Source organism: Schistocerca americana, chromosome 5 (genome assembly GCF_021461395.2).
Source record: "Schistocerca americana isolate TAMUIC-IGC-003095 chromosome 5, iqSchAmer2.1, whole genome shotgun sequence".
NCBI classification, from domain to species: Eukaryota; Metazoa; Arthropoda; class Insecta; order Orthoptera; family Acrididae; genus Schistocerca; species Schistocerca americana.
Genome location: NC_060123.1, coordinates 71175573 through 71247661, shown reverse-complemented (window position 1 = coordinate 71247661; position 72089 = coordinate 71175573).

Below are 72089 nucleotides of genomic sequence, written 5' to 3'. Positions count from 1 at the left end.
ATAAAAACGAAAATACGAGTGTTGGGCGCCTTGCATAATAAAAAAATATTGTTCATTGAACGGCAATGAACTTGAAAAAGCGTCATGGGACGTTCGCCTCGAGCAAATAGAACGAACACTCACGAACAAAATGAGATCAAGGGAAAAAAGGCGGAAAGGCGGTATAGCACTTGTCCGCGAAGGGCAAAGGTCCGAGTTTGAGTATCGGTCCGGCACACAGTTTTAATCTGCCAGGAAGTTTCATACCAGTGCACACTCCTCCGCAGAGTGAAAATTTCAAGCCGATTTTTTTTTTCCAAGTGCTGTATTTACTGTTGTTGTAGATTCTGAATTATCCACTTATCTGCATCGTATATCTCTCTGTAGATTTCATTCAGGAAGGAAAAGCTGAGATCCAATGACATCATCTTTATACCATAGGAGTGGCCTTGACACCTTATTCGACAGCAATAAAGTGTTTCATATTATTTTCGAATGTAAGCCTATTAAATACAAGCAAGTGACCTACAACAGGTTAGTATCTTCTTAATAAAAACAATTTTTTCGAATTTTCCTGTTTAATCTCAAATACTCTATGTCGTCCCACTCCACTCGCCCATCACTTATTTGCAGTTTCCTCTTCTGCAGCCCCCTGACCAAAATTATCGATAATACTGTAGAAAATAGTTCTGTTTATACAGGGTGAACATTAATAAAACCGACAAACTGCAGGGACGGATTACTGAGTGGAAATGGACGAGAAAAGTTCCATTGAACATGTGTCCTTAAATGTATCGTTGCCACGGTAGGTGGAGCTGACGGATGACAGTTTCTCTGACCACGTGCCGTACGTTCCTTGGGTGTTGCAGGATGTGTGATTAACGCAGCGTACTGTAAGAAGCAGAACAGTCCGGTATTCAAGTCGGGAACGAGTCAAGATGGTGTTTACGGACGGTGGACTGTTCGTACACTGAATTTACAGGACTAGCTTCTAAACTGTCCTGTAGAAGCCGGTCCTCCAAAGCCGGTGTCAGTATAGTCCACTACTCCATTGCACGTTAATCTGCGTGAAAAGACCGATGATCACTTAGAAGCCCAAAAAAGGTTTTGCAATGTTGTGTGATGTGGTTGGTGACGGTGAAGGCACTCGTTTTAATATAGCAGTGCTGCCTCTCGACCGTTTCCATCTGCTTGGCCGTACACAAACACCATCTCTGATTGTTCGAGACATATATACCAGACCATTCAACTGCTTACAGTACGCTGCGTCAATCACACAACCTGCAACCGCAAGGAACACACGACACTTAGTTAGAGCGACTTTCATTTGTCAGCATTATCTACCGTGGCAACGATGCATTTCCGTACACATTTTCATAGAACCAAATTGGTTCAAATGGCTCTGAGCACTATGGGACTCAACTTCTGAGGTCATTAGTCCCCTAGAACTTAGAACTAGGTGAACCTAACTAACCTAAGGACATCACACACATCCATGCCCGAGGCAGGATTCGAACCTGCGACCGTAGCGGTCTCGCGGTTCCAGACTGCAGCGCCTAGAACCGCACGGCCACTACGGCCGGCTTTCATAGAACCAGTTTTTCTCCATTTCCTGTCACGAATTCATCCCAGCATTTTGTCGGTTTTACTTATGTTCACCCAGTATACTACTAACGTTCACTGTGGGGAAATAGTTCATCATTAGGCAAGAGTCCATGTATTGGAATATCGATATTGTGTCAGTATTCTCTCTTCACTATTCTAGAAGGTCGCTGCTAATTTGACGTCCTTCTTTCTATAAGTAGTGAAAGAGATTCATTTCTCTTTTCTTAGAATATATCTGCTTTAATGGGATCGCCATCTGATGGACAGTTACTTATCTAAAATAATACGGTATTATTACTACGTTACTATTTCTGTATCCGGTTGCCCTTAAAAACACTATAATCAAAATGTGAGACAATATCGTGTAGATCGTCTCTACCATTATCGTAATTATTGCACTTTCTGCGTTTTTGCGTTGAACTTGTTACTTTTCTCGATATTGATAACCACCAGAGTGATCAGTTTAGCAGATCAGGGAAACGGACCAAATACCATTTGGAGGCCACAGGGGAACAAGACCCATGTCATCAGTGTGACATTTGGATACCATGTGATATTTTTCAGGTGCCTCAAAAACAGAAAGAAAGTCTTCGAACAGAGTGTACGTTAGTTCCTCCAATAGGTCTCCATACCATGGGAACACTATCGAAAGAAATAAACGTCTAATGGGTTGATCCGTACGAAATGGCGTCCACAAGAGGATCATACTAAATACTTCAAGCCGTGAGGCAATGAAACAAATCGGCAATTTGAGAATTCCTTAATAGGTAATTCATTTTGTCCTAATTTCCTCAGGTCTTCATCTCGTTGAATATAGTTCGTGGTGTACAAAAGAGGAGAGGAAGTTAGGTATTTCAAAATCGGTCGCCTTACAACAAAAGCTAAAATTGTTGTCAGCAGAAATGTGATATGTTGATGTTATAATTACGTCACCTATCAGCAAAAACTATGCACGATTTGCAATTAGCTATTAATCCTGCGCAGCATGAAAGTCACATACCAAATGTTAAATAAAGAATCCTCATCATTAGCGTTCCCTCTACGTCAGTTTGCAAGGAGAGTGTCAGAAGTACAAACGGCTATGAGGTAGCGCGCGAGTTGTGTGGCCCTGGAAATATTATATCTTCGGAGCTGGGTGGCCGCTCGGTTAGCCGGGGCCCGGCAGCATACAAGTAGTGCCAACCGTTAGTCGGACGAGAGGGGTAGCCCCAGTGCATGGTCCAGCCGTGTGGCTGGGAATTCCGCTGTGACGACGATGGTGCTTTGTGTCGATGTAAGAGTCTTCTATGCCGAGAGAGCCAAAGATGGCGGACTTTGTGAAACCTTAATGGCAGACATTTCACAGGTCGTATGGAAATTAATAGTAGTCAGATGAATCATGATACCTCAAAAAGAAACATGTACGTTACCTTTATTTGCACGACGATTCTGATGGTGTAATCAGATTTTAAATATCTTTATTCCTTTAAAGTTTAGTACCCGACGGTAAAATATTCAAGTAACACCCAGCAACGAATTTCCAAAACGTAAACACTTCATCCGATTTTGTCGATTGCTGTGTCTTTAGAAAGCTATTAGAGTGAACCTAAATTGATATGAATTACAGGCATGTAACTTGAATAGTACATAAGTTATTGGAGGTCAAATTGGCCGATTACTATCGATCGCGTCAGGCCATAAGTACTCCACAGTTACACGAAAAAACGGTAGCAGCAGACTTATAAATATAATTATTCATCTATGTCTTTGTTTATATGCGATATATAGTATTCATGAAGAAATTGGTTAGGTATTTACTGTGTTTGAGAAAGCACAGAGACATTAGACTACTGGCCTACCTTTTGTTCTGTTCCTTTGATATATGTTTATTTAATTTGTTTACGTGTCTAATAATGTGTGTCAGAGCGTGTTTATGGTCCAGCCGTAGGAATATTTATTTCATTTCAAGTTATTTAAATGTAATACCAGTATTTCGAATGTGTTTTACGTTTGTGAGTGTATGTTACCTTGGATACGTGGAGGGAGCGCTCTAGCCAATCACAGCGCTCGTTACTAAGGGAGGCGACTACCGAAGTACGGCACAGAGGATACGGAGAGGGTGCTGGACGTGACGGCGCGACGCACGGTTGCGGGAAATATTTGGAGTGTGGAGTGGTTTGCGCGTGGTCTCGCGGCATATAGAAACACTTCGGAGTGCCGACTTGTGTACTGGCGACATTTCCGTAGCTTCTACAATGAAGACGTAGTGTGGGTTTAGAAGTGAATATATCTCGAGCTATGTTGTTTTTCATATCTAATTACGTGCAGTTGGAATCTATTGTTTCCCTGTTATTCAACTTATATTTTCTTTAAATGCTGGACCATCGACACCAATAAGTGCTTTGCAGAAATATACCGCATCTTCTAAAGTACATCTACTATTGTACACTGCATTTAAAGTCGTTAAGATAGCACCTGCAGATTTTATTAAATTGCAATCTTTCGTTTATAAATTACTATGTTGCTTTAAAAATTCGCAGTTGCCGAGTGATATAAATCTTCTACCATTCGATTCATGTGTGTAGTCTTGTCGTACACTGTAGAGTCAGCGGTATTTGGCCTGTAACGTGGCAACTACGTATCCCAGCCCCTAGACAACGAAATCAGCGAAAAATTTTAATATTTCAACTCTGAGTCGGAGGGTCCGTAGTTGAGGGCCACCACATCACATCATTCCATTATTAATGACTGAAAGCCCGCACGGTGTTTTATATAGCTGAGATACACGGCACAGATCGTGCATTTACAGGGTGCAAACTATTGAACTGTGTGAAAAAAAAAAACGTAAATTAGTTACAAATTAAGGCGTGCACGCACTTTATTCAACATATAATTGCCACAGCAGATATTCAGATTTAGATTATGACACTTCGGTATGCCTGCTATCATTGGCAATGATGAGGCGCAGACCATTTGCGAAATTCTGCTTGACCGGCCGAACTGTCGATGACTCCTTGACTGTCTGTTTTCAGCTCAGTAATGGTTTCGGGGCTATTGTTGTAGATGTCTTTAATCTAGTCCCACAAAAAGGAGTCGCATGCGTTCAGATCCGAAGAATATGGCGGCCAATCGAGGCCCATGCCAGTCGTCTCTAGGTACCCCATAGCCCCAATTGCTCCTCCAATATATCAAACAGTCTCCTACTTCGATGGTGTCGAGCACCGTCTTGCATGCACCACAGCTTCTCGAAATCAGGGTCAGTTTGAATAACGGGGATGAAATCATCTTCCAAAACCTTCACTTACTATTCAGTAGTCACCGCGCCATCAAGGAATATTGCACCGTTTATTCCGTGACTGTACACTGCACATCACACACTTGTCGATCTCGGATTGCGGATTCTCATTCCCCCAGATGCGCCAATTTAGCTTTTGACGAACCCATCCAAATTAAAGTGGGCTTCATCGCTAGACCAAACCATATTCACAATAAAGTCCTGTTCGTCAATTTTGTGGACAATTCTGTTGGCGAAACACAACCGCTATTACATGTCTCTGTGACTTAATGACTGCTGGTTTTGAATTCTGTACAGGAAGAATGCAGTTCTTCAACAACAATTTGTTACAGTGTCTCCAGGTTGGTACCCACCTGTTGTGCAGTTCTTCTAATCGATTTCCTGGGGCTGGTCTGAAACTCAGCGCGGGTCTTCTCGATGTTTTCAGGCGTTTTCACCCTTTTATCCGACCGACATTGCCAACACTGTCATCACGAACACTACCTCCCCCTGCTGGTCCAGGGGTTAGACTACGCCCGAGGTACTCCTGCCTGTCGTAAGACGCGAGTAAAAGGAGTGTCACACTTTTAGGTCCTATAAGTTCAAGTCCCATCCTGTGGTTTGACCTGCCACTTCCTAAATCCTACAGAAGTGTGGGCCATATGGGGAAGGACGCCTTACATGATGCACGAGTTATCCATTGCGCCCTTAGATTAGATCTCCTAGATCTCTTGTCGTGATGGCTATTCATCTCCAACTGCAATTCAACTATTTAGTCGAGGACACTTTCTGGGGTATGTCATCTTCTTCCATTGTCTCTTATCCTCTTTCGCCCCCATAACAATATTGGATTTCTCTGTGCACAATATCCAGCATGTAGCCAGACCGTTGTGGCGGGGCCGTCTTGTATTCATTTGGTGATAGCCCCCTGACAACACAGCGTCGTCACTGCGGATGACTGAGGTGCAAACTTCCCACGTATGCCAAGAAGTAGAGGCCAATCTTCCTGGGGCATCAGGACTCTGGGCACGGCCATCATGTCAGATGTCCTTTGCTGTGGCAGAGTGGCTCCTGTGTGGAGTGCCCCTGATCGGAGTGGGTGGCATCAGGGCAGATGACCCGCAATGGACTAAGTCACCTCTTCCTGGTGACCGCACGGTGCCAGCAGTCTCTAAGAAGAGCAAGATGGATTACAATGTAGACAGGTATGACCTTAAATCGTTTCCCTCCCTCGCTACACCATGGGAGGAACTTAGGGACACAGAAAGAAGAGAGCCATATTCGCCTCGGTATTTAGTCTGTAGTAGAATGGATGGGGACACCCTTCTACCTACGAAGCATCAGTTTTTTGTTGAACATCTTAAGGATAATGATAATTAAAGAACAGTCTTGATCGCAAATTTCTTTTACTAGGAGTGGTCGGTTTCAATCCTTAAGGATCATCTTCCGACTCCAGAACGGCAGGTGGGCTTCCATGGAGCAAGCTGCGCTGACCCACGGTGCTGTACTGACTGCACTAAGTTCAGCATCGAGGGTCGGCGCAGCTTGCTCCATAGAAGCCCACCTGCCGTTCTGGAGTCGGAAGACGAACCTTAAGGATTGAAACCAGTCGTTCCGATTAAAAGAAATTTGCGATCAAGACTGTTTTTTAATTATCATATTAATATAAGATCGCTGATAATGTTTTCAAAAACTCTATCTTGAGGATAAATTCTCGGAAGTCACAGCGCTTTCCGAGATGAGAAACAGTGCAGTCTGGATTCAGACAACACCCCCAGCCCAATCCCTGGCGTTACTCGCCTGTAACCGGCTTGGTGATATTCCTGTTTCCATCACTCCCCATGAAAGTCTCAACATGGTCCAGGGAATTGTTATCCATCGGGGCCTCCTCTTGCAGTCTGACGACGCACTCCGCGCCGATCTGACGTTTACAGGGGCCCAAAGATAACAGGGTTGCTACCGGTGCCTTCATCTTGGCTTTTGAGGGTGATTCATTGCCTGTAAAGTTCAAGGTAATGGTTTACCGCTGTGACGTTAAACCATACGTCCCTCTCCATATGCAGTGCTATAAGTGCTGGAAATTCGGACACATGTCTTCCCACTGCACTTCCAGAGCTACATGTCGAGACTGCGGATGTCCACTGCATGCAGGTACTCTATACGCGCCTCTTCCCATTTGTATCAACTGTGGAGAGCGCCACTCACCACTCCACCTTCTTGACAGACTGCCCAGTACTCCAAAAGGAGCAGAAGATCATGAAGTACAAGACCCTGGACTTGTTGACTTGCCAAGACGCTAAATGTAAATTTGAGTGATTATACCCTGTTTGGTCGATGTCCACTTATTCTTCAGCTACATTACTGTCGCTGTCACAAGTGCCAGTTGTATCACACACTGTGCCATGAACAGTGGGGCCCCCAGCCCGCCAGCATACATCTGCCCCCTTCGTGGTGGAGAAGGTCACCTTCCGTTGCTTCCAAAGAAGTAGGCCCATCGAAACATGGGGGACATCAGCCCCATCCAGAGAAGCAACAGCCACCTCCAGCTCCACTCATGTGGAATGGGTCCCTTGGGACACACTCTCCCAAGATTTCCACTAATGCCACAGTGGACACTCGCCAGTGGCTAAAGGAGCCAAAAGCTGCAGGAGAAAGAGCTGCATGGTCTTGCTCCATACCAGAACCTACTTCAGAGAAGACCTCTGAGGAAGCTCCTAAAGAGAAGCGAGATCGTAAGTATTCGAAGAAGAAGACTGCTAGGAAACAGGACCCTCTGGTGGCCGCATAACTGCGACTCTCTACAAATTCTGCATCTGAGGATGAGTTGGAGATTTTAGTGTCCCCTGAGGACCTGGATCTCACTGATGCCTCATCCACAGTGGGAACTGATCTAAATACTCAGTCGGTGGCAGTAGGTGACCTAGAGGTGTAACCTGCCTCATTGCGCACTTCTAGCCTTCCCAGCGTCACGATAACGTCATCCTCCAGTGGAACTGCTGCGGTTTTTTCCACCACCTGGCTGAGCTACAGCAACTGTTAAGCTTTGCACCGGCTATCTGCAATGGCCCTCCAGGAAAATTCGTTCTTGGCAATGCGGACCCCTGCCCTCCACGGCTATAGGGGGTAGTACATGAACCACAGCGAATGTATTAGTCAAGTGGAGTATGTAGTCAGTATGTAGTCAACCTGTGCCCTTTCAAACTACTCTTGAAGCTGTTGCTGTCAGGATATGGACGACGCAGGAAACAACTGTCTGCGACATATATCTCCATCCAGAAGGTTCAGTACCTCTGAACGTATTGGCTGCAGTGATTCATCAACTTCCTAAATCTTTCATAATTTTGGGAGATTTTTATGCCCATAACCCCTTGTAGGGTGACACCGTGCTTACTGGCCGAGGTAGAGATATCGAAAATTTATTGTCTCAGCTCGACCTATGCCTCATGAATTCTGGGACCGCCACACTTTTCATTGTGGCTCGTGGTAGTTACTTGGCCATTTATTTATTACTTTGCAGCCCAAGACTTCTCCCGTCTGTCCACTGGTGAGCCCATGATGACTTGTGTGGTGGTGACCACTTCCCCATCTAGCTGTCACTCCCTCGGCGTCATACCCAAAGATGCTAACCGAGATGGGCTTTAAACAAGGCAGACTGAGGAGCTTTCACCCCAGCTGTCACCGGTGAATCTCCCCACATGATACCATCGATGTGGTGGTTGAGCTGGTCACTAGAAAGATCGTTTCTGCAGCAGAAAACAGATACCTTGTTCCTTAGGGTGCCCCCGGCAGAAAGTCAGTACCTTGATGGTCGCCAGAAATGGCTGAGGCAATTACAGAGCGTAGGAGGTCTCTACAGAGACATAAGTGGCACCGTTCCCTGCAGCACGTAATAGATTTTAAACGCCTCCGTGCCCGCATTCGCCAGCTTATAAAAAGATGGAAACAGGAGTGTTGGGAGAGGTAAATCTCGACCATTGGGTGCCATATGTCACCTTCTCAAGTCTGGACGAAGATCAAACGTGTTTTTGGCTACCAGACCCCAACAGGTGCCCCTGGAGTTAACATCGATGTAGTGTTATCTACCGACGCAAACGCGATTTCCGAGCACTTTGCCATGCACCATGGTCGAGCCTCTGCGTCGGAAAACCACGCCCCAGCGTATCGCACCATCAAATGGCGGATGAAAGGGAAGCTCCTCTTGTTCGCTACACGCCTCAGTGAACCACATAACGCCCCATTTTCAGAGTGGGATCTCCTCAGCGCCCTGGAACTTTTCCTCGACACATCTCCTGGACAAAATCGGATCCACAGTCAGATTCTTAAACATATTTCGTCCGAATACAAGCGACATACCCTCGTCATCTTCAACCGGATCAGGTGCGATAGCGCCTTTCCATCGCAATGGCGGGAGAGCACCATCATTCCGGTGCTCAAACCTCACCAGTGTTCTTTGTAAACTGCTAGAACATATGGTGAGCCGGTGGTTGCATTGGGTCCTGGAGTCACGTGGCCTACTGGTTCTACGTCAGGAAGGTTTCCGCCACGGTCGCTCTACCACTGATAATCTTGTGTCCCTGAGTCTGCCATACGAACAGCCTTTTCCAGACGTCAACACCTGGTGCCGTCTTCATATCCTTGCCACGTATTATGAGTGGGGTCTCTGGACCCCGATCTCTATTTTTCTACAAAATTTCCACTTTCCGTGTCCAAGTTGGTGCCTCCCATAGTGACCTCCATATGCAGGAGAATGGGGTCCCGCAGGGCTCTGTATTGAGTGTATATTTTTAGTGGTCATTAAAGGTCTGGCAGCAGCTGTAGAATCTTCCGTCTCACCCTCCCTGTATGCAGACGACTTCTGCATTTCGTACTGCTGCTCCAGTATTGGTGTTGCTAAACAACGCCTGCAGGGAACCATCCACAAGGTGCAGTCATGGGCTGTAGCCAACGGCTTCCAGTTTTCAGCCGCAACGTCGTGTGTCATTGACATCTGTCGGCGTTGCACTGTTCACCCGGAACCAGAACTTTACCTTCATGACGTTCTACTCACTGTAGTGGAGACATATCGATCCTTAGGACTGGTTTTCGGCGCCCGATTGGCTTGGCTTCTTCAGCTTCGTCAGCTGAAGCGGAAGTGCTGGCAGCAGCTCAACGCCCTCCGCTGCCTGAGCAACACCAACTGGGGCGCAGATCGCTCTACGCTGCTGCAACTCTACAGAGCCCTTGTTCAATCCCGTCTTGATTATGTGAGTCTGGTTTATGGTTCGGCGACGCCCTCAGCGTTGCGTTTACTCGACCAACTGCACCAATGTGCTGTTCGATTGGCAACGGGACGTTTTAGGAAGAGTGCGATGTCCACAACCCTGGTGGAAGCCGGAGTCTCTCCATTGAAGGTTAGGCGTGCGCAGCTGTTCGCCAGTTACGTTGCACACATTCGTAGTTCTCCTGAGCATCCAAATTACCATCTCATTTCCCACACATGGCGGTTCATCCCTGGCATCAGTGGCACAGGTCAGGGCTCACGATTGCAGTTCGCGTCCGATCTCTTCTGTCTCTTCTGGAGTCCTGGCCTTTACCGCCTATACTAGAGGTCCATTCACGTACTCCTCAATGGTATGCACCTAGGCCGAAGCTTCGCCTGGATCTTTCGCATGGCCTTAAGGACGCAGTTAACCCCGCGGCTCTCTGCTGTAACTTCCTCTCGATTCTTGACATGTACCGGGGCCATGAAGTGCTTTACACCGACGGCTCGATGGCTCGTCGTCACGTTGGCTTCGCGTATGTTCATGGAGGACATATTGAACAGCACTCCTTGCCAGATGGCTGCAGAGTTGGCGACAATTTCTCGTGCTCTTTAGCGCATCCGCTCATGCCCTGGCTAGTCGTATCTTGTCTGTACTGACTCCTTTAGCAGCCTACAAGCTATGAACCAGTGCTGAACCGCCATCCTTTGGTAGCTACCAACCAGGATTCCATCTATGCCCTACATCTACATCTACATCTACATTCACGTACGATCCAGCCGTTCCGTGGTGTTTTTGTGGACCCCAGGCCATGTAGGAATCCCAGGAAGTGACCTTGCCAGCAGGCTGGCCAAACAGGCTACATGGAAACCACTTCTCGAGATCGGTATCCCCGTTACTGACCTGCGATCATTGTGACACGGCAAGGTTTTGCAGCTTTGGGGGACGGAATGGCATAATCTCAGTACGCACAACAAACTGCGTGCCATTAAGGAGACTACAAATGTGTGGAAGTCCTCCATGCGGGCCTCTAGCAGGGACTCCGTACTTCTCTCCCGGCTCCGCATTGGCCATGCGTGGCTAACGTATTGTTACCTCCTACATCGTGAGGACTCATCTCGGTGTCGATGTGGCTCACAAATGACTGTCGTCCACTTCTTGCTGGACTGCCCACTTTTAGCCACTGTGCGGCGGACTTTTATCCTTCCCAGCACCTTGCCTTCGGTGTTGGGTGACGACGCCTCAACAGCGGCTTTAGTTTTACGTTTTATTCGTGAGGTTTTTTTTTTTTTATTGAACCATCTATGGGTGGGCGCTGGCCTTGTCTCCGAGCCTCCACACTCCCTTCATTTTAACTGTCTGTTACCCTTTCTATCCATTTGTTTGTCTTGGTGTTCGTCTTTTCGCTTCATGTGTTTATCACGGCTTGTCTTTTTGGACTGAACATTTTAATGTGTTGCAGAGTAGCTGGCTCCTTTATATTTTCATGGTCAGCCAGCCATGGTAAGCTGATTTGTGGTTTCAGTATCCTCTACCTGTTTCTTGGGTCTCTCTGTTGTTTTCTTGTCCTCTTTTTTTTGTTGTTGTGTTTGTTGTCTTTCTTTCGTACTTATGGTTTTCCCTTCATTTCGGTATTGTACTCTACGTCTCGTTTATTTTACGTTTTCCCATGCATGACTGTTTTAACAGGAACAAGAGACCGATGACCAAGCAGTTTTGTCCCTTTCCCCCCTTTTAAAACTTCCATCTAACCAACCATCCGTCCACAAACGCTATCCGTTCTCTCAAATTTGCGAATCAAATTCTTGATTGTTAGCACACTTGGACCAGTTGTATTCAGCTTGAATTCCGTCGCATACTTCCTTTCAGCCGCAGCTGGACTGCTATTGCTCCCATAGTGTTCCCTCACAAGCGCTATACACTAAGGACCTTGGTACCGTGACTTTTCGCATGAAAATCGCCGACAACAGCAGGATGCGTGCGCATGCGCATATTTATTCCTATCATACCCCGCAGCCAACCGTCCACTTTGAACGCAAACCATACAGAGGTAATGACGATTTTATTTCGTATAGTTCAATGATCATCACCCTGTATGTTCTCCAATCACCTAGTAGTCCACCTCCTGCCTGCTTATCCTTCTGTCCATCTCTTCATCCGCTCCCCTCAGTTCACCTCTTCCTCCTCCTCTATGCATCCTTTATCTCCCGACTCTCCCTATCCGCCCCCTCCCTGCATTCTCCCGTCCTTCTTGTCTATCTGCTCCTCCCACCCCTCTCTGTCCATGTACACATTTCCACTCTTTCTGTCCACTTCTTCTGCCTCCCTCTCTGTGAGTCACCCACTATTAAACGCATCCGCACCCAAATGAGGTGTTGGTGGTGTTTATACCCACAGTACTTCTCTCCAGGTACTAAGTAATACGTGTACCAAGTTTATCTGAAATTGATCAAGACATTTAGGAGGAGATAATGAAGATATGCGTACGTGACTTATACTGAGCACATTTCCTACTCTTTTGTGCCATACGGCGTCGAAGACGATGTTGACTTTGTCAGTGGTATTCTGCCGTGTGCCTTGCTATTACGTCCTTAGACAACACTATTGGCTTGCCCATTGCTCAGCCTCGTGGACTTGTTGACACACTGAACAGTTCATACAAGAGTCAAATTGCACTTCATACTTTTAAAAGCATTCCAACTAAATATACGAAATACACTGAAGCAACGTATGTCGTGGGATGCCTTTTAATATTGTGTCGGACATCTTTTGCCCGGCGTAGTGCAGAAACTTGACTTGTCTTGGACTCAAGAAGTCGTTGCAAGTCCCCTGCAGAAATATTGAGCCTTCTGCGATAGCGTTGCCGGTTCAGATATTCGTGCACGAACTGACCTCTCTATTATGTCCCATAAATGGTCGATGGGATACATGTTGACCGATCTGGGTGGAAAATTAATTCACTGGAACTGTCCAGAATGCTCTTCAAACCAATCGCGAACAACCGTGGCCTGCTGACATGGCGCAGTGTCATAATCATGAAGACTACGAATGCCTCCGACAGGTCTCAAAGTGGCCGAATGTAACGATTTCCAATCAATTATCGGTTCAGTTGGACCGTAGGACCCAGTGCAAACCATGCAAACACAGTCCAAACCATTACGGACCCATCACCAGCTTGCACAGAGTATTGTTGACATCTTGGCTCCATGACTTCGAGGAGTCTGCGCCAGCAAAGGCACTCGCGTCGGTCTACTGCCACAGGTCATTAAACTCACGCAGTATTGCTTGTGTGTCAGTAGTTTCTATGCGGTACGCAAACAAAGCTGCTTTCGGTCGTTAAGTGAAGGTCGTCGGTCACTGCATTATCTGTGGTGACAGGCAATGCTTAAAATTTGGGATTATCAGCGCACTCACTGTGGATGTCGGATATTGAATATCACAGTGATTTCTGAAATGGAATGTCCGTAGCGTCTAGCTCCAACTACAATTCCGCGTTTATAGTTTGTTAATTCCTGTCGTGCAGCCATACTCACATCAGAAACCTTTTGACATGAACCATCTGCTCGCCATTGCCAGCTCCGTCACCGCACTACTTTGTGTGCGCTATGCTACCGCCATCTGTATATGTGCATATCGCTGTCCCACGACTTTGGTCACCCCAATGAAAAATTTCAATAGGTCGTTTTCAGACCTTTATCCCATCAGCAACCTCACCCCTAGTCGAATTAGGAAATCTTACGCCCACAGTATTTTTATAGAAATAATTAGTCATATTTCTCCCGGGTTCCTGAGATCTGCTGCAGTGTCGCCCCGTTATCATTTCCACCCCTAAGGAATGTGGGTGGTTCTGGAACCAACACCACTTCTATCCAGATCGTAAGTAATCGTTAAACTTTCGACTCTTTAAACAATCGAACCCTCCTTTGTGAAGCATCTTCAAACTTCTGAGTACTTTACAAATGAATTAATTTGTTGAGTATTTGATATTAAGCATGTAGCCAAGAATAAGGTCAAAAAGTCTGAGTTTATGTTTAAAGTTTACTGAAAGCCACTAAGTGCTCTAATTACCAGACTCTAGAAGACCATATTCAGGGTATTTACACTCAGTTTCAAGAAAAAAATGGCTCTGAGCTCTATGGGGTTAACATCTATGGTCATCAGTATCCTAGAACTACTTAAACCTAACTAACCTAAGGACATCATACAACACCCAGCCATCACGAAGCAGAGAAAATCCCTGACCCCGCCGGGAATCGTACCCGGGAATCCGGGCGCGGGAAGCGAGAACGCTACCGCACGACCACGAGCTACGGACAGTTTCAAGAAAGCCTATCATCTCGGTGTTTACTGTGTACCTTACAATAATACAATTCCACAGGCACATTCAGTGGTATTGTAAGTAGGCTGTTTAGGTTTTTATGTTGGTAACGCCACGTAGTGCTCTCTATGAAAATCACTGACCACTGACTGTGCTGTGTGCAGTCTGTGGCTGGTTGGCATTGTTGGAATATTTACTATTGTAGTATTGGGCAGTTGGATGTGAAATGCGCGTACCGTTGCGCAGTTGGAGGTGAGCCGCCAGCAGTGGTGGATGTGTGGACAGAGATAGCAGAGTTTCGAGAGCGGACGATCTGGACATGTGTCCGTCAGAAAATGGCAATTTGTAATACAGGATGTCATGAACTGATTTATATACATATATATATATAAACTCATTTTTGAACACTATTAAGGTAAATACATTATTTCTCCTCCATCAAAATCTTTCATTTGCTAACTATGCTTATCAGTAGTTAGTCCCTTCATTAGTTAAAATTTTTTATTTCGCTGGCAGTATTGGCGCTCGCTGTATTGCAGTAGTTTGGGTAACGAAGATTTTTGTGAGGCATGTGATTCCTGAAAGGTATGGGTTATTGTTAGCCACGGCCATTCTTTTGTAGGGATTATTGAAAGATTGTGCTGCGCTAAAAATATTGTGTCAGTTTAGTGATGATCAGAGTAAGTAAAGAGAGAAATGTCAGAGTATGTTCAGTTTTGCTCCGCTGTCTGAAAATCAAGTAACGTGAAAGTTTTACCAGCTCAGTCACTTATAAATTTTTCTAATGGGATGTTTCAGTATTTGTTGATACTGTCTACAAAATATGTTACGAATAGATTTAGTAGTGAAGAAGTAACAAATTAAAAAGCCATAGATGATGCTATTTACTTACTGAACAGGGAAGATGCAGTAAGCGATAAACTTTTTCCTTTAATCATTACTGTGTGTATTTGCCAGCGATAGAGAACTAAGCAAAGGTTTGAAACTATAGGCGAAGTTTATTGCAAGCTACCAAATGCTCTCATTCTCAAACACTGGGCGAAAATAATCTAGGTATTTACGCGCAGTGTATTACTCATATTTTGCAACCCCACTTCTTTCCAGATAGCAAATATGTGTACCATGTTTCACTGATATCTATCTAGTAGTTTAGGAGGACTTGTTGTACATACATACACACATACATACATAGATCCATCTTTATAAGTTATTAGCTGAGAAATCTGTATTGTCCTGCAACTCATTTATCCGGTTTTATATTAGTCCATCTCCTCCTACCTCTCTCTCTATCTCTACCTCAATACATCTCTCTGACCACCTCCGATCCCCACCCACACCCTGCTAATTTTCATTTCTTTCTGTGCGCATCTCTTCCTCTTCTCTTTCTTTCTACATTTTCTCCCCCCCCCCTCCACCGTCTGTTCATCTCCTCCTATCCCTCTCTTTTTCCCTCCCCCATTTCTGACCATCTCCTCCTCCACTTTTTTTTTTTTTTTTTTTTTTTTTGGTCATCAGTCTACTGACTGGTTTGATGCGGCCCGCCACGAATTCCTTTCCTGTGCTAACCTCTTCATCTCAGAGTAGCACTTGCAACCTACGTCCTCAATTATTTGCTTGACGTATTCAAAAAAATGGTTCAAATGGCTCTGAGCACTATGGGACTCAACTGCTGAGGTCATTAGTCCCCTAGAACTTAGAACTAGTTAAACCTAACTAACCTAAGGACATCACAAACATCCATGCCCGAGGCAGGATTCGAACCTGCGACCGTAGCGGTCTTGCGGTTCCAGACTGCAGCGCCTTTAACCGCACGGCCACTTCGGCCGGCTACTTGACGTATTCCAATCTCTGTCTTCCTCTACAGTTTTTGCCCTCTACAGCTCCCTCTAGTACCATGGAAGTCATTCCCTCATGTCTTAGCAGATGTCCTATCATCCTGTCCCTTCTCCTTATCAGTGTTTTCCACATATTCCTTTCCTCTCCGATTCTGCGTAGAACCTCCCCATTCCTTACCTTATCAGTCCACCTATTTTTCAACATTCGTTTATAGCACCACATCTCAAATGCTTCGATTCTCTTCTGTTCCGATTTTCCCACAGTCCATGTTTCACTACCATACAATGCTGTACTCCAGACGTACATCGTCAGAAATTTCTTCCTCAAATTAAAGCCGGTATTTGATATTAGTAGACTTCTTTTGGCCAGAAATGCCTTTTTTGCCATAGCGAGTCTGCTTTTGATGTCCTCCTTGCTCCTTCCGTCATTGGTTATTTTACTGCCTAGGTAGCAGAATTCCTTAACTTCATTGACTTCGTGACCATCAATCCTGATGTTAAGTTTCTCGCTGTTCTCATTTCTACTACTTCTCATTACCTTCGCCTTTCTCCGATTTACTCTCAAACCATACTGTGTACTCATTAGACTGTTCATTCCGTTCAGCAGATCATTTAATTCTTCTGCACTTTCACTCAGGATAGCAATGTCATCAGCGAATCGTATCATTGATATCCTTTCATCTTTTATTTTAAATCCACTCCTGAACCTTTCTTTTATTTCCATCATTGCTTCCTCGATGTACAGATTGAAGAGTAGGGGCGAAAGGCTACAGCCTTGTCTTACACCCTTCTTAATACGAGCACTTCGCTCTTGATCGTCCACTCTTATTATTCCCTCTTGGTTGTTGTACATATTGTATATGACCCGTCTCTCCCTATAGCTAACCCCTACTTTTTTCAGAAGCTCGAACAGCTTGCACCATTTTATATTGTCGAACGCTTTTTCCACGTCGACAAATCCTATGAAAGTGTCTTGATTTTTCTTTAGCCTTGCTTCCATTATTAGCCGTAACGTCAGAATCGCCTCTCTCGTCCCTTTACTTTTCCTAAAGCCAAACTGATCGTCACCTAGCGCATTCTCAATTTTCTTTTCCATTCTTCTGTATATTATTCTTGTAATCAGCTTCGATGCATGAGCTGTTAAGCTGATTGTGCGATAATTCTCGCACTTGTCAGCTCTTGCCGTCTTCGGAATTGTGTGGATGATGCTTTTCCGAAAGTCAGATGGTATGTCGCCAGACTCATATATTCTACACACCAACGTGAATAGTCGTTTTGTTGCCACTTCCCCCAATGATTTTAGAGATCCAATCTGTGCCTATCTCCTACTGCCTCCTCGCTGTCTACTCTCCGTCCTCCCTTCTCTCTACACACCATCACACTCACCTGATTAGGGTGCTGGTGGTTCTTACCGCTACGGTATTTCCTTACATATTGTAGCTATTATGTGTACCAAATTTGATTGAAGTGATACCAGGGTATCAGGATGTGCTTTCTACCGACGGCGTTGCTCGCATACGCTTATTTCAAATATACCACACATATTTAACACATTTCACGCGTACTTGTTCACATACTACACCTGTATGCCTAGCTAATTGCACCCTGCATTTTCATTTTCATGCAGATTAATGTTTATAACGTCGTATCTTCTGAAGTATGTGTCGTAAAATGATAAATTTTTCTAAGTACGTTCTGCGCCCTATGTGGATACTGACTGCGAAATGTGTTGCGAACAGAGTTAGTAACACATTAAAATGTCATACATGATGTGGCACTTTTCCGGACATCTCTGTATTTAAAATCATATCTCCTGAACCACGTGTTGTAAAATGATATATTTTTTATTTTATTTTTGTAGTTACATGCAGCTGCAAATGTCCATATCGTGTGATAAAATAGTTGCGAACGGAATTGGTAGGAACGAAGTAATGAATTTAAACGTTCTGGGTGGTGCAGTAGTCTTCAAGCATTCAACGTTTACAACGTCGTATCTCCTGAACCAAGTTTTGTACAATGATGTAATTTTCCTGTTACATTTAGTGGTATGTGTGAATACTTTCTACAAAACGTGTCACGAATACAGTTAGTAATAAAGAAAAAATAAATTAAAACGTTATGCTCCACGTGGCAGTTTTACTGCGTGAGCAGCGAAAATATAGTGAGCAACCAAGTTTTTCCTTTAATCATTTTGTGGGGATTGTGATGCAGGAAAAGTTTCATGTTTGCAATTATATTTAAAGTTTGCTGCAAGTCTCCAAGCCGTCTCATTCCCGAACACTGAATAACTAAAGCATGGGCGTTCTCGTATCGTGAACTACATTGTTTTTCATCTCCACCCTCACCCTTTTCATTGGTGTGTAGTTCTTACCCCCTCTCTCCACCCCCACCCCCCCTTCAAGTGTTTCTTACTGGACAGTAAACGATACGTATACCAAGTTTGGCTGAAATCGGTCCAGTGGTTTAGCAAATGGCTCTGAGCACTATGGGACTCAACTGCTGTGGTCATAAGTCCCCTAGAACTTAGAACTACTTAAACCTAACTAACCTAAGGACAGCACACAACACCCAGCCATCACGAAGCAGAGAAAATCCCTGACCCCGCCGTGAATCGAACCCGGGAACCCGGGCGTGGGAAGCGAGAACGCTACCGCACGACCACGAGATACGGGCGTGGTTCAGCAGAAGCGAAACATACATAGATATAACATCCATTTATGGATTTTGTATGGGTAGAGATTGAATGTACTCTCTTGGTTTGCTTGTGGACCCGTGATATATTCTCATCTGTTACTGCGCATTTCTCTACCAGACACCTTTACAGCAACGTAATACTTCAGCATCAGCAGTATATTTATAATGCTGAGATGAAAAGTATTACAATGTATGACGTAAAATATAGAAATAAGGAAAGGAACATTTGGGGTAATATCATGCAAATCTTCATTGACTCGTCGAGTAATTTGTTGTACATGTCAGGTCTGTATATCAAATTGCTTTATTTTTCCCTATGGAAATATGGTAGCTGCAAATTTCCAAAATTCCTCAGCTATCGTCAACTTCTCTTTCGCAGTGTGACAACCCCAGATTTCCATTATTCGCTACTTAGGTTTTACCGAATCTGAGATTTGGTGTGCCTGGGTGTCGTCTTTTCATAAGAGGATTTCTTTCTCGGGGATAAGAACGTTCTGAGGCAACTATAGGGAACAATGCACCGAAGGCATTGTCCGTATCGGACAACCGTCATAATCTACGAAGACTGAGAGCGGCATTCCATGTCTAACTTTAATTAAAGCCTTTGTCTGTGATCAGAAAATTAGACGACATTCTGCCCTATAATTACTCCTTTATTATCTTACCTTAGACGTCCGTCGCCTGCATCAGGATGCCGGTAATTTGGGTCCTATTTCTTGCTTGCAGGCGACACTTTCCTCGACGCAGTTATAATTGGCTCCTTGACTCGTTTATAGAGCCAATGTCCTGTAGGCCTTTGTTCTATGGTTGTTATAATTTGTCCAAAGAAAAATATGAAACATTGGTACGTTGTATAAAATAGACTTAGTTTTCAGGGGATTCGGTATACGTTATAAAAAATATTCGCGGTGATTTCCCTATTTTCTCTTACATTTACGTAACAAATTCAGTTTAAACCACTCCTAAATTTTTCGTTCATCGTTAGACCTGTCACATCTTAGAAGTCGCCACACACTACATCAGATACGTAAAGACCAAGACATTGTATTTTTACCGGCTAAGTAGAAAAATTTTGAGGATGTAATATTACTCGTTGCCACAATAGGCATATTAGCGGCTCGTTCATGAACCACGGACCTTGCCACCAGTGGGGTGGCTTGCATGCCTCAGCGATACCGATAGCCGTATCGTAGGTGCAACCCCAACGAAGGTGTATCTGTTGAGAAGCCAGAGAAACATGTAGTTCTTTAAGAGGGGCAGTAGCCTTTTTAGTAGGTGCAGGGGCAACGGTCTGGATCATTGACTGATCTGGCCTTGTAACTTTAACCAAAACGGCCTTGCTGTGCTCGTACTGCAAGCGGCTGAAAGCAAGGGCAAATTATAGCCATATTTTTCTTGAGGACATGTACTTCTACTACATTGCTGAATGATGACAGCGTCCTCTTGGGTAAAATATTCCAGAAAAACAATAGTCCCTCTTCATATCTACGGGCTGGGACTACTCTGGAAAACATCGTCATTAGGAGAAACAGAACTTACATTCTACGCTACGGATAGGAGCGCTGAAAATAGAGTCCCTTAATCGGACAGGTGCGATAGAAAATTTTAAAAGGGAAATGCACAGATTGAAGTTAAATATAGAGGGAATTAGTGACGTTCGGTGGCAAGAGAAACAGTACATCTGGTCAAGTGAACACAGGTTTATATATTCAATGTCAGATGGGGGTAATGTAGGATTGTGGTTAATAATGAATAAGAAATAATAATGAATAATGCGGGTAAGATGCTACGAACAGCATAGTGAGCGCAATATCGTAGGCAAGATAGACACGAAGCCCATTTCTACCACAGTAGTACAAGTCGAAGTACCATCTAGTTCTTCAGATGATGAAGAGATTGAAGAAACGTGTGAAGAGATAAAAGAAATTATTCAGATAGTTAAAGGAGGCGAAAATTTAATTGTGCTAGGAGACCTAAATTTACAGTAGGAGAAGGAAGAGAAGGAAAAATAGTATGTGAATATGGAATGCGGGAAAGGACTCCACCTGGTAGAATTTTGCACAGACCATAATTTAATCAACGTTGACACTTGGTTTAAGAGTCATAAAAAAAGACTGTGTACTTGGAAGAGGCCTCGAGACACCGGAAGGTTTCCGCTGTTCACATAATGTTAAGAGAGAGATTACGGAACAAAATTTTAAATTGTTAGACGTTCCAGGGGCAGACATGGAATCTGACTACAATATATTGGTTATGCACTGTAGATTAAAACTGAAGAAATCGGAAAAATGCAGGAATCTAAAAATATGGGACCTTTATAAGTTAAAAGAACCAGAGGTTGTTGAGATCGTCACAGGGAGTTTCAGAGGGACTGGGAAAGGAATACAGTAGAAGACAAATGGGTAGCTTCAAGAGATAAAATAGTGAAGGCAGCAGAGGATCAAGTAGGTAAAAACACAAGACCTAGCATAAATCCTTGGATAACAAAAGAAATTTTGAAATTAATTGGTGAAAGCAGAACATTTAAAAATCCAGCCATGGATGTAGTCAAAAGGGAGAACAAACGTTTAAAGAATGAGACTGACGGTAAGTGCAAAACTGCTAAGCAGGTTTGGTTAGAGGACAAATGTAAAGATTTATAAGCTTATTTAGCTACGGGAAAGGTAGATGCCGGCTACCGCAAAATTATAGAGGCCTTTGGGAAACAGAGAAGCAGCCGTATGTATATCAAGGGTTCAGATGGTAAACACGTTCTTAGCAAAGAAGGGAAAGCTGAAAGGTGGAATGAGTATAAAAATAGTCTATACAAGGGAACTTGAAAGCTACACTTTAGAGACGGATGTGGACGTAGATGAAGATGAGATGGAAGGTATGATACTGCGAGAAGAATTTGATAAAGCCCTGAAAGATCTAAGTCGAAGCAATGCCCCGGGAGTAGACGATATTCCGTCAGAACCACTGACAGCATTTTGAGAGGCCACCATGACAGAACTCTTCCGTCTAGTGGGCAACATGTATGAGACCGGTGCAATATAGCCGAGCACGGTAGTCGAGTGTTCTAGGGCGATTTGTCGCGGTCCGCGCGGCTCCCCCCGTCGGAGGTTCGAGTCCTCCCTCGGGCATGGATGTGTGTGTCGTCCTTACCGTAAATTAGCTTAAGTTAGATTAAGTAGTGTGTAAGCTTAGCGACCGATGACCTCAGCAGTTTGGTCCTATAAGACGTTGCCACAAATTTCCAATTTTTTTTTTACAGGTGCAATATCCTCAGACTTCCAAAAAAAACAGGTGCTAAAAGACGTGAAAATTACCGGACTATCAGTTTAATAAGTAATGGTGGCAAAAGACAGACAGAAATTTTTCACAGAAGAATGAAAAAACTGACAGAAACACGCTTCATGGAAGATCAGTTCGGATATCGGAGGAATGTAGGAAAACACAAGGCGACTCTTACTCTACGACTTATCTTAGAAGATAAGTTAAGGAAAGGAAAACCTACATTGTAGCATTTGTAGACATACAGAAAGATAGAGTACTCTTTGAAAGTTTGAACGTACCCGGGATAAAACACTGGGAGCGAAAGGCAGTTTACAGCTTTTACAGATAACAGACGGCCGTTATGAGAGACGCGGGGCATGAAAGGGAAACTGGTTGAGAAGGGAGTGAGACATGCTTGTAACATATCGCCGATGTTACGCAATCAGTACATTCAACAAGCAGTACAATAAGCCAAAGAAGTATCTGGAGTAGGAATTAAAGTACAGGGAGAATAAGTAAGAACTTTAAGGTTTGCCGATTACACCGTAATTCTGTCAGAGACAGCAAAAGACTTGGGAGAGCAGTTGAATGGAATCGACAGTGTCTTGAAGGGACGGTATAAGATGAACGTCAACAAAAGCAAAACAGGGATAATGGAATGTTGTCGAATTAAATCAGGTGCTGCTAAAGGAATCAGATTAGGAAACGAGACACTGACAGTAATAGATCAGTTCTGCTATTTTGGCAGCAAAATAACTGATGATGGCCGAAGTAGGGAGGCTATAAACGGTATACTGACAATGGGAAGGGAAGCATTTCTGAAGAAGAGAAATTTATTAACATCGAATATTGATTTAAGTATTAGGGATTTTTTTTGAAGGTATTTGTCTGGAGTGTAGCTATGTATGGAAGTGAAACATGGACGATAAACAGTTTAGATAAAAAGAGAATAGAAGCTTTCGGAATGTGTCTCTACAGAAGAATGATGAAGTTAGACGGCCGATCACGTAGCTAATGAGGAAGTACTGAACAGAAATTGGGAGACAAGAAAGTTGTGGCGTAAGTTGGCGAAAAGAGGGATCGGTTCACAGGACACGTTCTGAAGCACCAAGGGATACACCAATATAGTAATGGAAGAAAGTGGAGGTGGGGTAGGGGGGGGGGGGGTCTGAGGGGTAGTAATCGTAGACTGAGACCAAGAGATGAATACACTAAGCGGATTCAGAAAGATGTAGGTTGTAGTAGTTATTCAGAGATGAACAGCATTGCGCAGGATAGAGCGTCATCAAGAGCTCCATCAAAACAGTCTTCTGGCTGCTAGCGTCTTGAAGGTCTCTCTTGCTTCATACCCGATATCATACAACAAAGAAAGCAACCAGTTTTTGACAAGGTAATAGAATTGGATGGGTGAAAAATCTACTCACCAAGCGGTGGCAGAACACACATATAAAAGAAAGATAAAAAGGCTAGCTTTCTGAGGCGGTGACTCCTTCAGGCAGAAGGATTCAAGGGGAAGAAATAGGAGATAAAGAAAAGAAATGATGATATCTAGGAAAAGCAGTAGATTCAGGGAAAGTCACCAAGAACCGCGGGTCAGATGAGACTTACCAGACGGGATGAGAAGGAAATACATTGTTGGGGACTGCACCGAACGATATTTGAACACCTGAGATCTTAAAGGTGGAATACGGGGTACTTTACAAGACATTGATTAATGTTTAGACGTCGTGCACCACGAGTTAATAAATGCATTATACAGAATAGAGTTTGGAGGGGGCGGCCAAAATTGGACAGATAAGAAAATGAAAGATGTAGAAAACTAACATGGAGTGAAGAAAGGAGTAGTTACTGTGAATAATTGCTGAAACAGAAGAAATTAACTGAATTAAGACCAGCTGCGTGGCGACAACCAAGGATATGTTGTAGCGCTCGTTCCCACCAGCGGAGTTTTGAGAATCTAGTATCTGGGAGAAAAATCCATGTGGCTTTGTGGTGAAACAGGCACCTAGGTCACGATTTTGTATTGTATTGCATGCTCTGCAGCAGGATATTGCGTATTCCCAGTATACACTCTCTGTCTATGCGCATTCATCCTAGCTGATATTATGGTGGCAGTCATGCTGACGTAAAAGGCCGAACAGTGTTTACATAACAGCTGCAATATGACATGTGTCCTATCGAAGGTGTCTCTCTGTTTGATACTGTATGTTTTACCAGTTACAGGGCTGGTGGGAGGGTGCAAAGGACAAGTCTTGAAGCAGGGATGGTCACAAGGGTAGAAGCCATACGGTTGGGAGCATAGCCTGACAAGAATATTGCGGAGAAAAGCTATTCTAGGTTTGGTGGGCGGAATCTCAGGAAGAAATGGATCTCATTTCAGGGCATAATTTTGTAAAGCCATGGTCTTGTCAAAGTAGTTGATTAATACATTCCAGACCAGCATAATATTGAGTGAACAGTAGTGTGCTCCGACGTTGTTTTTTGGAGCGATCAGCAGGCCTTGGAAGGCCTTGGAAGGCATTATGTTCAGGTAGTGATAGCGGATAAAGTTAGGATCGTAGTCGGAAATGTTCGAGGCAGGGGTCAATAACAGGTTTGCTGCTGGAAAGATTTTGGAATTGAGTTACAAAGAGATAGTTCCAATTGACATTACACGTAAAGGAAAAGTAGGTCCTGCACCAAAGAAGCATGTTCGACTCCATGTTCAAGGCTGAAAGCGAGACCTTTAGACAATACAGATAATTAAGGACGGGAAGAATGCCTTAGATGAGAGGTTGAAGACACTGTTCTGTTATAACTGGTTCTTGGGGTTGCGATTATTTCCTGGTCTGGGAGGCAATGGTGAAGGCTGTGAGATGTTAAGGAGGCTGGCCAAGTGGTTGTTTATAGAACTGCAGACGGATGGGAAGAGAAACACCTCAGTTCTTGGAAGTCTCTGAGAACGTGGGATGACGTTTTAAGGTCAAGTCAAGCATGTTGTTGCAGTCTGAAGTAGGCATGGCGAATGACACCGTCCAAGGAAAGATAAGGGGCAGGTAACTGCAGGATTTTTTAGAAGCAGAAAGGTCTGATGGAGTGGAAATCGGCTGATGAGGCATATATGTTGCAGAGTTGCCAGATAAGAGCAACGAATCGCAGTATCTGAAATTATAAAAGAGCCTGGTGTAGAGTAGGATTACATCCAGAGACAGGAAATTTCACTATAAGGGCTTTTCGAGTATCACCAAAGGACAAGCAAGTTTGAAGATACAGAATGTGGTATTTAAGTTTTAATAGTGGAAAAGGATGTTATCGAAAAGAATGCATTTAGTATGAGATTGGTTTGATCTAGGCAAGAGAGGACAGTTTGGAGTGTTTGAAATCGTGGGAGTGGCAAAAAAAAAAAAAAAACAAGGAGAGGGTGGATAAAAGATAGAGAAATGGAAGAAATCCAAGGAAAGCATTCGGAAAAAATCAGAAACATTAGTACGAAAATCACGAGAACGGACAATGATTAACAAGAGGCAATGAGTAGGCGAGAATTTCTAGTCAGAAAAGTGGTCTATATGATACGAAAAATTGATTGGAAAACAAAAAGAAATTGACTGGGAAACTTATGAAAAGATACAAAATTTTAAATACTGGGTGATACGAAGAGAAATTACTAGAAAATGTAAACTATTTAGCTTACCATATGCACTGTCCACCCCCTATACCAGCCCTGTAACTGGCAAAACATATACTATCAAAGGGAGAGCCATCTACGAAACGACACATGTCATTTACCAGCAGGTATGTAACAACTGTTCGGCGTTTTACACTAAAGCGACAAAGAAACTGGTATAGGAATGCTTATTCAAATACAGTGGTATGCGGACAGGCAGAATACGGCACTGCGGTAGGTAACGCTTATACAAGCCAACAAGGGGCTGGCGCAGTTGTTAGATCGGTTACTGCTCCTACAATGGCAGGCTATCACGATTAATGCGAGTCTGAACGTTGTGTTATAGTCGGCGTACGAGCCACGGGACACAGCATCTCCGAGGTAGCGATGAAGTAGGGTTTTAACCGGTCTATCATTTCAGGAGCGTACCGCGAATGAACATCAGATCTCCGACATCGCTGCGGCCGGAAGATCCTGCACGAACGTGACCAACGACGACTGGAGAGAGTCGTTCAACGTGACAGATGTGCAACCCTTTCGCAAATAGCTGCAGATTTCAATGCTGGGCTATCAGCAAGTGATAGCGTGCGAACTATTCAGCGAAACATCATCGATATGGGCTTTCGGAGCCGAAAGACCACTCGTGTCCACTTGATGACTGCACTACACAAAGCTTTACACTTCGCCTGGGCCCGACAACACCGATATTGGACTGTTGAAGACAGAAAAAATGTTGCTAGGTCGGACAAGTCTCTTTTCAAATTGTATCGACCGGATGGACGTCTACGGGTATGGAGACAACCTCATGAATCCGTGGTCCCTGAATCTCAGAAGAGAAGCTGGTGGCGACTCGGCAATAGTGTAGGACGTGTGCACTTGGCGTGATATGGGACTCCTGATACGTCTAGATACGACTGTGACAGGTGACACGTACGTCATGCTGTGTGATCACCTGCATCCATTCAGGCCCAATGTGCATTCCGACGGACTTGGGCAATTCCAGCAGGACACTGCGACACCCAACGGGTCCAGAATTACTACAGAGTGGCTCCAGGAACACTCTTCTGATTTAAACAGTTTCGCTGCACACCAAACTCCCCATACATGAACACTATTGAGCATATCTAGAATGCCTTGCAGCGTGCTGTTTAGAAGAGATCTCTACCCCCTCTTAGTCCTACTGATTTATGGACAGTGCTGCAGGATTCATGGAGTCTGTTCCCTCCAGCACTACTTCAGAAATTAATTGAGTCCATGCCACGTCTTGTTGCGGCACTTCTGCGTACTTGCGTGGGCCCTACATGATATTAGGCAGGTGTACCAGTTTCTTTGGCTCTTCGCTGTACATTGGCATGACTACCACCAAATTATCAGCTAAGATGAATGGGCAATATCCTGTTGGAGACCATGCACTACAGTATGAGGTCGAGGCCTCGATGCCTGTTTCACCGTACGCGCCACCTGGATTGTTTTCCCAGACATCAGTTTCTCTGATCTCAGCAGGTGTGAACGATCGCTACAACTTGTCCTTGGTTCTCGCCTGACCTTAATTAACGTTAATATCATCTGTCTCAGCATTTATTCTCAGTAACTACTCCTTTCTTCACTCCGTTTTAGTTTTCTACTTCTTCAATTTTGTTACTTGTCTATTTTCCGCCGCCCCTTCCCATCCCTGTTATGCACAATGAATTTGTCATCTCGTGCACGATGTGGAAGCAGTAATCTCTGCCTTGCATCTTACACTGTCTTTCACCTTTAAACTCTCAGGTTTTCAAATCTCGTCCAGTGCAATCCTCAGCAATCAGTCTTTCTTTTCATACCATCTGGTAAGTCTCCCATGACGCGCGGTTCTTAGTGACTTTTCCTACGTCTACCGCTTTTCCTAGACCTCTCCTGTCCCTTTCCTTCACCCCTCTTCCTTGCCCTTCAACCCTTCTGCCTGAAGAAGCAGCCACTGGCTCCGAAACCTTGCCTAATAATAACCTTATGTTATGTGTGTATTTTGCTGCTGCTTGGTAAGTAGATTTGTTAGCTATCCGCTCTCATACAAAGTAGACATACATCTTTTTAAATATTGTGCGTAAGCGCTTTAAATTGTAATACCTACGTCGTGTTTATTAGAAAAAGAACAATAAATGAAAACTTATATAGAGAGGAAAAAGCTATAAAAGTTGTATCTCAATAAAAGAGTGAGAGGGAGAGCGAGGGAGGGATGGGGAGAGAGAGAGAGAGTGTGTGTGTACATAGGGTATGTGTCGTACCATCTGCGCTTTTTCGAGTGTTTGTCAGTAGTCGAGTACTCCCAACATAGAATAATATGGCACACTTAAGAAGGTGACTGAAAGCAGTTTACTTTTGAACTGTGAGTATATTTAGTGACCTGGAATGTCATATATAAGTACAGATGTGTGAGTGTCAGTGAACATTGTGGTCCAGATACAGATCTAATCTCAGGGTTACTGCTCACTGCCCTGGGGATCTGTGTGTGGTATATTCAAGGTCAGGGTGTCTCCTGACGTCTATCGCATTTCAAGATAAAGTCCCCTCCACTTTCCACTGCCCAAGCCCGTAGGCCAGTTGTACGCAACAAAAATGTCGGGAAAAGAAGTTCCCTTACTTTCCTCTCTTTTCTCTCTAGGCCAATATGATGATTAAAAATGTCGGGAAACAAGTCTCACCTTTTCCCTTCCCTGTCTCTTTAGTTTAGTTGTATGTGTCTCATCATTGTTGATACATGCAGCGTATTGAAAGGATCATCAGTGTGCTCAGCAGCAGCTGAACACAAAATTTGTCAGGGTTTGTCTGGGATAAGGGTGTGAATGTCTTCTGTAAATAACAGCAGGGATATATTCGATAACAAATTAATTACTGGTTTTTTAACGTATGTATTTGTAATACATTTTTGTGCTAACAAAATTGGTTTATTAACAAGACATACATATTATACGCTGTTATTCAGTGCTAATTGTTTTGTGCAACATATTTTATTTATGTTAACAATTTTTCTGCACACACATGCTTTAATAATGAACTGAAAACTTATAGATATTTTGTGAGATAATTTTTATCATTATACTGCCAATTCATATCTTACAGAGATACTTACATAATGACTAGGAACGTACGTATACATATATGTATGGAAATACTTTGTTTGCGCTAAAACCCATGGCATTAATGGGCAGAGGAGACGGAAGGGTGGGGGTTCAAACTGGGCAAGTGCCCAGTGCAGGCCGCTTTCTAGGAGGATGTAGGTGATCTTTGGGAAAAATTAAGTCTCTTACTGGAGAATATTGATTGATGCCCAATATAGTTGTTTATTCTTGATACTGTTAGCAAAGATAAAAAATTTGTTTGATAGAGAGATACTAATTAATTATTTCGTGACATGTGGAAGAGCGTTCTTACAAGTTTAATGGTCAATTGATAATTATGTTGTAATGTTATTAAAATACATCCAAACCAGTGTGGGTTCGTTAACTTTGTTAACAAACTCTTAACACAACATTTTCTTGCAGATCTTTTGGCATGTTCATAAAAAAAGTGCTTTTGGCACTTTCCGGGTGTCTTTCGTAAACAGAAAAAAGTTAACGTCTGTGAGTCAATGCCGAATTAGCTAATCATCACATTTTTGTAAACATTTTTACCTCGTGCATGGACCTATAGCAGCAGAGGGTAGCAGATACTCTCTGTATGATTCTCATCTGGACGTCTGAATACAGTTCTCTAGTTCGCTAAATCAAATAGGAAGTGATTTCCAACGTGTTCCCTCGTTTGATAATCACCAAAGAAAAAGACTGGAAGCAAGTGACTAAGTGGACTAAGTGGGGCTCAGTATCGATGTCTGTCGACAGAAAAAAGGAAGAGAGAAGGAGAAGTACTGCAGGAACTTCTGTGCCTTGTCGTTTTCGTAAAATCTGCAGAGAATTCAGATAGAGAAGAAACATTCTCCCCAAGTGAAACTGTGGAAGATCAGGAAAAAATGCCGTTGTGGATGTTGTAGTCTTCAGTTTAGAGATTGGTCTGATGATGCTTTCCATGCTACTCTATCCCGTGCAAGCCTCTTCTCTGTATAACTACTGCAACCTACCTCCTTCTGAATCTGCTTAGTATATTCATCTCTTGGTCTCGATGAACAATTTTTACCCTCCAATATTAAATTGGTGACACGCTGATGCAGCAGAACGTGTACTCTGAACCCATCCCGTCTTCTAGTCTAAATGTCCCACAAATTCCTCATGTACTGAATTCTGTTCAGAACGTCCTCATTAATTACATGATCTACCCATCTCAAAATTAAGCATTCTTCTGTAGCATCACATTTCAAAAGCTTCTATTCTCACGTTGTCAACACTATTTATCGTCCATATTCCACTTCCATACATGGGTACACTCCATACAAATACTTTCAGAAAAGACTTCCTGACACTTCAATCTATGCTCGATGTTAACGAATTTCTCGTCTTCAGAAAATTGTCCTTGCCATAGAGGGTCTACATTTTATATCCTCTCTACTTCAACCATCACCAGTTATTTTGTTCCCCATATAGCAAAAACTTATTTACCACCTTAAGGGTCTTATTTCCTAATCTAATTCCCTCAGTCTCACCTTTCAAGCTTAAACATTGAGGCCTTCTGCCCTTAAAGGTTTATGGTATTTTTGAATTTCGGAAAGTCAACTGTGGGCCTTTAGCCGCTTAAAAACCTTACTCTTAAAATTACCATTTAAGCAAAAACATTGTGGCCCTCTGCCTTTGAAAGGTTATGGTAATTTATTTTAAAATCTAGAAAATTTTGTTGTGAACCTTCAGCCGTTTGTACTGCATCTTGTTTGTCTATCCACTTATCCACTTTTGCGTTGAGGCAATTTTTGTAATTTTAACTACGTGTTTTCAACACTAGATATTTATCTTGTTGGTTTTTTAAAATTTCTTGTTTGGAGTCCTTCAGCCGTGAAAGAATTCGATTTTGAAACCCGTAGTTGTAAATGTTCGGCTATGTAACGTTTTGGTTTAAATGTATTATTAAATAACAGTAAATTACAATTTTTTGTGAAACTGACCGACACCTTATTTGGCCCTTTCCACAATCCTAATCACCTGTTCTGCCCTGCGGGTTTAGCGGGCGTTTCAGAGAGCATTCCAGTCAACCTTCTCAAAAGCTTTTTCTATGTCTACAAATGCTAGAAACGTAGGTTTGCCTTTCCTTGAGTTACCTTCTAACTTGAGTATTGAGGTCAGTATTGGCTCGTGTGTTCCAACATTTCTACGGAATCCAAACTGATCTTCCCTGAGGTAGGCTTCTGCCAGTTTTTCCTTTTGTTTGTTGAGAATTCGTGTTAGTATTTTGCAACCATGACTTATTAAAGTGATTGTTCGGTAATTTTGAAACCTGTTGACACCTGACTTTTTTGGGATTGGAATTATTATATTCTTCTTGACGTCTGAAGGTATTTCACCTCTCTCAGACATCTTGCTCATCAGACTGAGGATTTTGGTCATGGCTGGCTCTCCCAAGGCTATCAGTGGTTCTAATAGAATATTGTCTCCTTCCAGGGCCTTGTTTCGACTTAGGTCTTTCATTGCTCTGTCAAATTCATCATGCAGTATCATATCTTCAATTTCATCTAGGAAGAATACATATCCAAAGTAAGCCTAAAGATGAAGAAAAGGCACTTCCACGAAACGAAAGTGAAAACGAAATGCCGATCAATGTTAAGGAACATTTCACACTCGGTACTGATCCATTTGTTTGGCAAATTTCTGATGAAACTTTGTACTACTTCATAATGAACGGCATAAAAGAGAATAAATTATATGACATTTCGAAAGCGGGATATTAGTCTAAAGGTGATACGTCAAGAGACTGTACTAGTGAATCAATTCAGTGCAAGCTTGCAAACAACGAAATTATTGATAGAGATTATTTAGTACACTCAGAAAGGTAGGGAACATTATTTTGTACATCATGAACTCTAAGGTAACGTTAGAGCACGTGGTTTCTTGGACTAGAATCATGCAGAGGTAACTGCAGCTCATGACAACAATACAACGCACCAGGATTATCTTCTAAGTTTTAGAAACAGAAGCTTTGCTCTGACCACAATAGATGGAGAATGCATGATAGATGAAATGCTGTATTGGTGTATTATGCTACAGAGAGCTATTACTGTTGTGAAGAAGCTTTCTTCTCGAGTCCTGTTTTTATCACAATTATAGAGTTTGCATTTATTTTTATTGCACGGCACTTCATTAAGTTTTTCTGTTGGTAATTTTTATAATATCAGCATTTTCATATTGCTGAATTACACAAAAAACATGTCCAGATGATAGGCAAATTTTAATAAATATCTGTACTCCAAATTTTTTCAATACAAAGTCTTTCATTATTTGTGTGGGAAGCAGGATATATATTTTATAACAATACTGTCTGGAACAAAAAACAATTTGTACACAGAGCGCATGTAAAGTGTGCAGCTGCCTCAGGCATAGACACACACACACACGCACACGTAAACACACATACACACGCATACACGCATGCATGCACATCTGTTAACACTATGACAAATGGTCCATCCTATTTCACAGACACTCATGCACGTCTACACTATTAAAATAATACACATAAATAGATACCCATCCACTCTTTTTCTCTATACCACCAGTGTGAATAGCATGACTACAGAAGAGTCTCTAGTCCATTCTCAAGAATGAACTCCTTGTCACATGGCGTATCAGACCGAGTTTCCTTGTGAGACTGCGTTTCAGTTGCAGTACATCGTTTCCCACTCGCTCTAGCGATCGAATGCTTACTTGGCGCACAGTAAGCGGTGGTTGATGCGGAGCACATCCAACAACACCGATCAGGCGCTCCTTTTAACTGTCAATCGCTAGGGCCGTTGCGGCTGTAAGGCACACATCTGTAGACTGCTTCTGCATCGCTTCTGTGACTGTGTGGTATGTGTACGTGTTTGACCTGGAGCCAACTATCCATTCGCCTAATCGTTCATTAGGCCGATAACGTAATTGCTTTGATGAGTTTTTGACCGAATATCCAGCTGTTTCAAATTTGTCACGTGTTGAGTAATTACTTCATACGGATCACAGTTTTTCATCGGATACATGAAGCCTGCTGTATCCATATAAAATAACTTTGGATGTTTGAAACGACATCTCGAAAACACGCAGTGAATGTGGAACATGTAGAATTTGGAAAGGTCTAATATACGCATAGAGACACACTGAGGTGCGATTCCGCGTTCATGATGATGATGATGATGATGAGTTCCATACTTCTTTACAGAGCGTAAGGGGACGACGCGGGGGACCCGCACCGCCGTACTAGGCCAGGTCCTAGTGGAGGTGGTTTGCCATTGCCTTCCTCCGACCGTAATGGGCATGAATGATAGTGATGAAGACGACACAAAAACACCCAGACATGGGAAGCGAGAACGCTACTACGAGACCATGAGTTACTGTCTTGTAGTCGTAATCACGTCGAAATGAGTCATCCGAGTACAAATGAAAGCTCCGTCAATGCACTACCCTTTCATACCTTGTACACGTGATACTACTGCCAATGTATAGGGTGTTTCAAAAATGACCGGTATATTTGAAACGGCAATAAAAACTAAACGAGCAGCGACAGAAATACACCGTTTGTTGCAATATGCTTGGGACAACAGTACATTTTCAGGCAGACAAACTTTCGAAATTACAGTAGTTACAATTTTCAACAACAGATGGCGCTGCGGTCTGGGAAACTCTATAGTACGATATTTTCCACATATCCACCATGCGTAGCAATAATATAGCGTAGTCTCTGAATGAAATTACCCGAAACCTTTGACAACGTGTCTGGCGGAATGGCTTCACATGCAGATGAGATGTACTGCTTCAGCTGTTCAATTGTTTCTGGATTCTGGCGGTACACCTGGTCCTTCAAGTGTCCCCACAGATAGAAGTCACAGGGGTTCATGTCTGGCGAATAGGGAGGCCAATCCACGCCGCCTCCTGTATGTTTCGGATAGCCCAAAGCAATCACACGATCATCGAAATATTCATTCAGGAAATTAAAGACGTCGGCCGTGCGATGTGGCCGGGCACCATCTTGCATAAACCACGAGGTGTTCGCAGTGTCGTCTAAGGCAGTTTGTACCGCCACAAATTCACGAAGAATGTCCAGACAGCGTGATGCAGTAATCGTTTCGGATCTGAAAAATGGGCCAATGATTCCTTTGGAAGAAATGGCGGCCCAGACCAGTACTTTTTGAGGATGCAGGGACGAAGGGACTGCAACATGGGGCTTTTCGGTTCCCCATATGCGCCAGTTCTGTTTATTGACGAAGCTGTCCAGTTAAAAATAAGCTTCGTCAGTAAACCAAATGCTGCCCACATGCATATCGCCGTCATCAATCCTGTGCACTATATCGTTAGCTAATGTCTCTTGTGCAGCAATGGTAGCGGCGCTGAGGGGTTGGCGCGTTTGAATTTTGTATGGATAGAGGTGTAAACTCTGGCGCATGAGACGATACGTGGACGTTGGCGTCATTCGGATCGCAGCTGCAACACAGCGAACGGAAACCCGAGGCCGCTGTTGGATCACCTGCTGCACTAGCTGCGCGTTGCCCTCTGTGGTTGCCGTACGCAGTCGCCCTACCTTTCCAGCACGTTCATCCGTCACGTTCCCAGTCCGTTGAAATTTTTCAAACAGATCCTTTATTGTATCGCTTTTCGGTCCTTTGGTTACATTAAACCTCCGTTGAAAACTTCGTCTTGTTGCAACAACACTGTGTTCTAGGCGGTGGAATTCCAACACCAGAAAAATCCTCTGTTCTAAGGAATAAACCATGTTGTCTACAGCACACTTGCACGTTGTGAACAGCACACGCTTACAGCAGAAAGACGACGTACAGAGTGGCGCACCCACAGACTGCGTTGTCCTCTATATCTTTCACATCACTTGCAGCGCCATCTGTTGTTGAAGATTGTAACTACTGTAATTTCGAAAGTTTGTACGCCTGAAAATGTACTGTTGTCCCAAGCATATTGCAACAAACGGTGTATTTCTATCGCTGCTCGTTTAGTTTTTATTGCCGTTTCAAATATACCGGTCATTTTTGAAACTCCCTGTTTATGTGCATATCGCTAGGCAATCACTTTTGTCACCTTATCGCAAATAGGGTCGTGAATTCTGCCGAAACCTTGAGCACCTCCACAACGACTAATCATACACTGAACGTAGTGGCCTGCTTAAAATTTGGCCTGCTGATATAATACCTTGCACCATAACGCCCCTGCCAGTGGAAAACTATGTGAATTTCATGCTCATTCCTTAACTGAACTTCTCTGTTGTCTTGCATAATGCTGGTATGTTCATGTGTTAAAAATATATTTTAGAAAATCACACGTGGCGAGAGCCCTCTTTTCGGTCTTAACGTCAATACACTCCTTCAGCCAACGTAACCGATTGAAGGAGGTAGCATGGGTCGTTTTGACCAGTTTTAGCTCCAAATTGAGACAGTGGAAATATCTGTAGCGCATTACAAGTCTCAGTTTATCCTCCAGTGCCATCATTAACCTGTGGAGTAAACCACTGCAACGAATTAGTCGTTCTGGATATTACAGCAAATCGCTGAGCACGTCATGCATACTATTCCGATTACTAGTTCTGTCTCCATGACATATCCTACACCACACTCCACACCGTCTAATTTACACAGTATGGCGACACCCATCACAACCCTCCAATGGGCAGACATCGTAGCATGACATGTCTGTACAAGTTGTTTACATCTGCATACAGGCTGTAACTCAAATCGTCGGAAGGTGTATTTGCCTTGGTGTACCAGAGGGCACCAGAAGTCGCAAATTCCGCATTCGAAATAGAACAATATGTCAACATCAGTAAATAGTTCAATGCTGAAACTTGTCTTTTAATGTGGGAACCAACAAAATCTGTGACTCATTGTGATAGAAGGCGGGATACAGAATGCATGTGTGTGTGCGCGCACACGGCAGAATTTCTCAATGATATGGGCTAGGAAAAATACATATATGTAAAGTCTTGAATGATCCGCTAAATCAGTGATGTTGGATTCTTGCCAAATATTCACCACATAGACACACTCTGCACCCCAAAGGCATCGTGTGTAAGATTACTAGTGAAAGTAGTTATGTCAGGCAGCGTGGTCTTTACTGTGTCTGTCCAGTGATTCCAGTTATTCATAAGGGAATAGACGCTTCTTCGTCACGAGCTGAAATATTGCATCATCGGGATGTGCAGCTGTAGTGATGTGCATTTGTTTCAGGAAGTTTCTCAACTGGTGCGTGTATAAATCAAAACGAGTCGAAGAAGTGGAGCATAATGCATTTTGTGAATCACTAGAAGAATGAAATGTATTTTACAGCGCTTTCGGGCAGGACACTGACCTGTTCATTGCGTGAGCCGAAAATCGCCCAAGTGCTCAATGATAAAGTGAAAATTATTTACGCTAAAGTTGTGGATGAAAATGGATATTTGTCATGGCAGTTCGTATTTCTAGTTGTATGCATTCTTTGCTGTACTGCGAACTGCCCAGTTAAGTAACGGTGGTCTAAACCTGGAGTTTCAACTTTTCTCTCTAACGGCACTACACAAATGCTAGTCAGTCGTTTTCTCATATAATTTAATGAGATTAGCTGTACGGAAAGATTGGTGGAAGAGCAAGGAGAGGCTGCGGCCGAATATAACGGGCCTGGAGGAATACCGACAGGGTAGTTATAAGCGATATGTTCAGTTGATATAAATTTATTAAACTTTAGGCCCTATTTTGCTTGTTGCGAGTATTTAAGCACATACTTTGCTTCAGCCATTATGAGTTCATGGAAATTTGAGATGTGTAGAAAAATGCAAAACCCTTGTCACATATATCCTATGAGATGATGGGCGATTAAAATATTCTTGTACCAGTGATTTCGAGGCAAAACAACCTTCATAAAACAATTGATTGATTACTTTTCGCCAGTTTCTTAATTTATTTGTTGCTTATTATGACAATAAAAATTAATTTTGTAAAAAAATTGAAATTTATATTCCAAATCGTAACACTTCCTTAAAAAGAAACTGATTTCAAATATATGCGTGCTTAAATGCTCGATGTCCCAGAAGTACCAGTGTTAAACAACATTCACAAAACAGTTTATTGTTTATCTTTTATTAATTTCGTCTTTTGTTTGTTGCTTACTGTGACAGTAAAATGTAATTTTGAGAAAAATAGGAATTCTATGCTCCGAAGTTAAACCTTTTCTAAAAAATAATGATTGCTTACTTTATAAGGCTTTCTTCCTGCATTCATTGCTTTCTATGATGACAACTTTTTGGAACTCATATGGCTGAATAAATATAATGGTATATATAGTGGTAAGACAGAGATTTAGGAACCAGGTTTTAAATTGTAAGACATTTCCAAGGGCAGATGTGGACTCTGACCACAATCTATTGGTTATGACCTGTAGATTAAAACTGAAGAAACTGCAAAAAGGTGGGAATTTAAGGAGATGGGACCTGGATAAATTGAAAGAACCAGAGGTTGTACAGAGTTTCAGGGAGAGCATAAGGGAACACCTGACAGGAATGGGGGAAAGAAATACAGTAGAAGAAGAATGGGTAGCTTTGAGGGATGAAGTAGCGAAGGCAGCATAGGATCAAGTAGGTAAAAAGACGAGGGCTAGTAGAAATCCTTGGGTAACAGAAGAAATATGGAATTTAATTTTGAATTTAATTGATGAAAGGAGAAAACATAAAAATGCAGTAAATGAAGCAGTCAAACAGGAATACAAACGTCTCAAAAATGAGATCGACAGGAAGTGCAAAATGGCTAAGCAGGGATGGCTAGAGGACAAATGTAAGGATGTAGAGGCCTATCTCACTAGGGGTAAGATAGATACTGCCTACAGGAAAATTAGAGGGACCTTTGGAGATAAGAGAACGACTTGTATGAATATCAAGAGCTCAGATGGAAACCCAGTTCTAAGCAAAGAAGGGAAACAAGAAAGGTGGACGGAGTATATAGAGGGCCTATGGAAAAACTAGTAGAAGCCGACCTTGGGGAAGATCAGTTTGGATTTCGTAGAAATGTTGGAACACGTGAGGCAATACTGACCCTACGACTTATCTTAGAAGCTAGATTAAGGAAGGGCAAACCTACGTTTCTAGCATTTGTAGACTTAGAGAAAGCCTTTGACAATGTTGACTGGAATACTTTCTTTCTGAAGGTGGCAGGGGTAAAATACATGGAGCGAAAGGCTATTTACAATTTCTACAAAAACCAGATATCATTTATAAGGGTCGAGGGGTATGAAAATGAATCAGTGGTTGGGAAGGGAGTGAGACAAGGTTGCAGTCTCTCCCCGATGTTATTCAATCTGTATATTGAGCAAGCAGTGAAGGAAACAAAAGAAAAATTCAGAGTAGGTATTAAAATCCTTGGAGAAGAAATAAAACCTTTGAGGTTCGCCGATGACATTGTAATTCTGTCAGAGACAGCAAAGGACTTGGAAGAGCAGTTGAATGGAATGGACAGTGTCTTCAAAGGAGGATATAAGATGAACATCAACAAAAGCAAAACAAGGATAATGGAATGTAATCTAATTAAGTCGGGTGATGCTGAGGGAATTAGATTAGGAAATGAGACACTTAAAGTAGTAAAGGAGTTTTGCTATTGGGGGAGCAAAATAACTGATGATGGTCGAAGTAGAGAGGATATAAAATGTAGACTGGCAATGGCAAGGAAAGCGTTTCTGAAGAAGAGAAATTTGTTAACATCGAGTATAGATTTAAGTGTCAGGAAGTCATTTCTGAAAGTATTTGTATGGAGTGTAGCCATGTATGGAAGTGAAACATGGACGATAAATAGTTTGGACAAGAAGAGAATAGAAGCTTTCGAAATGTGGTGCTACAGAAGAATGCTGAAGATTAGATGGGTAGATCACATAACTAATAAGGAAGTATTGAATGCGATTGGGGAGAAGAGAAGATTGTGGCACAACTTGACCAGAAGTAGGGATCGGTTGGTAGGACATGTTCTGAGGCATCAAGGGATCACCAGTTTAGTATTTGAGGGCAGCGTGGAGGGTAAAAATCGTAGAGGGAGACCAAGAGATGAATACACTAAGCAGATTCAGAAGGATGTAGGTTGCAGTAGGTACTGGGAGATGAAAAAGCTTGCACAGGATAGAGTAGCATGGAGAGCTGCATCAAACAAGTCTCAGGACTGAAGACCACAACAACAACAATGGCTGAAGAAGACGTCTCAGTGTTCCTGTAAAATATGAAATGATATTTGTACCGTATTGCCCACAAAAGAAGTGTTTTAAATATATTTTATGTGCTCTTCCAGTATTATACGACGATATATCACTGTGGAATGAAATGGGATTTTCGAATTACTGAGAAGGACGTAGCAGATTGATTACAGTCATATAGCTTATCGGAATGTTGGGTCACTGATGCTCTGTGAGAATTTCCAGCAGTGTGATAGGGTTCAGCTTGAGTTATGTTTGTTGATTAAGTCTTTCACTAACAGAAATGACATGCTTTCCCCACTTATAAACCTAGGAATGCGATGTGATTAAAGATGTGCATCACGTACGGCTCCTCAACCATGGTTGTACTGATTGTACAAGAATATCATACCTTGGAGAGAGATAGCACGCTCAGTGTTCTGTCAGTCTTGTTGGCGAAATATCTGAAGAACGGTACCACATTTGTAGCACCGTGTTGGTGAGCTACGGCCACAGCAGACGTAGTTACCTCCCTGCACCAGACTCCGTTCTCAAGGTTCCCTTGGAGTTATTGAGCGAAAGGTTAGTGATTACGTTACACATGTCGTTCGGCGGGTCTGGTAGTCACCGTGATCCCATTCGCCAGTTAATATGAAGTTACCGTCGATGACTATTTTCGACACCAGACCGGAAGAATAGGCTATATACATTACGACAAGTTACTGACATGTGCTGACTTCACATTTGTGATGCTACGGTCGCAGGTTCGAATCCTGCTTCGGGCATGGATGTGTGTGATGTCCTTAGGTCGGTTAGTTTTAAGTATTTCTAAGTCCATGGGACTGATTACCTCGGATGTTAAGTCCAATAGCGCTCAGAGCCATTTCAACCATTTGAAATTCACATTTGTAGTCGTGCCACATGGAATGGAGAAACTCACTGTGACAGAAATTAGCAGCGCCTGTGAAGGAAATCGACATAAAGGAAGAAAGGACTTGCATATCAACGCCGGCTTGTATGAAGAGCCAAAAATAAAAGCCCGCAGCTAAACTGAAAACTCGGAAATTCATTATACAAATCAAGCAGGGCACTGAAAACAGTATGTATTTCATACATCGTGTCAGTGCGATGTATCGTAGTTTGGACATACTGTAAGCCAAGTGTTACAAAGATGTGAACAATTATATTTCTTATTAGTATATCGTGGTAGAGAGCCTTTGCCTCGCTAACGAGAAAAACGTGAAACGTAATGATTCCTGCGTGGTGTAACAAGCGCAGAACTCTTGTGACAGCGAAATAAGGGGGCGATTGATTGCAGCATAATTTAACCTGCAGAAATGGTGGCTCATTTCCATTAGACTATGTCAGTCAGCATGTAATTCTTGTAAGGATAATGCCTTTGAAGTAAACCTGCAAGGAAAGTCATGTATTACTAGACCTAATTGGCAGAGGACATGAAAGGCTGCCCGTTTCGTATATCTACATCTACATCTACATGGATAAACTGCAAGTCATACTTAAGTGTGTGGCAAAGAGTTCACCGAACCTCCTTCACAGTAATATTTTATTATTTCAATATCGAGCAGTGCGAGGAGAAAACGAACACCTATGTCTTCTCGTGCGAGCTCTAGTTTCCCTTTTTTTATTATAATGATCGTTTTCCCTATGAAGTATGGCATCAACAAAATATTTTCGCATTCGGAGGAGGAAATGAGTAACTAAAATTCGGTAAGAATATTCCTCCGCAAAGAAAACGTTCTTTTTTTTATTATTATTATTATGTACACCCCAAATCCTGTATTGCGTCGGTACTCTCCCTCCCCTATTTCACGATAATACAAAACGTATTGCTCTTCAATAAACTTTATCGATGTACTCCGTTAATCCTGTCTGGTAAGGATCCGACACAGCGTAGCAGTACTAAAAAAAAAAAAATAAAAAATAAAAAAACAAAAAAAGAAAAGAGAAAAACTGCATTTCCTAAGTTTTCTGACAATAAAACCTAGTCTTTGGTTTGTCTTCCCTACGTCATTTTCTATTTCTTTGTTTTCCTTCCAATTTAAGTTGTTCGTAATTGTAGATCCTAGGTATTTAGTTGGATTCGACCTTTAGATTTGACTGATGTATCGTGCAACCGAAGTTTAACACATTCCTTTTCGCACCTATGTCGACGACCTCACACTAAATTATTTAGGGTCAACTGATAATTTTCGGCCCATACAGATATCTTTTCTAAATCGTTTTGCAGTTTGTTTTCATCTTCTGGTGACTTTACAACACAATAAACGACAGCACCATCTGCTAACAACGTACCAGAACTGCTCAGATTGTCTCCCAAATCGTTTCTATAGATAAGGAAAAGCAAAGGGCCTATGGCACTGCCTTTGGGGACGCCAGAAATCACTTCTGCTTTACTCGATGACTATCCGTCAATTACTACGAGCTGTGACCTCTCTGAATGGAAATCATGAGTCCAGTTACTTAATTGAGATGATATTCCATAAGCACACAATTCCGCTTGGAGCTCCTTGTGTGGTACAGTGTCAAAAGCCTTCTGGAAATCTAGAAATACGGAGTCAATTTGAAGTCTTGTGTCAATAGCACTCAACAAGTCGTGTGTGTAAAGACGTAATTGTGATTCACAAGAACGATGTTTTCTAAATCCATGTTGACTGTCTGTCAATAGACCTCTCTCTCCGAGGTAATTCATAATGTCCAAAAATCTTGCTGCATATCGACGTTAATGATATGGACCCGCAATTTTGCGGATTCCTACTGCCTTTCTTGAATACTGATATGACCTGTGCTATTTTCCAGACGTTGGGTACGGATCTTTCGTTGAGGGAGCGGTTGTGTATGAGTGTTAAGTATGGAGCTATTGTGTCAGCATACTCTGAAGGGTATACAGTCTGGACCGTAAGACTTGCTTTTATTAAGTGATTTAAGCTGCTTCATTACTCCGAGGATACCCTCTTCTAAGTTACTCATGTTGGCAGCTGTTCTTAATCTGAACTCTGGAATATTTACTTCGTCTACTTTGGTGAAGGAAATTCGGAATGCTGTGATTAGTAACTATGCTTTAGCGATAACGGGAAAAAAGAGAGTGTAATAGATACGATACTCGTGTTGGGGTAGTTATCATTAAAACAAAGGTGTTTTTCATTGCGGCGAGATGTTTTCACAAAATTTCACCATCCTCCTCCGAAGATGAAAATATTTTGCTGACTCCCACATCCATGGAGAAAACTGACAGTGGAAATAAGATAAGAAAAATCAGAGCTCCCACGGAAAGATTTTGTTGTTCATTTCTCATACGTGCTATTTAGGAGTGGCATGGTCGAGAAACTGTCTGAAACTGATTATATTAACCCTCGGCCAAGCACATACGTGTGAATTGTAGAGCTATCATGTAAACATAGACGTAGGTGTTGTCAGCGTAAGGAAAAATATTTGTTCAGAGGTTTTTGAGATTGCAAACAGCGTGCATTTAACAAAGCCCAAAACGTGGAAATATGAACTGTCGAAACGTGAAAAAAATGATAAATCGAATCACTTCAAATTTTTAGATTTGGAGATTATCACTATTGAAGTGTTCAATCGACTAGGCTATTTTTTCTAATTATCTTACGGTGAACAACCACTGTCTAATTTAAGATCACAATCAACTATAGGGCGTAGCTATCCTTCTGCATCCAGACGAACGCGAGAAATGAGTTTATAGTATATACAGTCTACTTAGTTTTAGAGCTGGTTATGGTTTTTGTAAGGAACGATTTATTTGAAACGTTAATCAACGAAAGCTTTCGTCACAAGCAGGAAATTTTTGTCTCTATGGTTGCGTTGTGACATTTATTTTGGAAAAAAAGTAGCATGAAACACTGCAAGCCGAAATTAGCAAAAAATGTCGGTGTGAGAGCTTCGCTATCACATCAAAAGTCCCTGTTAATTGCGTTTTATTCCGGAACTTAAACACCATTTGCCAGGCTTTGAATGGAAAAACGACCCCTGTGTATGTCGCCACAGTGATTATACTGACATGCAAATAAAACCGCCCACAACATTAGCAATTACCATGTAGAGACACAAGTTGGTGTAAGACATTCCGGTATGATTCATATCTCGTAAATTATATGGCCATTCTATTTTTTTGGTGGAGCTTCTAGACAAATGTCAGTTCCAATCAATAACGTCATTTACTAGCAAAGTTTAGAATAAACACGGGAAATTTAGTTATCTGCACGTGAAGGTATATTAAATTAGCGATAAAGAATAAGAAAGAAAGAGCTCCGGTGAAAAGATACGAATCGTGAATTTTTATGGTTTTCGGAATAAAAGTGATAAGAACTTAATTCTACAGTGATACTGCTGTACTTTATGTCAATATATGGTATATGAAATGGATGGAGTCTGCGACTCTTTGCCAGTATTACCAATAACACACTTTTCCACTTCCGGAATGTCAATATTTATTTCGAAACGACCCGTTTCCCGAGTGACCTGTGCCCAACAAATATCTTTACGTTACACTGTCTCATCACTCTTGCCACCATATATGGAGGGCTTACAGATTCTTCATCGGGTCTCAATGACTATATTCCACAAAGTATTACATACGAAACAATTACTGAAACACTTTATAGCTAAGTGAATGTGTTTTCAAAATTCTTATACAACATTACAAATGTTTTATGTGCTCTCTTCATGTTACACGACAATCGTCAATGCAGCAGTTAAGTTCTACCGTTGCACGTTCAAGCATGTCCTTGTCAGTGTTCACCAGAGCAGCAATGATGCTGCCCTGGAGACCAGTCATTGCCTTTCGTGTATCCCCAAATCAAAAATCACAAACTGTATGGTCAGGAGACCTTGAGGGCCGTTGAAGAGTGCCAACTCGTACTGAGCGCAGCAGCCGATGCACCGGATCGGAAGTTCCTTGTTCAGATGACGACGCACTGATCTATGCTAATGAGGCGGAGCTGAATCTTCTTGGATTATAAGGTCTTGGATATCAACAATCAGTTTAGGAAACAACCTACGTTGTAATAAGTGCAAGGCCATTGTACCTGTCACAGATTTTCCGGGAAAATACCAGGGCCCGTACACGTTACTACGTGAAACAGCAAGAAGGCATGCACTTCCGGGGAATCTCCTTAAACGACCATTGAATCATTCGGACTTGCGTGCCCCATATGCGGACGCTGCGACGATCCGGTTGATCATTTACGTTGGACATCTCCCCATCACTGAACGTGAGTCAGGGTGTAAATTCGTCATTTACCACTGCTTCTTGGTAAACGTCACGAAGCCAGGGTCTGATGGTGCCATCGCTTGGCTGTAAACATTGCAGCAGCTGTATGCTACATGGCTTCTGAGATAACCGCAGAATCTTCCAGGCAGGCTGCTATGGACTGTTCGCTCTTCGCATAAGGTGTTTATTTCTGTGGGCTACAAACGAACACCCCTTGGACAATGTTCCATCTGTGTACAGAGGCAACCTGTGTCCTTGAACTTTTGTAAGTGAGCTGCTTCTGTGTTGGCAAAGCTGTGTAGCGCTTTGAACTGGATCCCTGACTGTGTTTTCTTTGTAACAGACTCTGCGGCTGGTCGGACTAGTTGTAGGAAATTAATCACCAGTAGTGTTGGGCAGTTGGAAGTTAGTCGCCAGCAGTGATGGAAGTACTGTTGGGCAGTTGGAGGTGAGCCGCGCGGGATTAGCAGAGCAGTCTAAGGCGCTGCAGTCATGGACTGTGCGGCTGGTCCCGGCGGAGGTTCGAGTCCTCCATCGGGCATGGGTGTGTGTGTTTGTCCTTAGAATACTTTAGTTTAAGTAGTGTGGAAGCTTAGGGACTGATGGCCTCAGCAGTTAAGTCCCGTAAGATTTCACACACACACAGTTGGAGGTGAACAGCCAGCAGTGATGGATGTTAGATGTGAGAAGTTAGTATTGATGGAGGATAGAGATCTGAAGCGTTAGCATAACGTAATGATCTGTACATATTCTGTGGTGTCACCGCCAGACACCACACTTGCTAGGTGGTAGCTTTAAATCGGCCGCGGTCCATTAGTACATGTCGGACCCGCGTGTCGCCACTGTCAGTGATCGCAGACCGAGCGCCACCACACGGCAGGAATCTCAACAATATCCTGTACATTTCATTCAGCACTTAACTCACAAAATCTTCATTACGCGAACTACTGCGATACAGTGAGTGTCAATACTGCCAGCTAAATGAAATATACTAGCTACTAAGGCCACTAACTACTAATTGGCATGTGGTTAGCAAAGTAAAGATTTTGTTGCAAACCCAGTAATGTATTTTTTACCTTTATAATGTGACATCCAGTTCAAACACGAATATAAATCGTTATTGACATCTAGTACAAAGGTATATAATCATGTATAATATTTAATCGCCAAGTGGAACATGTACAGGTCATTAGCCTATGCTAACACTTCAGACCTTTACCCTCCATCAATGCTAACTCCTCACATCCAATGTCCATCACTGCTGGAGGTCCACCTCCAACTGCCCAACAGTACTTCCATCACTTCTGGCGACTAACTTCCAGCTGCCCAACACAAACACTTGCGATTAACTTCCAACAACGAGTCCAACAAGCAACAGAGTCTCTTACAAAGAAAAAGCAGTCAGAGATCCAACGCAAAGCGCTACACAGTGCTGCCAACACAGAAACAGCCCACTTACACTTTCGGTGCCAACGAATAATTCTTTGGTGGGTTGGTGGCGATATACTATTCGGAACGCACACTGCACAGCTGTAACGGATTCATTCTTTTCATATTGCCACACACAAAATGATTTCTATTGATTAATCGTTATTTTGCAAAGTGCTCCCAATCTGCGGTCTGGTGAATCTGGTCTAATCTAGAAATGACATTAAAAAACTTTAATATATGCTCTCATCTTATGTCATTAGTACACCCGGGTGGAAAGTATGTATTTCAAGGCATGGGACATCAAAATCCAACGAATCATTTGCTGAAACCCTGTAAATGATTAAGTTGTTGTTGTGTGCTTCGCTGTAGTTAGATGGCGAAGCTGCACTGGCTCGATGTAACATTTTCAATGCAATACACGTTGTACTCTGAAGTGTCTTTCTGGTGAGCAGAAAAATGAGAGCAACTTCGCACTTAACACCAATATAATCCGGTTAAATAATGCTTAATTTTTACATGAACATCATGTATCGAAATGCGTCGATAAAAACTAAAAATTAATACTAAACGTGTGTGCTAGAGGATATAGAGTGTAACATACAATAGTAGGAAGGTTCAGTCGTGGTCAGAACAGTGTTCCGTGTACTTGTGAGTGATTTGTGTGGAAGCTCAGTGCATTCGAAGGGGCAAGTGTTTGGTGCTGCTATGGTGAGTGCTTCCCCGACCAAGCAACTGAAGTTTTTTGTGTTTGAAGAGGAACCGGATCAAATATGTACACGTGGTCGAAGGGAAAGCGAGGAAATGTCATACGATAAGTCTCGCTTGGACGAAAGTGCGTGTTGAGTGATCGTAATAGACGGCCATAGAAGGGGACTGTGGCAATAACTGAGAGGACGGCAATTGAAAAAGTTACTGCATAACAGAATATGGCACTCACGACCGCTGTCAGTGCCAAAACAACAAGAAGGGAACTTTGTGAGCAGGAAATTGCAGGGCGAGCTGGTATTCCGAAACAACTCTTCAGTGATGTAAAATCCTCCTACAGCAAAAGCATGGTGACGATAAATTTGGTGGCGAAAAATGTGTGACGAAAATTAACAGGGTGACAGTGGCTAAAGTCACTGCTTAATTGAATGTCCCACTCGTGAACCCTGCGAGCACCAAAACAACACGAAAAGAGCTCCGTGAGCAGCGAACTGCAGGGCGATCTAGGATTCTAGAACCACTCATCGGTGATGGAAATGCCCGTGAAATTTGGTGCCATACCCATAAAACCTGTGCTATGGCGCAGTGCAAGAAAGTCACTTGGTACTAGGCCTGTTCCACACTGTTTATAGTGACGACCGAATTTATGTCCCAAGAGTATCACACAGAGGAGTACGGTGTGATGTGAGCAGCCATATCGTGGCATTCCACAGGTCCTTTGGTTACTTTGCAACGTTACATTATCGCCAAGCATTACGTGATCACTTTGTCTGATCATGTCCGTACCATGGTACAATGTTTGTTTGCCAGAAGTGACGCTGTGATCCAAGCTGACAGGACGTTCACACGGCTCGCATCGTTCAGGACTGGTTTTGTGAGCATGAGGATAAATTGTCGCATCTTGCCTTCCCACCAGGGCCACCACATCTCACGCCTTGAGCACTTGGGATCTACTTTGCAGAGAAGGGTTCGTGATCGCTATCCGCCTGCACCATCGTTACGTGATCCTGCCACTATTTCGCAGGTAGAATGGTACAAAATTCCCTTGAAAACCATAAAGAATTTGTATTTTTTCGTTCCAAGTCGGTTGCTAGCTGATTTGAACGCGAAATGTTTTGCTAAACCGTAATGGGGACGGTAATGTGTTTTTTGAGCTTTCGATATTTTTGGCCACCAACTGCAATGATCATAGAGATTAATTAAGACTCGAAAACATTTGTTAGGCAATTAATATTTTGTTTATTTGTGTGTACGTGTATTATGATACGATACACATACGATTCATCACAGCACAGTGCTGCTGCACTCCACTACGGGGTCCAAAACAAAATGACACACGACAGGCCGGCCAAGGTGGCCGAGCGGTTCTAGCCACTACAGTCTGGAACCGCGAGACCGCTACGGTCGCAGGTTCGAATCCTGCCTCGGGCATTGATGTGTGTGATGTCCTGAGGCTAGTTAGGTTTAAGTTCTATGGGACTGATGACCTCAGAAGTTAAGTCCCATAGTGCTCAGAGCCATTTGAACCATTTGACACACCCCATGGCTAAAGTATAGTACGCAGCGCCACTCTGCTCTCAGCAGCAGCGAGAAATTTGGTGTTGCGTTCTGTTAATCCAGATGACGTCTTTGGCTGTCTATATTGGTCTAAAACATATGGTACATTTCCGCTCCTGCTTGAAGCGTATTACCATGTGATAATGGAATTTGCCAATGTGCTGCAACCTATTCTTTCCTTTTCACAAGCTGCGACATTGTCGGGAATAAAACAGTGACCCGTATATACAGTAAGTTTCCTTTAATTTACGTCTATGGTCACAAACGTTTTCTTAACAGATTACCGGTTTCGGTCTATAATGACCATCATCAGGTCTGTAGCAAAAAATGGGAAAATATAAATACACTCGCAGATTGTCTACAGCTTAAAAACAATACATAGACCTTAATGAAAAGTACTACTGATATATATATATATATATATATATATATATATATATATATATATATATATATAATCCTGGAAATTGAAATAAGAACACCGTGAATTCATTGTCCCAGGAAGGGGAAACTTTATTGACACATTCCTGGGGTCAGATACATCACATGATCACACTGACAGAACCACAGGCACATAGACACAGGCAACAGAGCATGCACAATGTCGGCACTAGTACAGTGTACATCCACCTTTCGCAGCAATGCAGGCTGCTATTCTCCCATGGAGACGATCGTAGAGATGCTGGATGTAGTCCTGTGGAACGGCTTGCCATTCCATTTCCACCTGGCGCCTCAGTTGGACCAGCGTTCGTGCTGGACGTGCAGACCGCGTGAGACGACGCTTCATCCAGTCCCAAACATGCTCAATGGGGGACAGATCCGGAGATCTTGCTGGCCAGGGTAGTTGACTTACACCTTCTAGAGCACGTTGGGTGGCACGGGATACATGCGGACGTGCATTGTCCTGTTGGAACAGCAAGTTCCCTTGCCGGTCTAGGAATGGTAGAACGATGGGTTCGATGACGGTTTGGATGTACCGCGCACTATTCAGTGTCCCCTCGACGATCACCAGTGGTGTACGGCCAGTGTAGAAGATCGCTCCCCACACCATGATGCCGAGTGTTGGCCGTGTGTGCCTCGGTCGTATGCAGTCCTGATTGTGGCGCTCACCTGCACGGCGCCAAACACGCATACGACCATCATTGGCACCAAGGCAGAAGCGACTCTCATCGCTGAAGACGACACGTCTCCATTTGTCCCTCCATTCACGCCTGTCGCGACACCACTGGTGGCGGGCTGCACGATGTTGGGGCGTGAGCGGAAGACGGCCTAACGGTGTGCGGGACCGTAGCCCAGCTTCATGGAGACGGTTGCGAATGGTCCTCGCCAATACCCCAGGAGCAACAGTATCCCTAATTTGCTGGGAAGTGGCGGTGCGAACCCCTATGGCACTGCGTTGGATCCTACGGTCTTGGCGTGCATCCGTGCGTCGCTGCGGTCCGGTCCCAGGTCGACGGGCAGGTGCACCTTCCGCCGACCACTGGCGACAACATCGATGTACTGTGGAGACCTCACGCCCCACGTGTTGACCAATTCGGCGGTACGTCCACCCGGCCTCCCGCATGCCCACTATACGCCCTCCCTCAAAGTCCGTCAACTGCACATGCGGTTCACGTCCACGCTGTCGCGGCATGCTACCAGTGTTAAAGACTGCGATGGAGCTCCGTATGCCACGGCAAACTGGCTGACACTTACGGCGGCGGTGCACAAATGCTGCGCAGCTAGCGCCTTTCGACGGCCAACACCGCGGTTCCTGGTGTGTCCGCTGTGCCGTGCGTGTGATCATTGCTTGTACAGCCCTCTCGCAGTGTCCGGAGCAAGTATGGTGGGTCTGACACACCGGTGTCAATGTGTTCTTTTTTCCATTTCCAGGAGTATATATATATATATATATATATATATATATATATATATATATATATATATATATGTATAGATCTGATGATGGTCATTATAGACCGAAACCGGTAATCTGTTAACAAAAAGTTTGTGACCATAGACGTAAATTAAAGGAAATATCTTTCCTTTTTTCCCCTTTTGCTTCTTGGCTCATCTAGTGCCAATATTTATTTCTTTTGAGTCGTCAATTATCTGCTAATCTCAGGCGGCTCGCCACGAATTCCTCTCCTGTGGCAACCTCTTCATCTCACAGTCCCACTTGCAGCATACGTCCTCAATTATTTGCTGGATGTATTGGAATCTCTGTCCTCCTCTAGAGTTTCTGTCTTCTGTATCTCCCTCTATTACCACGGAAGTCATTCCCTCATGTCATACCTTAACAGATGTCTTATCATTCTGTACCTTCTCCTTGTCAGTGTATTCCACAAGTTCCTTTCCCCTCCGATTCTGCGGAGAACCTCACGTTTCCTTCCCTATCAGTCCACCTAATTTTCAATATTCGTCTGTAAAACCATATCTCAAATGCTTCGATTCTCCTCTGTTTCGGCTTTCCCACAATCCATGTTTCACTGCCATACAAACCTATGCTCCAAACGTACATTCTCAGAAATTTATTCCTCGAATTAAGGCCTATGTTTGATACTAGTAGACTTCTCTTACCCAGAAATGCCCATTTTGCCGGTTCTCGAATGTTTCTGATCTCATCCTTGCACGTTCCGTCACTCGTTGTTTGGCTTCCCAGTTAGCAGAATTTTACTGAACCTACGTCGTGACCGTCAATCCTGACGTTGAGTTTCTCGACGTTCTCATTTCTGCTACTTCTCATTCCTTTCTTCTTAGATTAGGTTTCAGTCCATATTCTATACTCATTTGACTGTTCATTCCATTTAGCAGATAATGTAAATCATCTTCACTTTCTCTGGCCGGGGTGGCCGAGCGGCTCTAGTCGCTGCAGTCTGGAACCGCGCGACCGCTATGGTCGCAGGTTCGAATCCTGCCTCGGGCATGAATGTGTGTGACGTCCTTAGGTTAGTTAGGTTTAAGTAGTTCTAAGTTCTGGGGGGACTGATGGCCTCAGCAGTTAAGTCTCATAGTGCTCTCACTTTCAGAAGCTGCTCTAGCCGTCCCTCGCTCACACCTCTAATCCAACGATGTAAGTCTCTGAAGCCCATCCACTCCCAACTGCCCATTCTCACTCACTCATTCGGGACAACTCATTGTCTACATCTACGTGATTACTCTGTTATTGACAATTAAGTGCCTGGCAGAGGGTTCAATGAACCACCCTCAAGCTGTCTCTCTACCGTTCCACTCTCGAACGGCAAGCAGGAAAAACAAGCACTTAAATTTTTCTGTGCGAGCCTTGATTTCTCTTATTTTATCGTGATGATCATTTTTCCCCATATAGGTGAGTCGCAACACTATGTTTTCGCAATCGGAGGAGAAAACTGGTGATTGAAATTTCATGAGAAGATCAAGTCGCAACGGAAAACGTCTTTGTTTTAATAATTGCCACTCCAATTCACGTATCATGTCCGTGACACTATCTCCCCTATTTAGCGAGAATAAAAAAGGAGCTGCCCTTCTTCGTAATTTTTCGATGTCACCTGTCAGTCTCACCTGATGCGGATCCCACACCGCACAGCGATACTCCAGAATAGGGCGGACAAGCGTGATGTAAGCAGTCTCCTTAGTAGACCTGTTACACTTCCTAAGTGTTAATGCCAATGACTCGCAGTCTTTGGTTGGCTCTACCCACAATATTATCTAAGTGATTGTTCCAATTTAGGTTATTTGTAATTCTAATCCCTAAGTATTTAGCTGAATTTACAGCCTTCAGATTTGTGTGACTTACCTCGTAATCTAAATTTAGTTCATTTCTTTTAGTACTCATGTGAATAACTTCACACTTTTCTATATTCAGAGTCAATTGCCACTTTTCACACCATACAGAATTATCTCTTAGTGGCTCTCCAGCTGTCATTGTCTGTTGTCTCATAGCCACAGTCGCCTTCGTTCTGTCCTACTACTACTGTCTCCTCTCACTCTCGTCTTCCTTCGTGACAGTGGCTCGATTGGACTGTGTATAAAAACTGGACTGTGAAAAAAGTCGGACTTTGTACGGGCGCTGAGAACCGCGCAGTTGAGCGCCCCACAAACAAATCATCATCATCATCATCGTCATCATCATCATCATCATCATCACCCTCGTCTTCGTCTTGCTCTCTTGTTGCTACTAATTCATTCATTTCCACCCACTGTTGCTGTCTCTTCTCACTGTCTCTATCTCTCTCTCTGTTCCTCCTTCTCTTATTATCACTGGTTCTCATCCACTTCCACTTTCTCCTTCTCCTTATCTCTCTCCCACTGACATTAAGTCCTTCAATTTTTTCCCAGCGCTGTCCTGTTACTGTCAGCTGTGTTCTACTGCCACTGTGTCCTTCTCCTGCTCTAAAACCGAAATTGTCTCCTTCGCTGATTCTACTCCACAACCACAGTCTACTATTTTCCAGTATTTATTACTCCTCCAGCTCTATCCCACTGCCACTGTCTCCCTGACTCTCATCACAAAAAATGTGGAATGTTTTCATGCCATTATTTTTATGAACAATTTTAAAGGTGCTAATGAAGGTAGAATGACGTGGTACTTCAGCTTTCAGAGTCTCTTAATAAAGAGAAGCATACTTGTTTTTCTGTGCTCCGATAGGAGCTTATAAAACGCTGATATGTCACTTCTGCCTAACAACCGAACCTTCAGTCCTGTCACGGGAAACGCACATACAACACTCTAACGTGCCGTGAAACACGCTACTGGTACCCTCTGAGAGGATTCTGAAGTTAGTCCGCGCGTGTGTCTAATGGACAAGGGTATCGGACTATAATTTTGAATTTGGAGAAATAACAGAAAAACCTTTGTCGTCAACGATAGTGGTAAAATCATAAATGAAAGAGAAAATCCAACGGTTACCTGCCCAATTAGGTACATTAATTTGGAAATATATATTTGAGAAAATTGAATATTGGTCATTGAAGTTATTTTTGTTGAGATTTCCCCTTCAATAACAAACAGGATACAAACTGACACAGTGCACTCTGTACTGTGTGTAGTAGCAGTTACCAATAACGCACACACCAGTAAATTATGGGGAGCAAATTTGCGCCAAACTCATACTAATGACAACCACACTCAACAACATGACTTAATCAGATACTGAAATGTCACTTGATGTAGTGCAGAACTAAATTTAGACATGAGGGGCTTCTATCTGGGCTGACTTGAAAATTACAAATAAAGATGAATTATATCATAAATACGCTGTTTATGTTACTCTACATATAGCAGTTTTCGTTAGTAACAGTAATAGTTCAATTATTTCTTAATAAGTGGAGAATATGATGGGGACACATGAAGTAGTATAGTTTCACTAGTCAAAGCTCTTTGATTATTACAGAAGTAAAGACTAACTCTAAAAGCTGATCATTCACTTCACTTGGAGTAGTACATAAACTACTTTCCAAAACAATAAAATACAACACTGAGTTTCATTAACTTCAAAAAAGGAACCTTCTGTGATGGGTACCCAAAATTACACCTTTTTTCAAAATGTGCATAATTTTTCTTCTAACAATACTATCGTAAGTCTGTTCATTAAATATTTGAATGTACTTTAACTTGAATTACCTGTGAAGCAGTTAAAGCTCCACTTTCATAGTTTTAGCTTTAACTTTTACTACTCCTTTTACTTTAGACAAAAAATCACTTTAAAACATATGAATGCTAGAATTGTTCATTTAAATCAGGAGACTCGGTTTTGGTAGCATTTAGGTGAGGACCCTGAGTATGTTCGTGATCAGGATAGAAAATACGATCATGACTGAAAATATGGTTCCAGACACAACTTTATGTTTTATATGGTTATTACTGAAACAACACACAAATTAACTGGTCCATGCCCATGTACATTCCATAACTGAATCTCTGAAGTTTGTGAAGCAGTGGCGAGGATTGGTGGCAGGCGACATGGCAGCTAACTGTACTCACGGCTCTTGAAGAACGAATGCTCTATAGAGTCTCTTCTTGGCGTCGGATTTTCGACTTATTGGAGCCATTCCATTATGCAGTCAATACCAAATATTAGCCAGATTCACTTCCGTGGCAAATCCCTTATAATGCAGCTTCCAATTGCTTCTTTTAGCTCCGTCGAAAGTACCGTGCTAAGGATAGCCCCATACTGCTGGCTTTACACATGGAATCCGCTCAGTTCGACCGCCAAACCCACCTTTTACATCGCGCCATGCCACTTCCGTTGCGGGGGGACTTCGCTACAGCGTTTACATGTTACAAACACTAGTGCGCTAATGGTGAACCAGCTATTAACCAACATTACCTTTAAATAAACATATTAATATTATAATAACTTACCATTTCAACATATTATTTGGCTTCCTTCACATACACATTACAAAACTCTAATTTTCTTGCCATAGAACAAGGAGTTTAAACAACACAGAATACGCTCATCATAAATGGCAAATTCACAGTTTTATAACATAAACCTACTTCTAATCGATATAAGCGTTACAGGCTGGAGTTCAGAAATAAACAGCTTCTAACACGCACCATCTGTCCTGTTTCATGCTTTACCAATCCAGGCCATCTTCACATACATATAGCGATTTCTCTTCTCCTATTCTGACCTTCATTGATATTATCCAGTGTTACCTGGTCTATTTCTTAACAGAGTCACAAACAAGGCAATTAGTTTTGCGGCGGGAGGTCCCATGTTCCTGAACACAAAAGCGCCGGATGACCTTCTGCCTCTCTCCACTTCACAGATTTCTATCATTGTATTTCTTTGAGCCTAGCGTTTCTCAGAAAATTGGCTTCCTGCAGTAGGAAGGGCCTCTAATATTGCTATCCCTTATTGTCGGCTCGTGGGGCGTGTCTTTGTTGCCAGGGAACTGCCCACGATGCAAGGGACATATCACACAGTCGATGCCTCCGTGGTGAAATTTTTACAAACATTCCACCTGCTCTCATCGTCACTCTGGTGGCTTCTGTCCTTTGAAAAAGGCATAAAGTCTTTCTTAATGACCGGATGCTGACTTGCCTGCTCGACGAGACTCTGCTTGACCTATACTTACAAGGGAACCTCCCCATCGCACCCCCCTCAGATTTAGTTGTAAGTTGGCACAGGGATAGGTCTTGAAAAACTGAACACAGATCAATCGAGAAAACAGGAAGAAGTTGTGTGGAACAATGAAAAAAATAAGCAAAATATACAAACTGAGTAGTCCATGAGAAAGGTACGCAACATCAAGGAGAGTGTCAGCTTACGAGCGCCGTGGTCCCGCGGTTAGCGTGAGCAGCTGCGGAACGAGAGGTCCTTGGTTCAAATCTTCTCTCGAGTGAAAAGTTTAATTTTTTATTTTCAGATAATTATCAAAGTTCAGTAACTCACACATAATCAACTTCGCTCTCCAAAATTCCAGGACATGTTCAGATTTGCTTGGACATATACAGGATTTGACGGTATACGCACGGAAACATTTGAAAACGTAAAAAACAAATGTTTTGACAGAGCACAGGGAAAACTGTGCGACTGTGAAACTGTTGCATTCATTTGTTGCACTTTATGTGACAAACTCTTATGTTTTCAACATTTTTTTGGGAGTGATTATCACATCCACAAGAAAACCTAAATCGGGCAAGGTAGAAGAATCTATTTACCCATTCGCCAAGTGTACAAGTTAGGTGGATCGACAACATATTCCTGTCATTTGACGCACATGCCGTCACCAGTGTCGTATAGAATATATCAGACGTCTTTTCCTGTGGAGGAATCGATTGACCTATGACCTTGCTATCAAATGTTTTCGGTTCCCACTGGAGAAACACGTCCTTTCGTCTACTAATCGCACGGTTTTGCGGCGCGGTCGCAAAACACAGACACTAAACTTATTACAGTGAACAGAGACGTCAATGAATGAACGGACAGATCGTAACTTTGCGAAAATAAAGAAAGTAAAATTTTCACTCGAGGAAGGACTTGAACCAAGGACCTCTCGTTCCGCAGTTGCTCACTCTAACCATGGGACCACGGTGCTCATCAACTAAATTGTCCTTGATGTTGCCTATCCTGCACATGGACTACTCAGTTTGTATTATTTGCTTATTTTTTCGTAGTTCAACACAACTCCTTCCTGTTTTCTCGATTGATCTGTGTTCAGTTTTTCAAGGCCTATCCATTGTGTCAATTTATAACTAAATTTGAGGGGGGTGCGATGGGGAGGTTCCCTTGTTAGTAATGTCCCACGTACATATAGATGGGCTTCCAGAAGAAGAACTTATATGCAAATACAGAAACTGAATGTGGTAATCACTGATATTATCCCTAATAATACTTGTACTCTTGTTTTTAACTTGTAATTCATTTAGATTAATTTATTGAAATTTAATTGTAATACGTGACAATTTTAACAAAAACGGTCGTGTGACAAGATGAAAGGTGATTATTCAAGTCATGAAAGTAGCTGGGAGAAGCCTTGGATAGTTATTAAGTTCCTTGTAGAGAAGCGCCATTTATAGCCTATTGTCATTGGCTTCACCATGCCCTAGTTGCGTAATAGACTCCTAGACAGAAAGGCGGCGCACCACAAAGGAAATATAGGAATGGAACGCAAATCACTGGGTGTGATGTACATGTACAGACAAACAAATGATTAAAATTCCAGACGAACTGGGTGGTGTATTCAAGACAAAAGAGCAGCACAATCTGCGGAAGTCAATAATTCTTTGGTCCACCACTGACGTTCAGCCAAGCATTTATTCGACTTGGAATTGATTGATAGAGCTGTTGGATGTCATTTTGAGGAATATCGTCCCTTATTCAGCCCAGTTGCGCATTAGATCGTCGAAATCCCGAGCTGCTTGGAGATACCTCAACATAATGCTCTAAACGTTCACAGTTTGGGAGGGACCCGGCGATCCTGCTGGTCAAAGCAGGTCTGGCAAGCGCGAAGCCAAACAGTAGAAACGCTCGCCTTGTGCGGGCGGGAATTAACATACTGAAAAGCGAACCCAGGATGGCTTGCCATGAAGGGCAACCACATCCAACGAAATCGTCGACGTACCGCTGTGCTGTAGAACTGCCGCGGATGACAGCCAAAAAGGTTCCTTCACGAAAATAAATAGTACGCCTAATCATCATCCCTGATTATCGGGCCATATGGCGAGCGACAGTCAGGCTGGTACCCACCACTGTAGGGGCGTCTCCAGACAAGTCTTGGGCAAGCAATCTCATTAAATGGAGTACAATTATCTCCAGTGATGAGTGCTTCTTCGAACTGAGCCCCAATGACCAGCGAAGAGTGTCTAATCCTGGACAGCAGTGGGGTAACAACCTGACTGTCACCACCATGGACCATGATCGGGCGTGCCATTTATTTTCATAGGAGGGTTCCTTCTGTGGTCACCCTTACATCACAGCCGTTAGTCGACGACGTCCTATCCCCCTTTTGTTGCCCCTCATGACTAACCATTCTGGACTTACATTTCAGCAAGATAATACCCGCCAGCACATGGCGGTCACCTCTACTGCTTGTCTTCGCGCTTGCCTAAACCTAGCTCGCCAGCACGTCTCCGAATCTCCCCAGAATTGAGGACATTTGGAGCATTATGGTCTAGGTTCTCCAACCAGCTCGGGATTTTGACGATACAACGCGCCAGTTGGACAGGATTTGGCGCGATATCCCTCAGGAGGACATTCAACAACACTGCCCGTCAGTGACAAGCCGAATAACTGCTTACATGAGGACCGAAGGTAGACCAATACGTTATTGACCTGCTCAATTTTTGGAGGTTTTTTTTTCATGAATAAATCATGCCGCTTTTTCTGAAATTGTAAAAATTTTCCTTTTTTTCTGTATGTACCTGTACATCTGATCATCCGATTTCCCTGCCGTTTGAATGATTTCTTTGTGGTGCGTGGCTTTTTTGTCTTAGTAATATACTGACGATTTGGTGAATTGCGCATTTTATAACGTCAGTCTTACTGCAAATGGTAAATACGTAAATATCGTACACTGTTGTCAGGTGGGATATCACACAGAGTGTGTTCACTCGTCTGTCAGAAACGTGATTATCCTCTGCTCAGGTTGGCTCTTTTTCTTGCTGATATGTGAGAAGTGTGTCGAATGTGTATTCGTAGAGTGTAGGTGAGTGTAATGCATGCGAGTAGTGTAGTGATATGTTGGTGTTATAATTATGACGATGTTGATGAGAGGAGGAGGAAGTTGAACCCGGGATCAGGCAAATAGCCAACACCTGTCGAATAGCACCAAGGGGGCCGCCAAGGTTAATGTTCTCGTCAGGCGGACGGATTACCTTCAACAATATCACAGTCTTTCACTTCAAGAGACACTGCAGAGAGGTCCAGGACATAGCCGTAAGGACTGGTAGTGAAAATTTCATCCACCACAGTATTCAAAGGGCTCTCCTGCAAGTCGACCTCAACTACACAGACCTTCGTCAGCGACCATGGCTACGTTTCCGTAAAATTACCTTGGCGTAATATTGAAAGTAGGTTGCCAAATCATTCCGAAAGGTACTGCCATTCCCCTTAAAAGACAGTTACATCCTTATATGTAGAGAAATATGAAACAAAACACGTAACTGAACATATTCTTTTTCAGCTAGTTCACGAATCGCTACAGTGTTTACCGGCTGGTGGAAACAACAGTTCTGTGTGAGTAGGACTTAAAAAGAGCGAGGAGCACACTAGCATTTTTTGTGCTCCGATAGGAGAATTTTTACACTGGTTCCATTCTTTGCCGTGCCACAACACGGCGTATCAGGCATACGAAATTAACTTGATGGGTCAGTATAATTTAGTAGTTTACTTATGTGAAATTGAGATAAAGTAAACTTAATTTTTACAGCTGAGACAGGATTTTATGTACCAAATAATTTTTCATGTGTTTCAGTACTACAGCGTGGAGTTTCTAGACCGCTTCTTATAATAGCAGGGCCCACTTTACATCATATTTCTCCTAGTTATGTCACTTTATATACTACATTTTTGATTCACACCGCATTTTACGTGCGTATTTTAAGTGCCTGAGTAGGGTAATGTTGAACACTACCACGAAAACAGTTAAAGACATCCAGAAAAATTTCGAGGTTATTCGAAACCAGAATCTTAGAAATATATCATGAAAATTACAGCCATTTGCTGCAAATAACTGTCTAGGAATCCGCTGCTGGAGTTTGATCGGGGACAACCATAATCGATCCATCTATTTAATATTACATGCCTATTTTACCTGTAGGATTAGGGTAATTTTTAACCTCTGTATCTGGGAAAGGGGTAATAAAAATTTTCAAAGCTGTTCGAGATACGGATCGTGCGAATGTATAAAAAACTTTCAACAATCTACTATGCATAGCCATCTTGGAATCTTCAGCTGTGTTTTGGTCCGCTGGTGACGTCGAAACTATTAGAAGAAAGATTTTTTATATTGTTTTCCGAGGAACCGCCCATGAACTAATGGTGCCTCCATAAGTACCATGAAGCCCATGGCAGGCCACATCAAATGCAAGAACAACCGATCAATTTGTTCCATTTGTCCAAGCAGGAGGAATATCGCAATATCGTAATTTGAAAGTGTTCTAAGACGAATCTTCTGCTGAGTATATATATTGTCCCTAGCCCAAGGGCTATGCAAAACATGTGACCTTTAATCACCGTTAGAACCAGAGATGTGAACACCGGAAAACCCCGTTTTCATGCGCGGTGTTTTGGGACATATTAGTAATTATGTTGTCGCATGCATAGCGATAGATATGGCTGCTCGGCACTCAGAAGAATTACTGTCACTGGTTCGCGAAATCAGGTATAAGAAAAAACTCTGCTTCTTTCTGAGAGCGCTCTGTAGAACATAACTCCATTCGAGATTGGCAAGAGACGCTTCAGCCGAGAGAGAGAGAGAGAGAGAGAGAGAGAGAGAGAGAGGGACTTTAATTTTAGGAGTGCAGCCCAGATGAATTCGAATATTCAGCCACCAAAGTCACCACTTGCAAGCACCAGTAACGCTAAGTATGGAGAGTCACTGCAGTGTACGCAAACTATGTCATAGGATGTACATGGAGTTTTCAGACTGATGTTAGGACATTTACATTTTTATTTCTAGTACATTTATTAGAAATCTAGAAATTAAAATGGGCTCAGTGAAGGTAGCAGTTATTTCTTTCCTGACAAACTAACAGTAGGCGGTAGCGTGCGACTTTTGTTAACTTAATTGTTCCTCCGATGTTGTGCTGACTTTAACATAGTCACCTCAACCCCAATACCCGACCTTTGCCAAGGTGCAGTCATTTCATTTCGGTTTCACTTGTATTAAAACTGAATGAACGTAGTGATTTCATGTCCTTGCGAACTTGTGTTTAACCTGAAGTTCATAGCAAATTGTGATAACTAGGGTCCTATAGAGAGCATTGTTTCATTCAGTAGTTCGATGAAACTCCATATTTTATCGTTTTGTGAGTTACAGCACCCGTGTTTCATGTATGTTGGGACCACTCCCGTTTAATAACGTAAGCACATTAAGTTATCCACTGGGCGACACCTTTGATGAAATTCACGTGGTTCTATAAAGCGAGTTTATTATTGGTACGAACACCTGATACAACTCTTTCTCACACACGCAGGGGTACACGGGTGCGTCAGTAGTAACCTCACAACGTGCACGTAGTAGAATTTTAGCGACAGTGACAAATTTACTTCATTTCTTAGAAACTGATATCAATGTCATGCTCATTTACCTTTCAGGATCACCAATATGAATTTTTGATCCTACAATTTCCGTTTATTCTCTGATACGCAAACACTTTTCAGACGCAATGAGTAGTAACTTGGAAAGAATTATGCACTTCGAAGAAAGCTAGATTGTGCAAACATTCTTGTCACGAAGCTAGTGCCGAAGCATGTGGTCCAGTACTCGTTCATATAATATCACAAGTTACTTGACACTCTTCAAACAACGAACATTCTACACGAATGCACACAGACATTTGGATCGTAATACAGCTGCTTTTCAACGCTGAATGGGCAAATATAAGGGGAGAGGTTGTCTCAGGTGAAGATGTGTTGCGTATGACACCAGATTCGTGCATCCAGAAAGGGCGTGTCGTGTGATTGTAGATACGGAATCTGAGGGGTCTGTTACAAACAACTCTGATGTGGACAGGGCAACACGTCGCGAATTAGTCAACCTTTTTACGCTGTTATAATCAGAGGAAGCCGCATTGATCATAGCAGGTGGGCAATTTCAAGAGGTTCCGGGTCAACAGTGTCAGGAGTGGAGCTTTAATATCAATGACAAAATGTTTTCACTCGCGTAAACATCAACCCAGGACGACCAAGAGAACGGAGGTCACGTCGTCCTTGCAGAGCGTCACGTGGCGGTGATACGTATGCTATGAGTCGGATCCCCACTCATTTGAATGCAGGGCGTCAAGAACCCATTTTATTCTACACTGCACTGGGACAACATCCAGCAGCCGACGGCAGACATCACATCCAGTCCTTCCCATGACCTTTAGACACTCCCTGTAACACTTCTTTCGCGATTTGTCACTTGCTTCTCTGAAAGACCGGATTAGCGTATAACAAGGGTGTACCCCTGTTTCCAGTAATCAAATATAGTGTTCTATTTATGTAAGTCTTTTCGAGAGTCACTTTGAAGTGCGATTTTGATACTATTTTATCTACCTGACGCAGCATATTAAAGCGTTTTGCCGAATTCTAACAACAACAATACTTGCATTCTGAACACTATACTTAACCACAATGCACTTTTCGCTAATATGTACCGTTCACATAGAGAAGTGATACTCTTGAAATTTTGAGAAATGTCTTCATACAAATGAGCTTCAGTCGAATGGAGTAACAAAGCGACCCTTCATAATTGTGTAATATTACGACTCTTGCGGACATCACTGCGGCTTTGTGGCTACATTTGAAACGTCCCCTTAGAAAAATTAGACATGACTGTGCATGAACTGACACACAACATTTTTAGCGCAATGCAATCTGACTTTCAAAAATCCCTACAAATGAATGGCCCTGACTAACATTAACCTATACCTCTCACAACTCACTTACCTCACAAAAATCTTCGTTACTCGAACTACTGCAATACAGCGAGCGCCACTACTGCCAGCTAAATAAAAGATACAAACTACGGAAGGCACTAACTACTGATAGGCATAGTTAGCAAATGAAAGATTTTAATAGAGAACGAACAATGTATTTACCTTAATAGTGTTGAAAAATCATAATATACATAGCAGTTCATGACCTCCAGTCCTACAAATTTCAAAACTCCGCCATTTCTCTCCCCTCATCCACCACTGCTGGCGGCTCACCTCCAACTGCGCAACGCTACGCGCTGTTCACATCCAGCTGCCGCTGCCTAACACTACAATGGCAGACAACAATGCAAACTAGCCACAGACTGCACACAGCACAGCTAGTGATTTTCCTACAGAGCGCTACGTAACGTTGCCAATAAGAAAACATAAACAGCCTACTTACATAGGGCTGCCAGCAGTGGTGGATGTGGGGAGAGAAATGGCGGAGTTTTGAAATTTTTAAGACTGGAGGTCATGAACTGCTATGTATATTACGATTTTTCAACAGTATTAAGGTAAATATATTGTTTGTTCTCTATTAAAATCTTTCATTTGCTAACTATGCCTATCAGTAGTTAGTGCCTTCCGTAGTTTGTATCTTTTATTTAGCTGGCAGTAGTGGCGCTCGCTGTATTGCAGTAGTTCGAGTAACGAAGATTTTTGTGAGGTAAGTGATTTGTGAAAGGTATAGGTTAATGTTAGTCAGGGCTATTCATTTGTAGGGATTTTTGAAAGTCAGATTGCGTTGCGCTAAAAATATCGTGTGTCAGTTTAAGTACAGTCATGTACAATTTTTCTAAGGGGACGTTTCACATTTTAACATAAGACGTAAGAAAAATGAAGTGAATTTTGAGAGCAGACGGTAACAGTCTGGAGGTATAAACGACAACATAGTTAACAAAACATATTTGATGACAGACCGAGTTAAATTAAGCCTGGCTCTTCTTCACATTGATGACAGGTAAAAATTTGATTGATTACAGACAGTATGGTTGATGATGTGGTGTCAAAAACACTTCTGCAAATTATTCACGAATCTGTTTGAAACTATATGACAGCGGGGTCGCCTAGGCTGCACATGATCGGCGTACATGAAACAAAGTTTTGCAACCATTGCTAACCCACAACTGGGCATGGCATTCCTTGCAACTCTACAGATTTTACCTTCTATAGTTCCCTCTAGTACCATGGAGGCTATTCATTGATTTTTTAAGTTTTGTCCTGTCATCCTGTCTACACAATATTCAAGATCACACTGCAGCAGCATGTCTCAAATTTCGAATGTTTTCTGTTCCGGTTAACTCAAAGTCCATGTTTCACTACCATGCAATGCTGGGCTCTAAACGTACGTACTCAGATATTTCTTTCTCAAAATAAGGCCTATGTTGGATGCTAGTGGAGTTCTCTTTGTCAGGTATCCTCTTTTTGCCAGTGCTGGTCTGCCTTTTATCTCCTCCTTGCTTTGTCCCTCAATGGTTGTCTTTCCTCGGAGTCTTTCGGAGCAGCGTGTCTGAATAAAATCAGTTCGAATAAAATGCTCGAGCTTCTGATGGCGGAGATGTGCATCGAAAACTCGAACTGCCTCGGTAGGAGAATTACCTAACTTTATGTGCTTCATGATCAGCACTCCTGATGTTAAGTTTCTCGTTGTTCCCATTACTGGCACGTCTCACTACATTCGTGTTTCCTCAATTTACTCTCAATTCATGTTCTGTACTCAATAGATTTTTCATAAAATTCAACAGATGATGTAATTCTTCACTGAAGATAGCAATATCATCAGTCGATGGTATCCTTTCACCCTGAGTTTTAACCCCACTCTTGAATCTTTCCTTTATTTCTGTCATTGCTTCTTCGATGTGTATGTTTAACAGTAGGGCGAAAGATTACATCCTTGTCTTACACTCTTCTCCAACCGAGCACTTCGTTCTAGATCTTTCACTCTTATTGTTCCCTTTCGGTTCTGGTAGATGTTGCACATCATCCGTCTTTTGCTATAGCTCACTCTTTCTTCTGAGGATTTGTAACATCACGCACTATTTCTACATTGTCGAACGCCTTTTTTATGTCGACTGATTGTACGAATTAGCCTTGGTTTTTTTTCAGTCTTACTTCCGTTATCAAGCTCAATGTCAAACCTGCTTCTCTAGTCCCTGCATTTTTAAAATGCAGAAGTATTAATGAACGCCTTCCATAAAGCACGATGTAAAGTTTTGGGGGCCCAACAAAAAATTTTGCTTGTTCACGGCCACTGCTGTTTGGCTACTTCTGCCTTGCTCAAAGTGCATGCGGTAAAGTGTTTACAATTTCAAAGATGTTACCGACGGAAGAAGGCCGCCTGTCGCCCTTACCTCAATACTGTCCATCAGGTCTTCCTGCATCGTCTTTCTCTCTTATAGAAAAGGCGTTTTCAAACGTTAACGACAAAGGCAAAAGCTGGGCCTCCTAGAACCATAGTGGCTTTCCTTCATTCTTTTTTATGTTTTGCTACTTTTTGTAATACTAGAAGTATTAAATTACGAATCAGCTCAGAGCATACACAACTGATTTCTTTTATCTTCTAAAATCTAGAGCTGCACTTTCAATGCGAAATTTTCATTAGAATTAAAACTTCATAAGTTTTGATAACTAAATACAGTAGATCTGAACAACACACGAAATACGTGCACAGAAACGTTATTCCGTTATAATCATCTATCCTCGATGTCTGCGGTGTGACCCCAACAGCACTGCACTTAAAAAGTGTGCTCTTCTCTGTCTAAGTATTAGGAGGACTTGGTTGCCAACGTCTCAGCAAGACGGGAGGATTATGGTATTACGCATTGTAGGTTAAGGGAGTGTGAGTTTCCAGTAAGATAAAGAACACACGAGAGATGTGTTTCGTAAGTAACTACAGGTACCTGGTTACCGGGCGTACCTTCGTTAGTCATTTATCCCAGCCCTATACCACAAAATAAAATGAATGAAATCTGTCTGTAGTGTTATCCCATTCCTAATTCCATTTTCTCATCCACATGGTAAGTTGAATGTGTACCAAATCTGGCTACAGCATATGCCTTGAATTTCAGTCCTTCCTGCACCCACTGCTACTCTTAAATGTTATGGGTACTATCACTAACAACCCAAAAAAAGCATGAATACGTCACTAAAATAGGTTTGAATTTCGCCACTATCCCTCCCCATCTCCCACAAAGAGGGGCTGCTAGTGTATCAACTTCCATTGCATCTCTCCTGGTGCGAATCCATAAGCACACTAAATGTGGTTGCACTGTATGTTGGATTTCTACGAGGCTCTACTCCCTGTTATTTAAACAGTCCGTCGTTATTAGCACATATTTCAGTTTCTTTGCTCGCAGAGAAGTATCAAGTGACGTCGTTGGAAGGAAATCTAGCCTTGAATCAGACTACTTTCATTGCCGCGTCATAATCACTCACAATAGTTAATAGTTTTTACTTCTATAATGTGGTACAAATAAAGAGTGAATGAGAGAACGAGGACTGCATATAAACAATAACAGTGAGTTGAGTTCCATCCAGCAATTATAAGTTTTGTAACAGTCCCTATCACAAGCATGGGTTATGCGTGAAATCAAAGTAACAGCGAATCCACACCAACAGGGCTGACAGGCTTTTTCGAAACTAAATCGAGAGGTTATCTGTCCAAGCATGACGCTTCTAAATTGACAAAGCAAGCAGTTCATTTGAACTGTAAACTCTAATGCTATATTTAGCAGATATAGGTCTAAAACTGAGATGTACCTTCTACAATTACTGGTTTATTATTTACAATCGTTAAAATGTAACAATACCTATCACCAATGCAGGTGTCTCACCCTAGCTGTTTTCCGATTAAAATCTGAATTTTATACACATTTACGTCTACAAGACTGTCTCTTTATTTATATACTCGTCTAATGAAGTCCACTTTGCGGTAAATATTATCTGCTTTCGTATAATAACGTATCCCGGCAAGATTTAACTAAGAGTAGCGATTTCAATACAAATATCACGAGAAACTAGCCAGGCCAGTTAGTAGACATGGTCGGATATCAGTGTAAGTTCGTACACGCTATCGATGGGTACGTAAATGATTACGGTTGCAATTCTCTGCGACAGGTGGAACGACTTTCGGAATGCTTTAGTTTTATTCGTGTTTAGTGTTGTTAGAAGACCTGGTAGGGTATTGTAACCTCCCCGCAGAAATGTTAATGACAATATTTAAATGTTAATCGGAATACAACCAAATGTTGTTGAGCTTCCACAAACATCGTTAAATTGAAATAAAAGCAACTGTACCTTCGCTACAAAAATATTGAAAAACAATTGCCCAATGTAAACTCGACACAAAAATTGAGAAATGAACATAAATCATTAAACCCACAATAATAGGGCAGCATCGCTGACCTTAGGCCCTGTGCAATAACTAATCTGTTAAATTGAAGGGCAGCATCGCTGACCTTAGGCCCTGTGCAATAATTAATCTGATAAATTGATTCTGGGAGGAAAAGCATAGGAAATATTGTTTCAATTGGAATGATTCTTTTCTTAAAAACGATTGCTTTGAAAACAAAATTATTATTGGGGCATTTCTTGAACAAATTAATTACCATTTACAGATGTTACTGGCTGAGCGCAATGCTGCTTCATTACCTTTGATAATAATATACCTTGTCCTGAATCGTGACCAGAGACCCATGTCGACGCCCGCCGACTCCTCACACACGACTCCGACTGAATACAACTCGCAACATCGTCCAACTTGGAACTGAACTACATGCTCTCGCGACTCGCTACATACAACAACTGCCGACTGACTACTACTGCATACAGAGTGCAACTCGCAATTGAACTCTCGCGCAGTCAAGCGCAGACTAGCAACGATAAATAACTCTCTGGTCAGAGATTCTGTCATGCCTCGCCATCGCTGGTTGAAACGTACGCGTTTCATACGCTCACGGTGGTGGACAGCATGTCGTGTCAACACCACGCTCTTACAAGGCACACCAACGTAGAATTAGTGCAAAAACCAAATATAGTGCTTCATGATCAAGAGGATATAGAGGACAAATGGATATTGCAGTAATTCAGGGTAGTTAGGTCAGAAAGTGAAGGACATTAAGTCACATACTAGTCTTCATTGGGAATTACATTAGTAGTTTGCGGCATTCATAGCCCAGTTATTGAACATTTCTGTACCATGTATGTAGTATTACAGAAAAATGTTATTTAATTGATTTACAGACAACATTGTCATTGGTCATTTCAATACCGTAATCAGTAGCGTTCATTTCCCAGTTACAAAGCATATTCAGTAGCATTCATTTCCTTGTTAGAAAGCATAATTAGTAGCTTTCATTTCCTAGTTACAAAGCATTATTAATTAATCATTGGTCATTTAAATACAGTAATCATCTCAATACAGTAATCAGTAGCATTCTTTTCCCAGTTACAAAGCATAATCAGTAGCATTCATTTCCTTGTTACAAAGCATAATTAGTAGCATTCATTTCCTAGTTACAAAGCATAATCAGTAGCATCTCAATACAGTAATCAGTAGCATTATTTTCCCAGTTACAAAGCATAATCAGTAGCATTCATTTCCTTGTTACAAAGCATAATTAGTAGCATTCATTTCCTAGTTACAAAGCATAATCAGTAGCATCTCAATACAGTAATCAGTAGCATTCTTTTCCCAGTTACAAAGCATAATCAGTAGCATTCATTTCCTTGTTACAAGGCATTATTAGTAGCATTCATTTCGTAGTTAAAAAGCATAATCAGTAGCATCTCAATACAGTAATCAGAAGCATTCTTTTCCCAGTTACAAAGCATAATCAGTAGCATTCATTTCCTTGTTACATATTATTCATAGCTGATCAGCATTACTCAAAACTCTCTTAAACTGGTATCATTATTTGGGACTGGTAATACTTTTTTTTGTTAGCAATGCATTGCTTTGGGTAACTATAGGGGAAAGCAAGGAAAAAAAATTAGCTTCTGGGTTGTTGCTGTAAATGAAAATGTGTAACGTCATTCGTCATGAGTCCGCTGTTGCAAGATTATGAAACAAGTGGAGTATATGTAATCACATTCATAAATGACATAGATTTAATGAACAACTGCTTATAGCACATTAATTTCATAAATAATTTCTCCTGCAAAGATAAACAAAAAAATGGATTATTAAGCTGAAAGAAGAAATGCATTTTATGCTGAAAAGTAGTAAACTTCGAATTAACAGGTAGTGAAATGTGTATAAAAATGTGTTCCATAACTGTCCTTTCCAAAACCTTCCGTCATTATACTATGCAATATAACGCCTGCTGTCAAAGCAAACTGCAACAAATACTTAAATAACTACATAGCATAAATACATAACTTCAACAATATCCTCATCTGTAAAGAAAAAAACTTCATTATCCATCACTTCATTATCATAACTCCATTATTATCATCACCTGTAAAGAAAAACTTCATTATCCATAGTAGTATATTCTTCATCATTATTCATCAGCATTCATTATCATCTGCAAAAAAAAAAATCATTTCATTATTCATTACATAACTATTCCTTATCTCTAGCATATTTCATCAGTAAAACTAAGATGTGTAGTTCTGTCTGACTGCCTGCATCAATCGCCTTGTATTCTGAAAGAAAAAATTTGTTAAGACTGCTGTTCTACGATGTGTATAGTATATTCCTGTTAATGCTTGTTAATTCTGATCCATTTACTCTTCATCACGAGGTTTGCATCTTCTTTCGTTCATTCCGAAGGTGAAATTGCCATTTCTGTTTAATTTATTTCTTTCACGCATCATTTCTTTTTGGAATTGATGAACAGAGATTAATGTCTTGCATTTACATCATATACTCACTAAATAATGACTGGTTTATGATAACATAATTAAGCATACAGCATACCATGACAGAAAACGTAATATGAAAAAAATAGACAGTGTTCAAATGCAAAAACGTACACAGAATATCACAATGCAGCAGCAAAAAATGTAAAACAGTCACGATGTTGAGATATCATAGGGCAAAAATGTCAAAGTCAACTGGTGTGTGTTATATCTTAATTATTTCACAGTGCATATAAACAAAATATGAACACAATCGTACATACATAAAAAAAATTATGACTAGAAATGTGACCTTCTTTGAGTTCACCTTGTATGTTGTGTAGTTAGTAGAGGCGAGAATTAAAGACTTTATTGGAGAGAGAATTTAATAAATTTAGTATGTCACTAGATAAAATTGCATAATTATTCATAAGATACGTAAGTTTCTCTGGAAAAATGTGCACAGTCTGATATGTAACGACAAGAAGAGCGACCTGCTAACCTTACCTTGCCGGGCACTTGCCAAGAAAAAATACGATAATCATCAATAAGTAGTCACATAAATATAATTGCATAAGTGATCATAAAAATTAGTAAATGGCATCATAGTATGTTAAATCATTAAGTGGCCTCATTCAATAAAGGGTTTAATATTGGAGACATGGTGGTTGCCTTTACTTTTTCTGGTTCTCAGAGTTTCGACGTGTACAACATTGGGGTGAGGAATGCTGCGAATCCGATATGGACCTGCGTATAGAAGTTCAAATTTACTGCACTTACCTTTTATTCTGCTAGATAAATAGTGTATACGTACTAATATCTTCTGTCCAATGTGAAAGTCACGGCGTATACAAACTTGTTCTTGCTGTCTTCTCCGGCGCTCTGCGGCACGTTTGATGTTGTTCGGCGCAATGTTAATTATTTCATGGTGTCGTAGTCGACGAGATGTAGGAAAGTTTACTGGTTCTGTAATTTTGTTAGGTGGTTCAACATTTTTCAGTATAACAGTATAGATTCATTTGGTATGGAATTAATTACATCTTGGAATGAGAATATGTGTGTGTCCCAATCAATATGTCTTTTGTGGTAGTATATTCTACACAGTTTACCAATTTCTTTCATTAATCGTTCACAAGGGTTCCAGGAAGCATGGTACTTGGATATATAGATCGGAGAAATGTTTCTGGCTCGTAACATGCGTGTCCATATAGCAGAACGAAATTGTGATCCATTGTCGGAAATTACTTTCAACACATACCCTACATGAAATAGAAAATGCTTCACAAATGCTTTTAGCAGTAGCTTTGCGTAACGGAGTGAAGGTAACAAATTTTGAAGTGAGTTCAACAGCGACAAAGATGTAGCAAAACCCTCTATTAGTTCTCGGAAGTGGACCAAAAATGTCTACAGCGGCCATATGTCTCAATTTAACAGGTACAGTGGGATATAATGGAGGAATATGTGAAGTTGTGTCTGACTTAGCTTTCTGGCAAATTTTACATGACGCTAAAACTCGTCGTATACGTTTCTCCATGTTGGCAAAATAACAGTTCTGTCTCAGTATAAGAAAACACTTTCTGGCTCCGTAATGCGCATAACTTAAATGAGTATACCATATTAATTTGTTAAAAAGTTCGTGAGGAAAGCATAATAACCAATTGTTGCTGTCAGGATGAGAGCGGCGAAACAGAATGTCCTTGCGTACAGTGTAATGGTTTCTAATCGTAACATTATTCTTATCTTGCGAAAGGTGTTAATTTCTTTCCACACGTTGCCTTTATTCTGCTCTTGTGCTATGTCCTGTAATGACGACGAAATAAAATTTTCAAATGCAACTTGTTGAATGTACATAACGCTGAAATTTGCTTTGCAGAAGTTGGTTGCGTTGTCTTGCTGATTGTTGCTGAGAGAACGAGATAGTGCGTCTGCTACAATATTTTGTGTGCCGGGAATGTGAAAAATTGTGAAATTAAATTCCTGTAAATAAATTTTCCACCTGCTTAACCTGTCGTGTGTAAATGTAGCTGAAAGTAAAAATTGTATAGCTCTGTGGTCTGTGTAAACGGTGGTGTGTCTTCCATAAAGAAAGTGCCGAAATCTCGTAAAAGCCCATACAACGCATAATGTTTCCAGTTCTGTAACGGAATAATTTCGTTCAGCAGGTGACAGAATGCGGCTTGCAAATGCGATGTTTTTAATTATTGTAGAGTCATCTTCTTCAATTTCCTGGAAAATATGTACGCCTACAGCGGTGTTAGAACTGTCGGTGGCAATGGAAAAATTTCTGGTAAGATCTTGGTGCGATAAAAGTGGTGCATTCAACAAAGCATGTTTCAGGTTCATAAATTCAGAATGTGCTTGCTTATCCCAGGACCAAATAGCGTTTTTACCTGTCAATTGGCACAATCTAGGAGTGTCTAAAGCAGAGTGATGAATAAATTTACGAAAAAAGTTAATTAAGCCCATAAAACTGCGTAGTTGCTTCTTCGTTGTAGGAACAGTAATGTCACGTAGAGCTTGAAGTTTTTCCGGGTCAGGCGCAATGCCTTCTGCTGAAATTACATGTCCAAGAAACTTTATAGAAGTTTTACCAAAGTGCGATTTACTGAGATTAACTGTGAGTCCTTGCGCATGAAAAGTTTGCAACAGTCGTTCAAGAATCATATTGTGTTCAGACCAGTTAGCTTCTGCGATAAGAATGTCGTCTACGTACGTCGTGATTCTGTCTTTAAGTTCTGTCGGAAGTATTGTGTTCAAACCGCGAATAAAGGCTGCAGAAGAAATAGTTAAACCGAATGGTAATTTGCAAAATTGATAACAGTGGCCAAAACAGAGTATTGCTGTGTACTTTCTGCAGTTCGGATGGAGCTGAATTTGCCAAAATCCCGATTTTAAATCTAATGTAGAATAAATAACAGTACCGTGAAATTTCTGTAGAAGCTCCTCTAGTGTCTGTGGTCGATCTGTTTCACTAATAATAATGTCATTGATATGACGCGAATCAAGCACGAGGCGAAGCGAGCCATCTTTTTTCTTAACAATATGTAGCGGGTTTATGTACGGGCTAACTGCCGGTTCTATAATTCCTTGGTCGAGCATATCTTGCAACTCTTTTTTAGCTTGTTC